At 28.8% G+C, this 72089-nt stretch overlaps 1 pseudogene; it reads left to right on the top strand.

Moving 5' to 3' along the window:
* Positions 1–19119: 19119 nt before the first annotated feature.
* Positions 19120–24931, top strand: LOC121391069 (annotated as a pseudogene).
* Positions 24932–72089: the final 47158 nt, after the last annotated feature.

The following is a 72089-nucleotide window of genomic DNA, read 5'->3' on the forward strand; positions in this document are numbered from 1 at the left end:
CAAAATTACAGGTATAATTATATTGAAGGTTTTAATATATGTTGATCATTAAACAATTAATTGAAACTACCTATTTTTGAAATGCTATGAAAAAAATTATTACATTGAAATTATAGAAATTCTTTAAGTTATACAATGTATATTACATATACACTTATTACACTACAGTAATATATATTTATTATTTTAACATACTACAAATCTTATAACAAAACTCTTACATTTTTTGTCTTCACTGCAGTAACAATTTGATTCAAGGTTTGTCTAGATGAGATGAGAGATGGGGTTTTTCCCCTGAAGTGTACTTTTAATAGACCAGTGATAATGTTAGGATCTCGTATTTCACTTAAGTCTACTTCCTCACCTAAAATAATGGATGATATTATAATCAAAGATATAATTATATAGTGTCATGTTCTAATTGACAATATAATTGTGACCTGATTTGCCAAAAGGGACCACTTCTGTCAAAACCTTTGTGACCTGATTTGTGAACAAACTACCTTCAAAACATATTGAAATATATAGTTTGTATGCATACATTTGCTATATAAATGCATAACTATTCTACATGTATCCAAAACTGTTTTTTCATATGTTTTAACAGTGTTTTTTCAAAATCAGGTCCCAAATGCTTTGACAGAAGTGGTCCTCTTTTTGCAAATCAGGTCACAATTGTATGCCACACTTCTATTATTATTATAATGGCGCATATTACAATAGATATTGTTCAAAGCATGTGAATGTAAATAACAGTTTCTTTTAAGATGAAACTTTAAATGTAAAATTGAAGTCATAAAACTTCATATGGTTTTAATATAGACCATAGAAAAAAGGTTTCATAAAACAAGAAAGTACTCTATGATGTAATCACATCATACAATGTTAATTTATTAAAAACATATTTACATACCAACAATAAACTGACTCCTAAGACGTTTTATAATAGTGATATCACCAGGGATACGAAATAGTCCAGGTTCTTAAGAACTTCTTCTTTATTTAAATAGCTAACACATTGTAACAACAATGGATCAACAACACCAGTAGGAAGTTTATCTATTAACAAAATCAACATATAAATGTATTAAAGGAAATATGAACATGAAAATGATATCTTTAATAGAAAAGACAGTTTACATGTATTTAGAATAATCAAGTGACAATTTCCTCTCATCATATTGTACATATATGGTAATACATGTGGACCCTCAGATAATACTAGCTATACAATAATACATTATATAATTATATAATGTTGTCAATATAAACAAAACCTGTGACTTATATATATATAATCATTAGTGTATATAACTTACCAGGATATCTATCTTGATCATACTCAGGAATAACTGGAGTTGTATTTGTTAATGAGTTATGACCTCTAGATGAAACCCTCTTCTCCACATCTGTGATGACTGACCATTTGAATCAACTCTGTACAATATAACATGAAAATTACAATGAAGTATAGTCAAAGTAGACAATTAAGACCTTTAATTAGATATGTTTATATAATAACAAGATATAAATAATGAACTATGTATCATTGGACAAGTACTACATGTAGCATTACAAAGTGTCACAGCTGTATATGTAATCCACTAGGAAAGGTTTAAGCTATATATGTAAGACACCACTAGTATCCTTCATTAAAATAGTTAAAGTACATATAATACACGTAACTAGTGATATACAGTGACACTATTAGTGTTATATGTAAATATATATGTACCAGTACATGTACACTTCACTTTATAAATACTACATACTATAACTGTGTGTACTAACCCTGTTATTTCCATGTACTGTTCTGTTGCGTCTCTTTGTAAATGATCTAAAACTCTCTTTCATTTTACCAAGAAACTTTCTCCTTCCAAGAGGCGATTGTTCCAAATCGGTTGAGGAGACGCACCTTCCTGATTTCTATTGGTGGAGAACTAGATACCTTTATCTCTTCTTCAGGTACACTGTCCTCATTCATTGTGCGTCTACCATTAATATGTACATTACATCTGCTTTGTCATTGTCCTGATCAGGGATAACAATCATAGGATTAATGACATTACTTTGTATTTTGTCTGCGTTTAGAGATTTAGAACTACTGCAAACATCAGTCCTTGTAATGTCTTCATCAGTATTATGATGGATATACATTGGACTTTCAGGAATCATCATTATCTTGTTGACTAAACTTGGTAGTGGTGGTCTTGTGGGAGTTGACTACTGGAGTTAGTTTTATTAGTTGAACTTTTTGAAGGACTTGTAGTATCAGTAAACTTTTAAAGTTCTCTGAGAATGAGGAATATGTTGTGGACTATTTCGTGAGTCAATAATCAAGGGAGGTGTAGGTGGAGGTCGCCTTTTTAACTAACATAGCTTCATTAATAGGAGGAGGAAAAGGACGAGGAGGTCTGGTAAGAGGAGGAGGTGGTGCTGAGGCATTGAAGGTCTGTTTATTTTAGAGCTTTGAATACTATTGTGAGTAGATGCCTCTTGTGTAGAAGAGATATATGTACAACTGTGTTAGGTAAACGAAGCTCATTAATAACTGAAGGAGGAGGTCTAGCAGGTATAGGAGGCACCACTCTCTGGGGAGATACAGGTATATCATCTAAAGCATTAACAGTATCGACTGCAGATTGTTTCAGATGAAGTCAAGTCAGTTTGGGTCAGATTTATCATTGCTAACATGAGCTTGATGTTTGTCATATGATGATACTTCTTTTTTGTCCTCTGTAGGTATTTTTTCAGTAGTAGAGATGTTCTTCTGAGGAATTAAAAGTAATAGTTGAAGAATCTTGTTTGACTTGAGTGCCATTAGAGTTGATTAATTGATTACTTAGTGATGTGGCTTATCTCTTGCCTTAAAAACAGCATTTTGAGCTGACATAGGTCTTACCCTGATGAATAGGAGAGAGATTTTGAAGGAGGACGTGGAGGCAAGGAAGGTCGACTTTTCAAAGGTAGTGTCTGTGATTTTTTAGCTAAAAATAAATGAAATATTGACTATAAATAAACAGTCTTTATTTGGTTTCAACATGTCTATCATAAAGAAAATGAAGGAAGTATACAACAAAGGAAGATAGTACTAACTAAATTGTAATAGCTACATATTCTTTCATTTCTTAAAGCTAACTAATATGTGGACTTTATTCTGCTCCTTAATACTACACATGTATTAGTATTACTATTATATTAACCCTTTATGGTAAGAGTGGGTGGAGTATATTACCAATGAAAAGAGCATGTAAAGTTAATTTACTAATTAAATAAAGTTAAGTCACTACATGTATTAAAGTATGGAAATAATCACTAAGTCATTAAGTCTATATTGTTTACAAACAAGCTCTGAAAAGTATGTAGGAAAGACTGATATGATTTAAAATATGACATTCCTCTTTTCATTGGTAATGTACTGTTAAAAACACCTACTTTTCTCATCTTGTAGATATCTTTGCTCTCCTAGGTCATCTTGTGAAGAGCGGCGAGGTAATCCTGTAGATGCTAGTTCATCCATCTATGAAGATGAAGAATGGATATCTTAAGAGATGATAATTATAACGACAAAGTTGAGGTGTTTATTTTGTATGTGTTAAATAAAGCTAATAGGATTAGGAATAGTGTTAAAAGAGAATAGTGTTAAATACCCCTGTTACTTGCTCTACAACATACTACATCAAGTTACATTCACAATTTAGTGTTATTTCTCCCAAGAATAGTCCACATATGCTCATAGCTCAGAGACAATCATTTTAAAATGCAAATGCTCTGAGGTGATTATACTAAATACATCATATTGCAATACAATTAACACAAGATAAAAATTTTCAAAGTGAGTGAAAAACTATTATAAGCAAACAAAACAACATTGTAATTGTTGATATATTTAGTGAATTTTGTAATTTCTGAAAGTCAACTCACCAAATTTATATAAACACACACATACCAAACCTAACATGCTATGTTGATCAAGCACTACACTCTATTACTACTATTATTTTGGCACTAAGAAAGCAACAATCTCCTTTCAGAGCATAATGGTATTTTAACAATTGACACAGGATATATGCCTAATAAGGAAATTGCCTTAATATAAATGCATTTAGCAACATTATCACATGATAAGAGAAAAACCAACGGTTACCATTGCTATAGTAACTGTTGGATAAGGTGCCAAAGTTAATCTATAACGGTACAAAAAACAATTATATTTTTAACTAGAGAATTCTAAGATCATATTACTAATTGCAAGTTTGGGATACATGATCACACTGACACGCCCTCACACACCCATGGTACAAAGAACTGTACTTAAACTCTTAGCCATCTAACAATTACAGCTATTGCATAACTATATTTTACTATATGCTCTAGCCTCCCAGTGCATCACTTATACAGTCAGTTTTAAGCAGTAAGCAGGTAAGGTCTAATAAACTAGAGCATGTGATATGACTAGATTGCTCATTCAACCAGTTGACTAGCACTTAATCTTTAGCTGACAATACAAGCATTTGTTACTTTACACTTGGCAAACTCACATTATAACATCAGCCAGAGAGAGAACGTACAGTCAGTTATCAGTTGCTGAGAAGAAACACAGGAAGCAATATTATTAATGTTGATTAACATAGGCGTGACATGAGCTTCCCACGCAATCAAGAGGGCGTTGTTACTCCGCCCAGAGAGCTTTACTTTTTAACAGCGATGTGGGTCAAACCTCAAGAAATCCTGATCAGTGGCAATCCGTTATGGTTAGTGAGTACAGGATTCGCTGTGTGGTAGAATAATAGTGCCATCAACTTAGAGTATGCTTTCTAGAATAAACTATTGCCCTTCAATGTCTTTTTTATAAGAAACATTTGGCTTTGTGGAATACAATTATTAGATTCCTAATTAGTTGCTAAGACAACAAATAGTTGCCCTACATGATTAGTCAGATTAAATGATATCTTACTTTGAAATTTAGAATTTTGATTTTCGTAATAACATTCACTTAAAATTTGATAATGATACTGTTAATCTGTCACTATAAATAGAGTATTTTTTCATATTTGAAAAATATAGTTTTCTAAAATGTTTATTTTGTAACAGCATATTTAGAGTTTATAGTTCAATATGACATTTATACACTACAGTTACAAAGTTTGATATATAATACATACACTTCATATTAAGTACATTATTCTCTACCTGGACTGTAGATACAGCATACATTATAATAACTACCTAGCAGTATAGATCCTTACTTTAAGGAAATTGCATAGTGTATTGTTACACCTGCTATATGAAACCAGTTATAGCTTCTATAATTGAGATATTGTGGTCAGATATTATATGACAAATTCTACTTGTTTGTTTCACCTTTTTAGTGTTTCATTTCATTGTTTATCTTTATCCTCTGTGTACATTGTATTGACATACACACACTCACTTATCATCTGTGTAATATAATTTATATATAATATTAACTGACTAATACGACTTATATATCAGTGTCCCTGTGTATTATAATTTATATGTAACATTAACTGACTAATACGACTTAATATATCAGTGTCCCTGTTTATGACATACTTTCCTTGTACATTTATACTTATAAAGTTATTAATTATTGCCTTATTTATTTAATTATTGTCTAGTCTAAAGGAAATGTTATAATAAAATATTTACTATTAATTTAATTTTGTGGTCATAGCAAGAACTGATTCGCTAAACTAGTCCATTATAATCCATTGTGGTTTATATATGTTATTTATTGACAATAATAATATGCGTGAGTTTCTTTCTTGTCACAGGGGTCACTGAGAAATATAATGATTTCTTCACATTTCAAGTAAGGAGAGGACATGGTGATGCATCCAAAGGCTGGGCTGCAAAATTTATTGGTACGTTTTGACAATATTAGAGACTCTAAGGTATCTTACTGTCAATGACATAAACTATATATCGCTGTAAAATGTTTCTCACGTTACATGTAGTTTAATTTGAAATGTTATATAATAACATATAACAAGAATCTATGTACTGTACATTATATAATATTAATAAACCTAATTGTATAGTATTGTAATAAATATGATATGACTGATAACCTGACTATAATGACTAATTACTTTGATGTTTCTCTTTGTCTTTCAGCCCTTACCCTATAGATTTTACTCCATAATGATGTCTCTGACTTTAGTTATAGTAAGATACCATATATTAAGTGATGTTGTTGTTATATTTGTAACTCGTTCTAGTAATATCAGTAGCTGCTACTTTAGAAGAAATCACTGAAGATTGGAAATGGCTTATTAAAAATCTATTACCTATTTTAGGTAAGTGTCTAATCACTTTTTAATATATAGCACCTGCTAATATTAAATTGTCCTGAATTACAGTATATTACTATCCAGCTGTATTAATATTAAATTATTTTCATGTTCACTTACTACAATGATAATGTACAATATGATAATATACAGTTAGTTGTATAGAAGTATACTTAATATTGTCAGTTTTCTGTACTTTCAAAACTATTGTGATTATTAAAATGGATAACTTTATATTGAATTTGTTACATTTATCAAAATAATCTAATTATACACAAAAATAATAATCACATTCATTCATCAATTTAATGATCTATATTAATTATAAATTATATCACTATTAAAATCATAATTAATTATTTTTTATAGTTACTTTTGATGACCCATTACAAGCACTAGACTTTGCACAAGCTAAAGTAGAGAGTCTTGTAGCATACTGTGCTGAATCAGATGAGGAAGGCAAAATAGGTTAGTACAATTATATAATCACTATAACAATCTTATACTAAAATCTTAACAAATACTATAGCTATGATACATCATTTCTAATATCTATAAGTTTTGTACAATTTTTTAACATAGATCCTGAGGCACTCAAGTTCCGTGATGTTGAGAAGAGATTTGTTAAACAATTTAACATGCCACAAGAAGAAAGTTGGTCAATTGTAAGTAATTTTTTTTTATTAATTCTAATATAATGCTTGTTTGATGTGAATTAGATTATGCCTGCAGTTACTGGAAGGGTAGCCTCCCACGTCAAGGCTGGATGTACCTGTCTGTAAATCATTTGTGTTTCTATTCATTTCTGATGGGTTCAGAGACAACTCTCATTGTTAGATGGAGTGACGTCACTGTAAGTTCTGAGTAATAAATATTACATTATATTATATGCAGAAGTAGTACATGTACATATATGGACATATACACATACATATTATATGTATTGTATACTAAGTCAGAATTACATAATACAATATATACAAGACAATCAAGTCATGTACATGTACATGTATTATACATGTACATGTGCATGTACATGTACATGTATTATACATGTACATGTGCATATACATGTACATGCTTAAGGACTATTCCTACATTGAAATCAGTATGTATAGATCGATAAAAAATGAGATTGTGTTTTTCAAAATTGTTCTGAAAGATTTTAATGTTGTTGATGTAGGAATGAATACTAATCATTCAATTTAAAAAGCTAGATATGACTACCACATGGAATGCTGTTGGTATCAAAACTCAGAAGCTTGTTTAGTCACTCTCAAAAATTTGATAATTAGTTATTGGCATATAGTTGTAGATAAATATTATATATATATAATATATATTGTAGATAAATGTTGTAGATATTAGAACATACTAACACAAGACTGGAGATGAGTAATACTCTAGAGTCAATCTATATTATATTATATATCAATTGTTATTTTATAAGTTATGAATGATATAGCATAAAAATAATGCTGCTTGTTCAAAGAGTGAGTTTTATTATCTTATTATAGGCCAGTTAGTTACAACCTACAACCAATATATATATATATATATCCTACTCAATATTGTAATAATATAACTTCTCTTTACTCATTAAATTAAGTTGTACTAGTTCTTGTTTTGATAAAGGTATACAAAATGAATACTATATAATTTATCTATATCTAAGATTTCTGAAACTTTGTCAACTATTTTGTTATTATTTATTTTCAGTTTTTGATAAACTATAGACATTAGAGTATTGTATGACAATACATTTATATTATCAATAATAAGACTGCAATACTATTGATGTTAAACAATAAGGTTTTGTACAACCTCTATAATTGAGAAAAACAGAATACTCAAACTGATTTATGTATTATATTTGCCTTAGAAATATTATTAAATATTTTTTTCTAGAAAATTCGTAATCAATCTACCAAATTGGGAGAAGCTGTTGTTGTAGAATGTTCTGGAGATAAAGAACATCATTTTAGTATGTTTATCAACGTCAAAGAAACCGTGTCACTCATGGAACAGCTGTCTAAAATTGCTATCACAGAGTGTGTTCACATGTAATATAGATAATAATACTGTATATACGTCTTTGTAATACTTTCTCATACGAAAAATTTGGTAGTTAAAACATTTAAAGTTGGATGCATGAAATAACAATTACAGTGTTGATAGTAAAGATTTATTTGATCTGTCTGTCAAGAAACAGATATCTATATTATAAGTATATTCATAGTTTGTCTCATGTCTGTTATATATAATAGCAAATGTCTTATTCTCTATAGAATACTGCATGGCTCAATGATCCCTTCTCATGAATCTTTTCTAATATTGTTACGAGAGGCAAGAGCCGCAAAGTCATCTCTCAGTAAACTATTAGATGACAGGAAACTAACAGAGGAAGTTTGGTAATGTTATACATGTCATTGTAGTAACCACATTACCACGTTGATAAATATTAATTTTGTCTCTTTTTGTGCATGTCCCTTTTAATGTCTGATTTGTGTATTATGTCTGCAATAGCTATATTTCATTGTCTCATAAATTATCTGTTTTTTAAAACAATACTACATATACATATACATGATTACAATATCATTGTTATATATCATGTACAGATTATTATACTATTTGTTATGTCTTTTCTAGCTCTTTTTTTCGATTGTCTCAGAGTGAGAAAAGGGATGGTTCGTGTGAATGCTCTTCATGGAGTCCATCAGCAAAAATGCCCATATTTGGAATGTTGTATTGCTTTCACAGATACCTTTGTTTTACTAGCAAAGTAAGATACTTGAATTGTTTTCAATAAAAATGACATCTTTTAATACCATCATTTGCTATAATGAGTCTAGTAACATGTTCTATATACTTTGTATGTGTTGTAAGAGAACAAAATATATTTACCTATCAGTAAAACTAAAGAATAATGGTACATAGTTTATACCCCTCTCTCTCTCTCTGCCTCTCTGTCTCTGTCTGTCTCTCTGTCTGTCTCTGTCTGTCTCTGTCTCTGTGTGGTGTGTGTGTGTGTGTGTGTGTGTGTGTGTGTGTGTGTGTGTGTGTGTGTGTGTGTGTGTGTGTGTGTGTGTGTGTAGATATCAGGTCTATTGTGGATTGTAATACCAATAAGGGATATTGAAATTATTGAAGAAATGCCTGATGGAGGTGCTCTGAAATCTGCCATTCTTATTAGTACATATTCAAAGGTAACTCTAATTTTTTTCACATGTATGTCTTGTCATTAATTAATTATGAGTATTGGCATTAGTAGCTTTAATGTACCAATACAATTTGTTTCACATGGGAAGTATGTTGATGTTGTATGTTAGACTACAAGCAGGAGGGCAGGCCTGGCATTCCCTGGTAAATAATTCCTTTGAATGCTAAGCCCTGCTTTAGTTAAGTAGGTAAAGTAATGAAGTAATAACCCACAAGGCACACCTACCTTATACATGATACTAGCCCAATAGCTCCCTTTTTAGATAATTGAAAATCAATAATTAATGAATGAGCTATATCAACACATACAACAGATGACTTACATGTTACATTTCCAAGTAATATGTGTACATAAGAAGTCATTAACCAAAGACCACATATGATAGCTATATGTTGAAAGTTTATAAATGTTATCTACTAATGGCAAGTTCTTTATTACAACTACTAACAAATTTATTACTTAATAACTTCCATTTTTAATCAGAATTGTGTACTAAACAATGACATGCTTTGACTCATGTTTTATCTTTCAGAATACTTTAATGTTTGCATCAATAAATGATAGAAGGTGATCATTGATCGTATTAAAACATTTATGGAAGAAATCAAATCATTAATGTCTTCCATGAAGAACATGTAAGAAAAATCGACTCAGTATGAGTGAATGCTTCCTTTCTCTATAGGAGTGACACTAACTTTCAGTTTTCTCTAGCCCTCAAGGACTATGACACTTCTCCTCTCTCTCCTCATCATGAAGCTAAACAGAAAGTTAAAGAAAATCTCTGGGATATTTACTTTGCTGATAACGGATGGTCAGTTAAACCTATAAGATACATTTATCATACCTAACTATTACTGAACTTTATCAAAAACAACAATAAATATAAATATATAAACAAACTATTAGTTAATGTTGTCAATATACACTGTATTAAAGTACTGAATGTATATTTGAGTTATAAATATATATACTGATATAGTTATTAAGGTTTTCTGATTACTGTGGTTGATTTTCTAGTGGTATCTCCATACTCCGTACACACGACTTGGTTGACTTAACTCTTAAAGGTATCCCTGACAAAATATCGTGTTGATATATGGATGATATATTCTGGTGCATTAGATCTACAAGTAAGTGTTGTCATAATACATTTATACTGTAAAACTACTTTATAAGTAGACTATTGAAACAACTCATTGCATATAACTTTAAAGTATTGTTTGCATTTCTTTTTCAAATAGTCAGGACATTATAAGAGCCCTCATTATAGTTGTATATCTACATTTTGTTATAATTCTACATGTACTTGTAGGAATCAAATCCTGGACAATATGCAGATCTTGTTGAGAAAATAAAGAATGTCAAATGTTTCGCTTTTGAGGAAATTGAAAGAGATTTGAACAGGTACTATTAATATCACAAATGAACTCCAACCTCTATTGTTAAAATTGATATTTCACAATAGATACTATGCATACGTGTATAATTACATGTACTTATATTGGTATGTACTATTGTAATGTACTATTGTAATACTATAGGTCACTACCAGAACATCCTGCTTATCAAAGTGATGTTGGAATATCTACATTGAGACGAGTACTTTGTGCATATGCTTTAAGGAATCCTTTTATAGGTAGGGCTGTCCTGTTCTAATAAATTTTAATTATATATTAATCTCTTATTGATTGAACTATAATTTGAAACTATTGTATTGTTATAGTAAACATCCTTGTGTATCACTATCTACATTGTTACTGTAGGGTATTGCCAAGCTATGAACATTATTACATCAGTATTTTTATTACATGGCAATGAAGAACAAGGGTTTTGGTTGTTAGCTGCCATCTGTGAACTACTTCTTCCTGAATATTATAACAGTCGAGTTGTAGGAGCACAAATAGATAGTGGTTAGTTATTATATTACAAGAAATGTATATATGAATCAGACTACTATATAGTAACATGTAATATCAACTTAGGAATTCTGTAGGGTTTCCTAAATGCATTTCTTGAGTAGGCAAGAATACATTCAATTTAATTGCTATAATTACACATATACTCATGCTAAATTGTATAGGCAATTCCCTTGTGCACTAATATGGTTATTAATTATTGTTTCTCTAGAGGTATTTTCAAGACTCTGTCATGAACATTTACCTGAAGTACATGCTCATCTTGAATCTTTACAAATATTAACAATGTTAAGTGTGTCGTGGTTTTTAACTCTATTTATTACAGTCATGGATCACAATGCAGCCACTGATATTATTGATTGTTTCTTTGTTGATGGATCAAAGGTAAGATATATAGCAGCTGTTTATATAGTAAGAAAACACACGGCATTTACAGTTCTCAAACATTTATAAGTAGAATTTGGACAATATTTGAATTATAGATATTTATGTCATTCATTTGACTCTATTATTACATGAACCATATTACTGACAACTTTACATATCATTCTTTGACAGCTTGTATTATATGATATCATGTGCACACTGTGTGTATCAGTATTGAAGTACATGTACTATATATAATATAGGAATCTACACTGTGTGTATCAGTATTGAAGTACATGTACTATATATAATATAGGAATCTACACTGTGTGTATCAGTATTGAAGTACATGTAATATATATAATATAGGAATCTACACTGTGTGTATCAGCATTGAAGTACATGTACTATATATAATATAGGAATCTACACTGTGTGTATCAGCATTGAAGTACATGTAATATATATAATATAGGAATCTACACTGTGTGTATCAGCATTGAAGTACATGTAATATATATAATATAGGAATCTACACTGTGTGTATCAGCATTGAAGTACATGTACTATATATAATATAGGAATCTACACTGTGTGTATCAGCATTGAAGTACATGTAATATATATAATATAGGAATCTACACTGTGTGTATCAGCATTGAAGTACATGTAATATATATAATATAGGAATCTACACTGTGTGTATCAGCATTGAAGTACATGTAATATATATAATATAGGAATCTACACTGTGTGTATCAGCATTGAAGTACATGTAATATATATAATATAGGAATCTACACTGTGTGTATCAGCATTGAAGTACATGTAATATATATAATATAGGAATCTACACTGTGTGTATCAGCATTGAAGTACATGTAATATATATAATATAGGAATCTACACTGTGTGTATCAGCATTGAAGTACATGTAATATATATAATATAGGAATCTACACTGTGTGTATCAGCATTGAAGTACATGTAATATATATAATATAGGAATCTACACTGTGTGTATCAGCATTGAAGTACATGTAATATATATAATATAGGAATCTACACTGTGTGTATCAGCATTGAAGTACATGTATATATATAATATAGGAATCTACACTGTGTGTATCAGCATTGAAGTACATGTAATATATATAATATAGGAATCTACACTGTGTGTATCAGCATTGAAGTACATGTAATATATATAATATAGGAATCTACACTGTGTGTATCAGCATTGAAGTACATGTAATATATATAATATAGGAATCTACACTGTGTGTATCAGCATTGAAGTACATGTAATATATATAATATAGGAATCTACACTGTGTGTATCAGCATTGAAGTACATGTAATATATATAATATAGGAATCTACACTGTGTGTATCAGCATTGAAGTACATGTAATATATATAATATAGGAATCTACACTGTGTGTATCAGCATTGAAGTACATGTAATATATATAATATAGGAATCTACACTGTGTGTATCAGCATTGAAGTACATGTAATATATATAATATAGGAATCTACACTGTGTGTATCAGCATTGAAGTACATGTAATATATATAATATAGGAATCTACACTGTGTGTATCAGCATTGAAGTACATGTAATATATATAATATAGGAATCTACACTGTGTGTATCAGCATTGAAGTACATGTAATATATATAATATAGGAATCTACACTGTGTGTATCAGCATTGAAGTACATGTAATATATATAATATAGGAATCTACACTGTGTGTATCAGCATTGAAGTACATGTAATATATATAATATAGGAATCTACACTGTGTGTATCAGCATTGAAGTACATGTACTATATATAATATAGGAATCTACACTGTGTGTATCAGCATTGAAGTACATGTAATATATATAATATAGGAATCTACACTGTGTGTATCAGCATTGAAGTACATGTAATATATATAATATAGGAATCTACACTGTGTGTATCAGCATTGAAGTACATGTAATATATATAATATTGAAATCTAGTTGACTTCATCATTATGTGACTGATTATGATAACTATTCTTAGTAGTTATTTTATCCTCTATTCCCTTGTTATTCAGTACACTAAAGTCAATGTATGTACATATACATGTATTGAACATGCTGTTAGTTGATAGTATCTCTAATGATATTATGTGACACTAGAAATGTGGTGTGTTTCTTAGTCGAGTAGTCTCAATAGCAATTGTAGTGTGCGCTTTGTAACTCATTGACTAGGTCATGTAATAAGAGAATTAGGGACTTCTCAAGTATTATGGGAAAGAGACTAGAGTATGTACTCTTATCAATTGGCTATCATATTCAAGACAGGATTTACTATCTATAGTACATATTGTTAACTACAGTAATAAGATTTTGATTAAGATAACCTTTAGATGTCAATCTAATTCAAAAAAGTAATTACATATTATATTCTGGGATACATTGATGACATTTAATAACTTATCTAATATTATGTGACCTTATACGTGATAGTGTGACATCGTACATTGTATGTGTGTTTTGATACATAAATGTAGTCCATTCATGTATATAATGCATCAACGTACATAAATCTGTGAAGCATATCTTCCTGTAACCAAATGTATTAGTGCTGTGGTTAGACTGTGAGTACAAGACCACATACCATACATGTACCTACACTGTACATAAAGCTATTATATGTACAGTATTTTAATAAACATAATACTGTAATATATATACCAATTATATTTTATACTGTAGGTATTATTTCAAGTTGCACTTGCTATTTTGAAGTATAATGAGACCCACTTACTGAAAGCTGGTGATGAAATAGAAGCAATGACAGTGCTATCAGATTTTTTGGCAGCTGTTGGGCAAAAACCACAACAACAAGAGAAAATTATTAGAATACCAAGTGACCAACCACAAAAGGTAGTACTTATGAGAAATCTCAATATTTTTGGCTTATACCCATAATGTCATTAAGTTTTGTTTTCAAACAATTTAATTATGAAGAAAGGCGACTTATGTCTCACATGTAATTTGACGATAATTTGATGTATCCAGGATCTTAATAGGAAAAGATGCATGATAAACACATGCATACTTATAAGTAGGAGAGCTATTCGTTTTTAGACAATCAATGCCACACAGGATATCTCCTGTATAACACACTACTCCCCTTACAACATATATTTTGTCTGGTCTTGGTTATGCTGAGAATTTCCCTAAAATAGTGTCTGTTGTGTTAGTACATATACTGATGCTACTCTCATGGGATTAATACTTGTCTTATTATGTAAACAATATAAACATTAATTTCATTATGTAGCCTGCACCAATATCTGTCAATGAGATCATTAATCAAGGCTATCAAATGTATGGGTTTATTACTAATGCCTCATTGAAAAGATGAGAAATTCAGCTCGCTTAGTCGTTAGGACAGGTATGTAATGAACAGATTGATTTTGACAGAATTAAAATAATAGATAAATTTTGTTGTCTAATTTCTTTCTTATTTTAACATTATCTTTTGTGTTGTATTTTATATGATATGCAGACATTAATGGACACCAGTAAAAAGTCCATACTCCGTGCAATGATGGAAGAGAGTAATTTTCAAGATCTGAACTAGAGCAGTTGTATTCATGTTTCATGAAGGACATCGCCAAGTAAGATATAACAATACTTACTTACTTTAATTTGCTTCACAGTAACACAACATAAATATAATTTTATTAATATGTGTACTTTTAATGAAATAAGATTGTCACACATAAAAATTATGCTAATAAAGTTATGTGTATTTATATATATAGGCATCATATTGGGGCTCTAAGGCTGTATACAAATTAGCAGGACCTTCTGAGAAAACAGGAACCAACTGTTGACAGGGAAAGATTTCCATGTTATTTCGATATCTTTCTCCTATGAGTTTTGGTGACCATGTCGATGTCATTGCTGAGCGTGTGTTTACTGTAAGTACAAATGTACTATATCAATTTCACATGTCTTTGTCGTAGCTATTGGATCCTACAATGTCAGGACAGATGAATTTTCGTGACTTTTGTCGTCTGTTTTCTACAATGGGGAAAGCAGCATTACAAGACAGACTGAAACTCTTGTTCTGTCTCCATTGTCAAAAGTACTACCTCACACTAAAAAGGAGCCATTAGGTAATAACATATTGTGGTTTGTTTAAAATCAATCAACTATATCTAATCTTTATTGTCATGTTTTTGAGATATAAAAACTTTACGATCAGGCAGATTTCATTTTGTTTAAGTACATTACATTACATGTATTTTTTGTTTCAATAACTCCGTTTTGCTAGTATAGGTCTGTGCCTTTTGAAATATCATAGATAGCCCAGCTGCTATGTGTATAAATGATAGTACATCGTATTTAACAAATTGGGATATTGCTTTTTTGCGTATCAGAGTATGATGGGAAAATTATATCCAATAAGGGTTAGAGATAGGGAATAGAATGTGTGGTATCTCTCTGTCAGTTGTATATGTAGCTGACAAAATGTCTTAAGTTAATAATCCATGTATACAGACCTAACGTCTGAGGTTGGATGTTCGCTCAAGAATGTTTAAGATTGGTAGTAAATGTTCTATAATTCTTTCATCATGTTAGTAGTATAAATCTTCACATTGTACTGAAGGTCATGTTGTGGGAAAATATGTGTTCCCACTGTGTAATAAAACTTATTAGGTTTCTTCCTGGCAATGGGAAATTCATCTTATTGTATAAACAGAAGCCAATTGAGCCTGACAGAACAATAGTATTGTAATTCATTTGTGTCCTTTCTCTTTGTAATTTAATCATAGCCAGAGTCTGTGGCCTTCTTACAGTGCTAACTGTTATCATAAAAACTCTTGACCTTTTGTTTATAATATGTGTAGATATCTTAAACTCTGATCTCTAACATACCCTTTTGTGGTACAGTGGCATGGTTAACTTATAGTTGACCTCAACTTTAAGATGCCATTTAGCACAACAGTTTAGCTTTTATGAAGTCTTGTTGTCTATATTCAATATCTTCAATAGTTGTATTAATCAATACGGGTACTGTGTGAGCAGATACACATGTACAAATTTGCATGTACCACAGAGTCAAAACACTTCTACAACCATCTACCAATAAGTATGTACCAGACCATAAAATCTGTGTACAACTACATGAAACACATATGTGTATCATATTTTCTAACACAACATTCTTATCTACAGCATATAATTGTATTCATTACCATTACAGAAACTGATGAACCAACTAGGCAATCTCCACTTAATCCTCACTTCATACCTCCAGAATTAAATCAGGTAAAAATAACTTATATTGTTAAGGTATATAACTGAACATACACATGTACATCAACTCTACTTGTCACTTAAGTAAACCTATACAAAAGGAGATAGTGATATTATGCAAAAGAACATGTAATGTTCTTATAATTACAAGATACATACATTTCAACATGTATATGTTCTCTACTTATCTTTGTAACGTAGGATGAGTTTGTGGAACTAACTAGAACTCTGTACAGTCTATTACAAGACTCTGCTAATGAGGAAGGTCTATTTAAGGCTATGAATCAAGTAGCTTATTATCTGTTAGACTTGGGGACAGAGAATGCTAAGAAGCATGGTGTGTGCAATGATGTTTCATCTTCCACAACTGAAAGAGACCCTAACGTTGACAGAGTGCTTGACCAATCAAGTGAAGTAAGCATTGTAGCTAAGGAGAAGAGTACAGACACTGATGAATCTCATCAATGTAATCATGAAGAAGAAAACTAGTAGTGATGATTCACAGACAACTTCTCTTACAGACCCTAATAATAAGCAGCAGACAAACTCATCTTCAGATAATGATCATCAAATGAGCGCATCTTCAGGTGCTAACAATGGTGGGGAACCTGATCGTTCTGATAGCAATTGGACCATTACTTTAGAAGATTTTATATCTGCAATTCAGAGAGAAACCTGACCTATGTCAATTTTTTGCTGAGCAATATATACTTGATTTGAGAGGTAGCTGTGTTGACCCATTGCTAAGTTCATATACAAGAGTATTTATGCCAGGACGCAGAAAATAGTTCTATCATTTACAATGGCTAGTTTGTTCAATTTTTATGTATATTATTATTGTAATTGGAAGTTGTGCATGTTCTGCTGAATACAGCCATTTCAGTTTTTATAGATAATGTCTAAGTGAAGTGTCAAAAATGAGAACTTTGAACGGGACCATACCTTTTTCCATCACAGCACAATGTTAATATATATGTCGCTATTTCTAAGGTGCCAGAAAGCTGTAGTAACGATTAGCTACTATGGCATAATGGTGTGAGAACAGTTGTGATGGTGACAATGCGTGTTGTTGACATTAGTAAATTCTATAGTTAATTTCAAAGTATACTTGGACTGTGGGATCAACTTGGCCATAACATGCTCTATCGAGTACAACTTTCCCACGGTAAAATATGTCAAAATGTGGTTACCGTATTAATTGACATTGGCGGGTGGGTATGTTACGCCACTTTGCTTTCAACATTCATAAAGGGGTGTAGGAGAAAAGTTGACTCAGTGTTTTTAAGATAACAAAGGAGAGACAGCGCATTAGTAGCCGACTCCTCTATCACTGACGGGTTTTCAATATGGCCCTGTTACCAAGTCACCCAAATCTATTCTAATGGCACTGTGCTACCTGTACCCATGTCTTCTCCCCCAGCTCAAGCACAACTTGTATCAATGTCAGCTCTATCACTACCAACTATTCACAACTATGTAACTCCAAGTAAGCTAGCTAACTGTTTAATACAGCTACTACATGTAGAGCACTAACGAACTAAACTAACTTAACAATAATTTGTAACTTTTATATTACAAAATCCATACACTTTTATTGATAGAAAATTTGTCAACTATTTTTATAAGCAACAGTTACTAAATCATCACTGTTTTTATTTCTTTCACAGCAAATGTTGATGGTCTACGTCAAACTGCATTCATTCAACAAATGCTTCCAAGTCATCAATTATCTGTAGTCCATCCAACCAACATGATATAAGACCAAGTAAGTTAGACTGCTAATCTCTGATATAATATTGAAAGTTGCAAGATACAAGTTTATGTATATTTCCTATGAAGCTTACAGTTATCTTTCTTGTACTATTGTCAACAATTATGCATAAGAAGAATAATAGTACTTATTGTTTGACTTCATTTTTTAGTCAACCAGTACCTGAAAAATATGAACTGAAAGTAAATAAGTTAACTCGTGGAGGCTATGAGAAAGTATTTAAGAGAATCGTGAAGATTGTACTGTTGTTGTACTTCATGCAAAAGTAGCACAAAAATCATATGGAAATGAAAAGAGGTAAAATTTTTAAATTTAATTTCTATGTGAACTATGTATGGAATGATTTGATTTAACTGGTTTAGTTAATTAGCTTTATTAGTAAGGTACCTTTATTATAAAAGGAGTACAGACTTTCAATACTAAAGGTCATAAATAAACCAATCAATTTATATAGTACAACAGTCAATCCCCAGTAGAAATGTTAATTAGGATATACTAAATATATTATTACTATATATTACTATGTATTACAATACTATGTATTATACTACATATACTATATATTACTATATATTACTATATATTACTATGTATTACTATATATTTCTCTTATTCCCTTAGATTCTTTTGTCCACCTCCTAGTTTGTATCTTGTTGGTAAAGGATGGGAATCAAGGAGGAAAGATAATGAGAGAAAAAAAATCAGAAGGTGTTCAGACATCATCTAGTGGACCTGATGTGTTTTAAATAAACCATGTTGTTTTGTTGGCATCGGCAATCATGATCAGGACATGCAACATTTATCATTAGAAGACAAGGTAAGAATGATATACCATATATATGTGTGTTTACATTTGTGTTGTGGTTTAAGGGATACAAGCAAATTTCTCAAATAGCTTTAATTCTACTTTAACTTTCACTTTACCTAAAAACACTTTAAGGATTTACTTGGCAAGTCGTTTGTATTCCTTTCATTTTTCAATTTTCCACATCCTTTTTACAACATTTCGTCTACATATTGGGACAACTGAATTGCTTGCCAAGTTTTTATAATACTATGCAAGGTTACGAGTGGTCAGGGGAGTGTTTATCTCATAGTACATTCTACAAAACAGATATTAGTGACAAGTGTATACACCCTAGTCATAGTATTAATATAATAATGATGTGGGATCAACTTTTAAAGTATGATCTTGTTTAATATTGACTGTTCATTATTATATCTCTCTGTAGAGTTACTGTATAGCAAAAACACTTTATATTTCTGACACAGACAAGAGAAAGCATTTTCAGTTAAACTGCAAGGTGAGTTATAATATATTAATAATGATTAGTAAACATGTATATATGTAATTAAATTAGGTATATAGTATGGTGGTGATGGGCGTGATATGGGTACATTTTTATCACAACGTATCAAAGTTATCTCTAAACCATCAAAGAAGAAACAATCTCTCAAGAATCCTGAATGTAAGGATATATATTATACATAAACAGGGACTACACTGAGATATACCCACAATGAATTATTTTAAAAGACTTTTTTACATCAAGCCTCTCTCATTAGTGACTAACATCATATGATGCATTCCCTTTGAATAAATGGTCTTTAAGTATTATGTAGAGACATTGTTCTTCATTCTTTATTAATTGCTCTTCCTTTTTTCTTTATAGTGTGTATTCCGTCTGGTTCATATGTGGCTTTTGTTTAATAGATTAAGAAGCCAAACTGTCAGTACTAGATATTTACATGTTGAAGGCAATAACTTTCACGCTAGCTCACAACAATGGGGTGCCTTCACTATTCATCTCGGTATGTAGTATTACAGTAGTTGCATTTAGTATATAGTAGAATAGATATAATTCTATACACACAATGGAATAAAACATGAACAATAGAATGGTACCTATAAACAGAATGCTTGTATATACAAAGTCCATGTGCTCATTATAATAACAGTTAATATTGATCTGATATTATACCAGCTCTATTTTAACAATCCATATTGCAACATATTGTCATAATGACTTTTTCTACTAACTGTGACTATATAGTTGACAACATTCACTCATTTTTACTACTATTCAAATATCTGTTACTAGACCTGGCTTTTACATTTTTTTATATTGCCTAAATATTATTTTAACAATTCTTTTATTGTCTTTTTTTATATGTAGTTGATGAAAATGAAGCTGAAAGTGAGGAGTTCACTGTACATGAAGGATACATCAAAATATGGTAGCACTGTAAAACTAGTCTGTTCAACAACGGGGATGGCCCTACCTAGATTAGTAATTAGAAAAGTAGACAAGCAGACAGTCCAATTAGATGCTGATGACCCTGTATCACAATTACATAAGGTTAGTTCATCCACAAATGCTAAGATATACTACTATTGAAACACTTTGCCTTTTAAGTCTGAGTAATATCCACTGCACTACACCTATCGGATATCTTTTTGGTGTGTTTAGCTAATGTGGTTTCACTTTACAGGTTGCATTTTACATGAAAGACACTGAACGTATGTATCTCTGTCTATCACAAGATCGTATTATACAATTTCAAGCTACCCAGTGTCCGGGAGAACCTAACAGAGAAATGATCAATGATGGTGCTTCATGGACCATCATCAGCACAGGTAATGATCAATATGTCAATAACGTTCATAAGTCATCTTGTTAAAGTTGGCACTGATAACATATGTAGTAGCAATGAATTGTTATTTTTAGAGACTTTCACTTTACCAAACCAATCATAGAAATAGTACTTTCTGTCTGGAAGTACTACAATTTTCCCTTGCTAATAACATCTTGTATATTTGAATTGTATTAAGGTATCCTTCTAACATGTTTTGTATTAGATTTCCTTCACAACATTGTCTATTGAGATACATATACAAAACATTATTATTTCCTTTATTACAGATAAAGCTGAGTAACATTCAGTGGAGGGTATAGGGACCAGTAACAGGACCAGTTACTCCAATACCTATTGTTAAAGATGTCAGACTAATAGGGGAGATGATCTACAAATGTTAGAACTACAAGGAGAAGGATTTACACCTGACATGAGAGTATGGTTTGCTGACTTAGAAGCTGACACTATGTACAGGTACCCATTTTGTAACAATATCAATTGGAAAACTGCACTTAGTAAAGAAAAAAAATTAAGTGGACGCTTGCATATATAATTATTAGTTGCTATATGGCTATTTCATACAGGATGTCCACCAAAGTAGGTATCTAATGGCAGATAATTCTCAGTACTACGTTTGTAAACATCCTGTACAAACTGACCATATTATATTATGTAATCATTCATAAGTATTTATCCAAATCTTTCCCCACAATACATGTAAGTGGTTGTTTTCCCAAACTATAATTGTTTCTACCCTTGTTGTTTGTGTCTAGTATTAGATTCACATGATATTATTTCATTTGTTATTATAGGAGTGCAGAGTGTGTTTAATGGCCGTTGTACCAAGTTTAGACCAACTTGGAGATGGATTGGTACAGAAAGATGACTCAATACGTGTACCATTGTTTATTGTACGAATTGAGGAATTATTTATAATACAGGTATGTATATGTATTGAACCACTTAGTGATAAATTAGTAATACAATCTGTGGTATCTAAGTGATCCAAATAAATCCCTTTGTGTATTATACTATGCATATTATTACCATACTAAAATGTGATACGGTAGAGTGAGATGAAGTTATGATACCATTAGTAGAAATGTAGATGAGTAAACTTTGTATTGTAGGATGAAGGAAGATGACTTACTTACTCATTTGTAATTACTGTAAGCTATCAATGAGAAAGGATTTTATTCTATATTTTTTTATTCTTGACAGATACAAACTTTACATTCTCTTGTACTCAATTACCAATGCCCCCTACTAGAAAGAATCACATGAATGGTACCTTACCTCCTCCATCACATATGTCTTCTGAACTGATGAATCCTGCCTCGCTAAGCTTCACCTCTTATCTCTCCATCTTTACCACAAGCTCACTTTTTGTCAACTCTTCAATAGTATCATCAAGTCCTGCTGCTACAACACATATTAATGTCCAGTCTAGTTTCTGTCATCCTCTTAATACTCAATCTATCAAACTAAATCCTGGACTTTTCCAGGACATGCATAATGGTACATCACATTATGATATTCATCCTCCTCCATTAACTACAACTTTTACTCAACACTCTTTACATGGACATACACATAGACAGTATAGTAATGGTATTGGACAACAAGACAATGTGTCACATAGACATAGAAAAGTGTTAACTTCCACCTGTACTCTCTCCATACTCCTATATTAACAGCAGAATAATAAATACTTTTTTGGATAATTTAATTTACTTTTTGATATTTGTTGTAAAATTATTTTATATTTTTTAAAAATTGATATTATAACAATAAATATTAATAATTTAGTAGGGTGGAGCACACTTTTAATAACTATTACTTAGTGTGACGTCATATCCTAATTACGACATAATTATTACTGCCTCGCCCAGTTTGTTTTGTGGAAGCCAAGAAGTGAAAGAGAGGAGGAAAGTGGGCATAGTTTTTCTACGACAATGTCGACTGTAGAAAGTAAGATTAACTACTTTTTTGGACTTATAATGTGTGTAATTTCATTGGATGTTGTAAGTTATCTTATAATATTTAGAATATTAGTCTATTTATTGAAGGATAGTGTTGTTTTTCACAAGTTGTTCTATTCTCATATAAATACCCTTTACTAAAAGCGTACTTTGCTAACAAAAGCCTTATCTAATGCTTGTTATAACATTAATTTATCAGACTCTTGTTTAGTAAATCAAATAGCTTTTTCTTGAACTTGTTATGTGTGTGTGTGTGTTGTATTTACTACCACACCCCTAATAAGAAAGAGTAATTATAGTACCAAACTGTATTAATAACATTTGGAAAGTTTGAGTTACACGAGTTATACATTGTGTAGACTTACTAGACAACCTGTCAGTTAATAGTCTATTGTCCGAGTAGACTAGTTCTTAATACAGCTGGCATATGTTTGATATTGTTTGTAGCTTAGTTTTAGCTTTTCTCTCTATCCCTCCCTCCCTCTCTCTCTCCCTCTTCCTCTCTCTCTTCCTCCTCCCTCTCTCTCTCTCCCTCTCTTCCCAACCCCTAATATTCTTCTCTTTGTAGAAAAAACAAAGGAATTAAAACAATTTGGTAAGTTTTGTAAACTATTAAATTCAGCTTTATTAATTTTGGTGAGGATATGTTTTAAATGGTGTAGACCAGTTGCTAGTACAATAATAAAATTATCACTTTACTTTTCAGGAAGTAAAGAAAAGCAATACATTCAATGACTTCTATACATTTTGTAGTTTTATTTTGGCATATGAAGAACAAGTGGTAAGTATACACATATTAGAATGGTTACTGACTGACACTGTGTTACATGTACTGTGTGATTGTTGATATAGAGCTTGAGGTGATATAATTATAATGTCATTGGACTTTGACAACCCTTTCCTTCTAACTAAATTTTTATCACTATTGATCTTAAATAGTGTGTGTGTTCCATTCTCATTGTTTTCTATAGTTTTACTCTGTTCAATGTGTTTTACTTGAAGGATCTTTTAACACACGGGATATACATATGATGTTATATTTTACTACTGAGCTTTGATTTATTAGAATTATTAGTGGGATATAAGTCAAATAGTATTTACTAAAATGACAATTTAATGTAAATACTATAATTTATAAATTTGTGAAAGTATTGTGTATCATTCATTTGTTAAATGTAACTTGACTAAATGACCAAACTCACATATTCTTTTTGTCTCATATAGGCATCTGGTGGTTCATTGACTTAGGTGGACTACTTGCTAGTGAAGGAGCAAAGAGTGGACTAGGGTCAGCTGGAGAAAGTAATTGTAACACATCATCAAGTAGTGACAGTGATTCAAGTGATAATGAAAGTAAAAACACTAAAAAAAGAAAAGCCACACCATACAATGTACCGTGAAGAGGGTAGCGAGTCGTCATCAGATTCGTCTGACCAAGAACTGAATATTCATCAGGTACAATCTGTTACTTGTTGTCTGTACTTGCTCTTATCTCTCCTTATAATAGTAATTTGAAATACATTAAATGTGCTATTGCTACTACAATGTACTATGTTTTTGCTATCTTTGTAGATGATGAGTCGTGGAACTTGGTCACATGTTTCTGTGGTCGTCCCTTTGCTGGGTCCTATGATAGAATGTTCTCAGTGTTAACATGGATACACCTATTCTGTGCAAAAAATAAGAAAGGACAATGTACCTGAGGTCTTTATGTGTCATTGTGCAAGAAAAAAAATAAAATGCTAAGAAAAGAAAACTATAAATTTACTATACATTCCATTTTATTGTCTATAAACACCCAGTTTTACCATTTTAATCCATTATCTGATTCAGTTCTACAATCTATATTGTCTGTACATAATATATAGCAGTCATTAGATTTCTACATCTTTCTTATGTTTGCTATTGAAATGAACTAAACTATTCACTACTTTTAACTACTAACACACAAAGAAGTGCATGTACATCAAGAAATTATCTGAGCAGTATAAATTATAATTCATTGCTACACAATTATGTAATAATGACTTAGCCTGGGTGGATCTAGTATACAGCAATGCTAGCTTATGTACCAATAGTGACCAAAAGGCTTACAAATGAAGCAACAGATTCATCTGATTTTATATACATGGATGGCATACAAAGCAATGAAGAACAGTGATATGATTGAAGATGATGAATTAATGGTGAAGGGACAATTCAATAAAATATGGATAAATCAAATGATGAACGGAGAGAAGAATAGGTCAGTGAACAGACAGTCAGATCAATAGAGATAGATTCCCAAAGGACTATCAGTCATCTGGAAATACTGGAATACATAACACTAATGAATTAGATTAATTAGAAGATGGATGACTGGACGAATGAATGATACCTTGGCAATGATAGGTAGATATGTGTACAATGATTGGATGATGGATACATAATTGGATGACTAAATAAACATATACCAGATAATAGAACAAATAATGTAAAAGATATAACAAAACATAATAGAGTTATTTGGGGAAAAGTACATGTACATGGACAGACAGAAAGATAGAACAACAGTCAAAAGATAAAATGCTAACAATGGACATAATTATATAAAGATTGATAGAAACATTGACAGTAGGATGGAAAGACAACACTAAGAAGAATGTGGTATCAAACTGAAGTAAAACATGAATTGACATAACATACTAGACAAAGAGACAAAAAAGACATAAAATGTTATCTGGAAAAATGAATTGTAGATGAATATACATAGGAATAGTAGATAAATCAAGATGATGGACTGAAGCAAATGTCTGTTAAGTATACAATATCCACATTAACAATTAAATATACAACTCAACTATTGCATTATATAGTATCATGAGCCAGAGATTCATTACTGAATATGTTAATCACAAGTTACAGTCATTATATCTTATAGAATTACAGACAGTATACTATGAAGCTCATGAGTGGAGTTGTATCTAGATACAATATCATTTTCATTGTACATGATTTATCTATATGTACATGGTAATACAATTAATTTCATGGCAATACAAACAATGACAATTCTTTTGTGATACAGAAAACAGCTATCTAAACATAAAGTTGATAATGTATGTTGTATAATAGTTAAATAAAATAAGGCAAAAGTTTGAAACCCAGAGGTTTCTTTAAGCACAAATTTTGTCATTTCCTGACATGACTGTAGTGTTCATCAGCCAGGGATTAATTTACCTCTTATCTGCTGTTATTTACCTATAATAGTTTTTGTATCTTTTGTCAGCCATTTTTCAGCTTTCACTCGGTGGCATGAGTGTTCAATGATTTCAATGTCATTGTTCATTCAATTAATTTATTTGTATGCAATATCTATCCAGTCATTATTCAGATTGTGTCTGTTTATCATTCATTCTGTCTGGTTTTTAATTAAACTATCAGTCTGTATATTAATAAAATGTATAATTGACTTAACTACAATGAATGGCATCTGTTTGTCATGTCTTAGTCTTTCTCCCATTAATCAATTGTCTGCTGTCCCTCATCAATCATATACCAACTCTGTTTTCCCACATCCATCTTTTTTTTTTCCCATTCATCTATCCACTAACCTCTCCTGTCCATTTGTCTATCTTGCTTTGTCTTCAATCCACCACTTTTATAAACCCATACAGAGACTATGAAATATTAATTCATGGTAAATTTCTCAAAGACTTGTACATTGTGTATATATGGAATTTTTGATAATGATATCTAGTTAGCTCAAATGACAAACTTTGAATTCAAAGTTTACATAATATATAATTATGACATCTTAAAACAGATTTTTAGCTATCTTTTATATCACATTGAATGTAAGAATAAAATTGCAATGGTTCTCAGTTTGGCAATACATATGGGTATACTTCTGATGCCAAGCAATGAAAGATATTTAGGTAATTAACACCAACAATGTAAAAATTGAACTACGTTTTCTTAACAATTATCCCCAAAATAAAATTCTAGCATTACAGTGTATTTGAAACGCTATATATATATATATATATATATATATATATATATATATATATTATATATATGATATATATGTATATATATGAAGAGGTCTCAATGAAGATTAGAATTAGAGTCCTGTATTTCTTGAAAAAACTTATATTTAACATTTAAAAAAATATTAGGACACAGCAACTACATGTGAAATATAAAAAACTTAATAAAATAGTACTATATAAAATTAAAGCAGAACAGACTTTAGCAAGAAAAGTATATAGTTTGTTAGTGTATAAAAAATAAACTTTGATATGTTAGCTAATAGCTGTAAAGTAAACAATACAAAAAGTTAGTAGCAAAAATAAACCAAACTCATAAGTCCCATCACATTAATTTTAGTACAGCACCAAAACCTGTCAAAGAAATATAAAATATAAATACATAATATGTTTGATGACAATTAGTCAATTTAGAATACTACTTGACAAATTTTTGTAAGGGTATAATAAATCCACTCAATTGAGAAACATTTAGTAATTACATAACTAGTTTCAGTAATTACAAAGTATAGAAAACTGTAAGTACAAGAAGTATTAACTTATAAATATGGAAAAAGTGACCTTTATGTGATCACAGTTAAGTACTAGAGATAGGTGTGGTCTCACCATCTAAAAGAGAGACAAAAACAAATCAGCATATAAGGCAGGAATGATAATTCATGTACTATGAGAATAATACATTGATCTTATTTTACTGCAAGGACAATGCTAATAAATAAAAGCATATAATATACCTGGATATTCTTCAAAAATTGACAGATTTCAATCGCTAGTGATCTCTTCTGTAAGGGACCGTCTATAACTGTGATAAGATTATGCCATGTCACTGGAGTAGGCTCATTGTCCAACCAGCTCTGTAACATCTTAGACAACTTAACTTGGTCTGAAAAGTTGGAATAGCACAATCCCTCAATAGTGTCTGAACTAACACCAAGTAGATCACCAATCTCTTGCCATTTACTAGTGACAGAAGAGAGCAGCCTTAGCATCACATGTTTCTGTGGCTACTAGCTGTAATAGAATAAGAATTAGAAACACAACATTATGACCAAAGTTAGAGCACAATTTCTATAGAAAAGTATTACTAATACCTAAGTGGTTTTAGTGGCAAATGTGTACTAAATGTACAGTATATCTGTAAATAACAATACATTAAAAAACTAATGATAGAATTATCAAAGATAATGTAATGTTCATTTAAGTTTCAATGCTTTTTAGTAATTTTTATTGGCAACATCTACATGTAATAAAATACATCACCATTCATTTAAAACTCTGACTTACAAAGTATAGAATTAGGTGGCATAGATAGCACAGAGGCTTCTGCACTAGCTGTATGTGCTTCAGGAATAGAATCTAGCATTTAAGAAAACAAAAGTAAATAAGATGTTACTATGTGATAAATGAACTCAGTCATACACTCACCTTTTAGCCAGCAAAGTTGCCTCTCATCAATTACTTTAAAGGCAGCTATCTCAGACTCAACTAAGCAATTTCCAAAAATGCAACCTTTATCATATTTAAAGGAGATGCCATGCAACTTGCCATCATCTTTTCGATGCTTCTGTTGACAAACTAGAGTTGCCACAGGCTTCAACTGATCAACATCATATAGCAACAACTCTGTACATGTTGTCATTGCCTTTGTTATAGCTAGGCGTACTTGAGGGCATTCTTTTTGAGGGCCAGTGAAGTAAACTTCGATACATTTAAAATTATCAACTAGGAGAACAGTGCCAAAGAGATCTTTGGAGTAAAGCTTAACACCATAACGAAGTTGTCTTTCATAGGTACGGGATTCACTGTCAATAGAGAATTGAGGCGATCCTTGTCTTTGCAACAAAGATATCACAAGAGCAGGAAACATGCCCTAAAAATCAACATTTTTGTTATTGTAAGTACACTCAGTAGATGTATGTTGTCAAAATGCTGTTGTCATAAAGTAGTTTGTAAATATATCTTTAGTAGTAGTAATAATGTAACAACTGAAGAGAAAGCTTATCTTGGACTTGTATGAAATGTATAACATAGAAATATGTGAAATAAAATCATTACTTTGGTTTAAAGGTAACACTATGAAATCTAAATAATGGCTTGGCATAATATTATAACTTTAAGGAGGTAGGACTTTATTAGGATTTATAAGATATTGAGAGTTAAAAATACTTAATTGGACCCAATAAGGAGAATGTAAACAATAGTGTGATTATGGCATAATGATAAAGTAGCTCTCCTATTTGGCTTAATTACTCATTACTTTTGATTTATAAATACAAATAAATCATGTGTAAATATGGCAAATGAATTGATAATATCACTGAAAAAGAGAATAATGCTAAGGATAGCTAACATATTAAATGGGGCAATATAGTGGATTAATGCTTGCTTACACAATTATAGAACAAACATGACACTTAGCCATACCTGAGGGACAACTCTACCACTAAATTCAATAATCATTGGATCACAAGACGTAGCAAAGATCAGTTTATCCTCATCTGTCAGCTGACTAGGTGGCAACACAATAGGAAGGAAATAACGGTTCAGAGAGCTTCTGGAGCAGAGAGAGGAGCAATAATGCAAAGAGAACAAAGTAGCTTTAGAAAATCTTCTTTAGTGAAGAGTGGAGGTACAAAGGAAAGAGAGAGATCATCAAGTAGAGAATCTTCAAATATACCATCTTCACGAAGGAGCCGTTGGGTCTCTGGAGATATAGAGTGACCACCAGGTAGTATTTCCTCCATCAAGTCTACAAAGGAGACACTTATCAAACGAGAGAGCAAGTCTAGAAGAAACTGAGGATCTGTGAATACAACATTTGGCAGCACTCTTGGAAAATATAAAAATGAACTGAAGGAGTCAAGGTAAACAGCACATTGTAACACTTCACTTTTATCCATTCCTAATTGAAAACCAATGTTGTAACAAGTCTCTAGGGAGATGATGCCATGTTGATTTTCTGTAATCTTGTAACCTCTTCCAAAACACTTATTTCAAACATATACCAACGTACAGGTATAGGAACACTAAAGGCAATGCCAACTTTAGATGTAATTCGTTCACGAATGGCAGAGGACACTTTTTTTCGACTCCACCAGCAGAGATTATCAACAGGAAAGATCACCTCTTGAGAGTCGTCATCATGAAAAATAAACTGACTTTTAACTCGTGCAGTGTTGACAAAAGATGTGTATTTTTATCTCTTAAAGTTTTATCAATTAGTGATCGCTTTTTAAGCTGCTTCTTTAGCTTATCAAAATACGAGCCAACTATGACAAAGAGAGGCTTGGAGGCTACAACCATCTTTCCTGTTGATGCAACAATATTTTTAGATGACATTATGGAACGTACAAAACTTTCGATTAACTCAAGATTGGTCATCTTTAACTCACTAGGCTGATGAAGTATTTTTCCATCAAGTGAATAGCAGAAACGAGGCTTATCAAAAAGACTTTCTGTTAATTTTGTAACAATGATATGGATTGCATTACCATGAAGGAAGAACCGAGATACATCAGCAAATTGAGGTTGACCACCACTATCGAGAACATGTATCCACGTGGCTTTATGAAGCTGCTCAGATTTTTTGCGATTTAAGAGAAGGTCAACCATTTCTTTTGAATGAGAATTAACTTTTGTAGAGCTTGGCAACTGGGAGCTGTCGTCCATTGGAAATTCCATTTGAGATGGAGCAAACTTGGGTATGGTTTGCTGAGAATGAATATCATGATCACAAGATTGGGAATTGCTGTTGTCCATTGTAGTTATGGATATTGATACTTTGGCAACATTTTGCTTCTGCATTAATGGAACAGATGGTTTCATGATATTATCATTTGATTTTATATTAATGTGATCTGGAGGTACAGCTTCATGGGAATTACGATCAAGATCTCGAACAGCATCTGAAAGCATCTTTAATAAATCAGGCCCAGTAATAGGCACCCATATTTTGCCTTCCTTCATATTTGCCACTCTTTCCATACCACGAATAGGACGGGTAGATATGGCTGTGCTGTGGTGCTTTTTTGGAGCAGGCCAATCAAAAAGAAGACTCTTGAATGCTGTTTTCCCAACACATGGTGGCCCAAGAAGAACCAATTTCAGACTTGTAATAAATACATAACCTTCACGAAGACCACGTCTAAACATAAGCTGATATTCTCCTACAAAATAGAGATATTGCATTTATTTATTACTGTAATTAATACATAATTAGTTTCTAAGGAACTACTACAAATGACACTTGTTTAATTACCTTACATGTATATATAACAACTCATAACCTATCTGCCTATCTTTTAATCATGACTACTGATAATAATTATGATTAAGAAAAGTGATGGTAAAGTCTCTTAAGATGGAAAAATGTCTACTGACATATTATTCCTAATTTGAGTATGTAAAAATTTGACATTGACACAGTTTCATTTAAAAAGTGACATCACCAACTGACTATCTATCAAGGAATGTTTCTACCTATACATTCCTACACATTCCTTACTTCTTTCTAACACTGTCTTTAAAATACTGCTCGTCTTCAATGTAGTCAAGTAAAGTTTTGCCATCCTAAAATTGAAAAAATGTTATTTGATACTTACAAGGTAAAACACTGCAAAAAATTAATACAAATATAACTCCTAACTTAAGGTATTTAGATCATTCTATTATCAATGCACACAAAGTATTGTTTACTGAATAATTGGATTATATGGACAAACAGTGATATGCTACAGGTTATGTACCTGTCATATACTTAATTGTTTCCCAATGAAATCATTTTAATTTAGATATATTTAAGCCACAAATCCCAACCCAAGTATCAAGAATTTTGAATATATATTTTAATGGATATCTGTCAAATATCTCATTTTATAAACATCTGCACTATATCAATAGGTAGATACCTTATATTTCTCATTAATATCAATGGGAATTATTTATAACATGTATGTATGTATGTATGTATGTGTGTGTGTATGTTTATATATTATGTATATATATATATATATATATATATATGCATTCTTTTACATATTCCTGAGCTGGCCAGCTTATATATATATGAACCATGATATCTCTTATATAAATTATCATGAGATTCATCACTAAACTGCAGCTGCCACTATCACACAGTTTAAAATAGTATGTGGCTTAGTAATCGTGATATTCTTTTAAAATCATGACTGTAATGTATATGAATCCATCAACAATGAAAGAACTGACAAAGCATCATGAGATTTTTAAAAACATTTTACATTATAGATATGATACCTCATTAAAAAATGAAAGGACCATGAATCTCATTACAATACACGTAGAGGAATTATTTAATTATTATATAGAATTATACTATAAAGAATAAGAAATGTGTTTTCTTTATTACTATAAGTTGGATATCTGAGTGTACATTGATATCCTATACAACTTATCATGAGATTCATCACTAAACTGAAAATAACACACAGGAATCCTTAAAATGATATAAATGTGCCCGTAGCAAAAACAGAAGATCTCAATAAAATCATGAATAAAAAAAATTAGCATATGGATCACAGAAACAAGTAAATGACCTTTTACAAATCTTTATAAATCATTAGATTCACATAAAGATTTGTGGTTATGCATGACATTAAAGTTTATTTCTGAATTTTTTTCTGTTAAGCTACATATTAATATGCTATACTATAATAATATACATGTTAATGTATAATTAAATAATTTGGTCATTTACCTCATGTAATAGTATGATTGTAGAATATAAACATGATAATTTAGCAAACAATCTTTAAAACATAATAATTACCTTAGTGGTGATGTCGATATTAGCACCATTTTTGATTAATGCTTCTACAATGTCTCTATGTCCATTATAAGCTGCATAATGAAGGCAGCCCAGCTACCTATTGAAATATAAAATATATGTTCATTGAACACACAAAAAGTATCAATATTATACATATTAGCTACATATACCTAAATCATACACTTACATAGTACATGTACAATATGACTGTAATTACACTAGATATCACTGTGATGTATATACATTAATGTTAGTATTGTAATATTGAGCAACTACATATAAATCTATATATCTTCTGTACAAGTGTCTGTATAGGTATTAATACCAATAATACAATCAGCCAAGGATGTGCTTTTATGTATAACATTAAAAGAACCAATTTAAAGGACTATTAACAAAACACTAACACAAAAATTACTCTGAATAGAAACCTATACTATTAAATGAATGGCTGAGTGTCTGAAAACAATTCTATTATGAAGCTCTTTATATCACTCGTATTATTATAATGTCTATATGAAACAGTTCATTGCAAATAATCAAAGGCAATAAAGACTACATTAAATGTAGGTATTTAAAGGATAAACTTGTTGACTATAGAAATAGATTTACTAATGTAATAATAAAACAAGAAGTAGTTGATATCACTACTAAAATAATTATCTGTCACAGTCACAACAACAATGAACAATAACAACAGAAATATAGAACATCCAAGCATCGTAGTCTAAGTATTGTGGGTTTTTGTACACAGTCATAAGCTGGATCTAATAAGATTTAATTGTATTGACAGACAAAACATTTTATCTATGCCTTCAACTACATATATGTAGTTAAATGTGTAGTATATTACTGTCCTCCATTTCAGTTGGAATAACATCTTACTCATAAAGTTAGGTATATTAATAAATTCTCTAATAAGTATATCATGTAATGTGTACTATATTACTCTGATATATATATAATCAATGTTAATAAAAAAGTATGGTGTTTATCTATCTGTAGGTATACAATGAGAATAGCTATATAGAATATAGAAAATTGATTGATGTGAATGTTATAATGACACTTTCAGTAATATTATTTTATATATTATGTTATAGCTTTGTATGAATCGACATAACAATAATTTAATTCATTCTATTGGTATAGTCTTACAAAAATACAACAGATGTAGATAAGAATATGCCAAAGTACCTATCGTCAAAGAGGGAGGAACTACATTTTCAGTTATATAACGTTTCTAACTACTATATACTAACAAACATATACATTCTTACTTTGTTAACAAGGTCTACATTAGCTCCTCTCCGCATTAAAAACAAACTAACATCTTTCTTTCCATTCATTGCTGCTAACATGACAGCAGTAGATCCCTCCTAAACACATCATAATAAAACAAATTAATGTAAAACAAAGCAGAGTTATAACAGTTGTAGATTACTGTACTGGATCAGCAATTATTATGCTACAATAGATATGTTTTACAAGCCTTCTTTTTCACAAGCATTATATATATAACCATGATATTTGATAGTCAGTAGCAAAAAAGATACATTAATTTATTTGTAGGAGAAAAAAAGCTGACATTCCTTTTAAAGAATCAGATCTTTACAAAGCTGATATTTCTCAGATTCACAAGAAACACATTTAAAGACTAGACTCTATACCATTAAAGTACATTTAAGATATACAACTACAGCTACAGCTAAACACCATTAATGAATATCAGGCAAATAGAAACAAACTAGCCTATATTTACATCATGTCTTTGTGAATAGAAAAAAGCACAAAGGTTTCTTTAGGTCACCACACAGTGTTAACAAATTAACAAAACATTAACTCTTGTGTATTTATTAATTTAGTTTTAATAAGTACACTTTTCATGATAATTATAGTTTAAGAAATTAGAGTAGGTTGTCATGTTTATACAAAGTATCATAGTAAACCAAGAACCTACAATATCATTGTTACAATCTATAATATCAAAAATTCACTAATATGATAAAACAATAAAAATACTTAAAAGTTATACTACATTACAATAAACTAACCGGCTATTATAATTATTTAAAGACCATGTTAGAAGAAAAGCAAACACAACACCATTAAGTGTAGAGACAAAAAATAATAATATATTTTAAAGAAAACAATACATTCAATACACTTAAAAATTGTACATTATATCATACTTACCAACTATTATATTATGAAGATGAAATTTAGAAGACAAGTAGACCAACACCAGAAAAGTGGAGACAAAAAATAAAAGGACAACAACACATTCAGTATATACATGTTATAAATTGTACCAGATTATATCATACTTACCTCCTATTATATTATAAAGAAGACATTCAGAAGACAAGCAATTATAACACCATATAATTGAAGACAGAAAAGAATAATATGTTACAAACAAATCATTACATACAAAATACTTACAAAATATATTACATTATATAATACTTACTGGCTATTATATTATGAAGACAACATTCAGAAGACAAGCAATTATAATACCATAAAAGTGAAGACAAAACAATAATATACTACAAACAAAATCATTACATACAAAATATTTACAAACTTATATTACATTATATCATACTTACCGGCTATTATATTATAAAGATGACATTCAGAAGACAAGCAATTATAACACCATAAAAAGTGAAGATAAAAAACAATAATATATTACAAACAAAATCATTACATTCAAAATAATTACAAAATATATTACATTATATCATACTTACCAGCTATTATATTATGAAAGAAACATTCAGAAGACAAGCAATTACAACACCATAAAAAAGTGAAGACAAAAAACAATAAATATTACAAATAAAATCATTACATTCAAAATACTTACAAAATATATTACATTATATCATACTTACCGGCTATTATATTATGAAGATGACATTCAGAAGACAAGCAATTATAATACCATAAAAGTGAAGACAAAAAACAATAATATATTACAAACAAAATCATTACATTCAAAATATTTACAAAATATATTACATTATATCATACTTACCGGCTATTATATTATAAAGATGACATTCAGAAGACAAGCAATTATAACACCATAAAATTGAAGACAAAAAACAATAATACATTACAAACAAAATCATTACATTCAAAATATTTACAAATGATATTACATTATATAATACTACTTACTAGCTATTATATTATGAAGATGACATTCAGAAGACAAGCAATTATAATACCATAAAAGTGAAGACAAAAAACAATAATATATTACAAACAAAAATTACATCAAAATACTTACAAAATATATTACATTATATCATACTTACCCACTATTATATTATGAAGATGACATTCAAAAGACAAGCAATTATAATACCATAAAATTCAAGACAAAAAACAATAATATATTACAAAAAAATCATTATATTCAAAATATTTACAAATTATATTACATTTTATCATACTTACCTGCTATTATATTATGAAGATGACTATTCATTATAATATGACAAGCAATTTAATACAATAAAATTGAAGATAAACAACAATAATATATTACAAACAAAATCATTGCATTCAAAATACTTACAAATTATATTACATTAGATCATACTCACCCGCTATTATATTATGAAGATGACATTCAAAAAGACAAGTAATTTTAATACCATAAAAGTGAACCAAAAAAAATTATATTACAAACAAATATCATTACTTTAAAAATATTTACAAATATATTACATTATATCAAACTTACAATCTATTATATTATAAAGATAACATTCAGAAGAGAAGCAATTATAATACCATAAAAATGAAGACAAAAAAAAATAATATATTACAAACAAAATCATTACATTCAAAATATTAACAAAATATATTACATTATATCATACTTACCCACTATTATATTATGAAGATTGAGCTATTCAATCAAAAAAGATAAATATTTTAAACCATACAAGTGAAGACATTAACTAAATATGAATATATTACATATAACAAAATTATTGTATTGAACAAATACTTACAAATCATTTTATATTACATATATATCATACTTACCCACTATTATATTATAAAGATAACAGCAATTATAACACAATAAAAGTCAAAAGACAAAGCGATTATGTATAACCAGAAAATTGAAGATAAAAAACAATAATATATTACAAACAAATTATTATATTTAAAATATTTACATGAAATATATTACATTATATCATACTTAAAACTATTATATTATGAAGATGACATTTAGAACACAAGCAATTATAATATCATAAAAGTGAAGATAAAAAATAATAATACATTACAAACAAAATCACTACATTAAAAATACTTACAAAATATATTATATCATACTTACAATCTATTATATTATAAAGATGACATTAAGAAGACAAGCAATTATAATACCATAAAAGTAGAAGATATAAAAACTAAAATAATTATATTACAAAGAAATATCATTACAGAAAACAAAATATAGAACAAATATATTACATTATATCAAACTTACAATCTTACGTATTATTATCTAATAAGATGACATTAAGAAGACAAGCAATTTATAATACCATAATAGTTGAAGATAAAAAACATTAATATATTACAAACAAAATCATTACATTCAAAATAACATTTACTCATAAATTAGATTATATAATACTTACCTAATATTATTATATATAATGTGACATATCAGAATACAAGCAATTATATATATCATAAAAGTGAAGATAAAAATCTAATAATATATATATACAAACAAAACTATTATATTCAAAATATTTACAAAATATATTACATTATATCATACTTACAAACTATTATATTATAAAGATGACATTAAGAAGAGAAGCAATTATAATACCATAAAAGTGAAAATCAAAAACAATAATATATTTCAAACAAATATCATTACATTCAAAATATTTACAAAATATATTACATTATATCAAACTTACAATCTATTATATTATAAAAATGACATTCAGAAGACAAGCAATTATAATATCATAAAAGTGAAGATAAAAAACAATAATATATTACAAAACAAAATCATTACATTCAAAATACTTACAAAATATAATACATTATATCATACTTACTGGCTATTATATTATAACAAGACATTAGAAGAGAAGCAATTATAATACCATAAAAGTAAAGAAAAAAACAATAATATTAAAAACAAAATCATTACATTCAAAATACTTACAAAATATATTACATTATATCATACTTACCATCTATTATAATTATAAAGATGACATTTAATAAGACAAGCAATTTTAACACCATAAAGTGAAGATAAAAAACAATAATATATTATTTTAAAATCAATACATACAAAATACTTACAAAATATATTACATTATATCATACTTACCGGCTATTATATTATAAAGATGACATTTAGAAGACAAGCAATTTTAATACCATAAAAGTGAAGATAAAAACAATAATATATTACAAACAAAATCACTACATTCAAAATATTTACAAATTATATTACATTATATCATACTTACCTCCTATTATATTATGAAGATGACATTCAGAAGACAAGCAATTATATACCATAAAAGTGAAGATAAAAAAACAATAATATATTACAAACAAAATCATTACATTCAAAATACTTACAAAATATATTACATTATATCATACTTACCGGCTATTATATTATAAAGATGACATTCAGAAGACAAGCAATTATAACACCATAAAAGTGAAGACAAAAAACAATAATATATTACAAACAAAATCATTACATTCAAAATATTTACAAAATATATTACATTATATCATACTTACCCGCTATTATATTATAAAGATGACATTCAGAAGACAAGCAATTATAACACCATAAAAGTGAAGACAAAAAACAATAATATATTACAAACAAAATCATTACATTCAAAATACTTACAAAATATATTACATTATATCATACTTACCTCTATTATATTATAAAGATGACATTCAGAAGACAAGCAATTATAATACCATAAAAGTGAAGACAAAAAACAATAATATATTACAAACAAAATCATTACATTCAAAATATTTACAAAATATATTACATTATATCATACTTACCCGCTATTATATTATAAAGATGACATTCAGAAGACAAGCAATTATAATACCATAAAAGTGAAGACAAAAAACAATAATATATTACAAACAAAATCATTACATTCAAAATACTTACAAAATATATTACATTATATCATACTATAGACAACTATTATGAGAAGAATGATCCTTCAAAATTTATCTTGTAAAAGTATAAAATTGAAAATTTGTAAGTATTTTACAAAAAGGAATTATTACATGAAAAGGTTTGGTTATTAATACATTAATCATACTTACAATCTATTATATTATAAGATTACATATTCAGAATGCTATGAATCCTAAATAAAATTTTTAATGTTAATAACTATAATTAATTTGGTCTATTACTTTATTACAAAATATTAAATTTGAAGTATATATTAACTTGATAAAGTCATGAACTAATATTTTGAACAATATAACAATATATTATCTAATAGTGATCATCTAGTAATAGCTTACATATTAAATGTAAGAAACACTTATCTAAATTACCTTAGTAGCAATGTTGATATCAGCATCATTTTCTATTAAAGCTTCACAATATCTCTATGTCCTTCATAAGCTGCATAATGAATTATATTATAGCCCACCCATTCTATTGACAAATATAAAATATATCTTCATTACACACAACAAAGTATCAATATTATACATATTAGCTACATTAAAAAAATACCTAAAATATATACTTATATAGTACATGTACAATATGACTTGTCATTACACTAGGTATGACTGTGATGTATATATATTGATGTTAGTGTTGTAAATATTGAACAACTACATATAAATCTTTATATCTTCTATATAACTGTCTATTGTATAAAGTATTACTACCAATAAAATCAGGTCAGCCAATACAACAAAAATATATTTTATGTATAACATTAAAACAAAAAATTTAAATTATACTATTAACAAAACACTAACACAAAAAATTACTTGGAATAGAAAAATATACTATAAACCATAAATGGCTGAGTGTCTGAAAACAATTCTATTATGAAAATCTTTATATCAAACAATTATTATAATGTCTATATGAAACAGTTCATTGCAAATAATCAAAGGCAATAAAGACTACATTAAATGCAGGTATTAAAGGATAAACTTGTTGACTATAGAAGTAGATTTACTAATGTAATAATACAACAAGAAGTAGTTGATATCACTACTAAAATAATGATCAGTCACAACAATAAATGAACAATAACAACAGAAATATAGAACATCAAGCATCATAGTCTAAGTATTTGTGGGTTTTGTACACAGTCATAAGCTGGATCTAATAAGATTTAATTGTATTGACAGACAAAACATTTTATCTATGCCTTCAACTACATATATGTAGTTAAATGTGTAGTATATTACTGTCCTACATTTCAGTTGGAATAACATCTTACTCATAAAGTTAGGTATATTAATAAATTCTCTAATAAGTATATCATAAAATGTGTACTATATTACTCTGATATATATATATATATATATCAAAATTAATAAAAATATATGGTGTTTATCTATCTGTAGGTATATAATATAGAATAGCTATATAGAATATAGAAAATTGATTGATGTGAATGTTAATAGTGAACACTTTCAGTAATATTATTTTATATATTAAATTATAGCTTTGTATCAATAAGAACAATTTAATTCATTCTATTACTATAGTCTTATTAAAATACAACATGATGTAGATAAGAATATACCAAAAATACCTATCGTAAAAGAGGGAGGAACTACATTTTCAGTTACATAACGTTTCTAACACTATATACTAACAAATTACATTATATACATTCTTACTTTGTTAACAAGGTCTACATTAGCTTATCTCTGTATTAAAAACAAACTAACATCTTTCTTTCCATTCATTGCTGCTAACATGACAGCAATAGATCCCTCCTAAACACATCATAATAAAAAAATTAATGCAAAAGAAAGCAGAGTTATATCAGAGTTGTAGATTACTGTATGGATCAGTAATTATTATGCTGCAATAGACATGCAATTTTACAAGCCTTCTTTATCACAAGCATTATATATATAACAATGGTATTTGATAGTCAGTAGTAAAAAAAGATACATTAATTTATTTGTAGGAGATAAAAACCTGACATTCCTTTTAAAGAATCACATGTTTACAAAGCTGATATTTCTCAGATTCAAGAAAGAAACACTTTAAAAGACTAGACTCTATACCATTAAAGTACATTTAAGATATACAATTACAGCTACAGCTAAACACATTAATGAACATCAGGCAAATAGAAACAAACTAGCCTTAACAATACATAAAACTCTTGTGTATTTATTAATTTAGTACAAATAACACACACTTTTCATGATAATTATAGTTTAAGAAATTTGATCATACTTGTCATGTTTATATTAAAGAATTACATAGTAAACCAAGAACCTACAATATCATTGTTACAATCAATATTAATCAAAAATTACTAATATGATAAAACATTAAAAATACTTAAAAGTTATACTACATTAAAATAAACTTACCGGCTATTATAATTATTTAAAGACCATGTTTAGAAGAAAAGCAAACACAACACCGTTAAAATAGAGACAAAAAATAATATATATACAAACAAAATACATTCAAAATAATACAAAATATATTACATTATATCATAATTACCTTCTATTATATTACGAAGATGAAATTTAGAAGACAAGCAGTCCCAATACCAGAAAAGTGAAGAAAAAAAAAATAATAAATTACAAACAACAAATTCAATACATTTATAAATTGTATTAGATTATATCATACTTACCTCCTATTATATTACAAAGAAGACATTCAGAAGACAAGCAATTATAACATCATATAATTGAAGATAAAAACAATAATATATTACAAACAAAATCATTACATTCAAAATACTTACAAAATATATTACATTATATCATACTTACCGGCTATTATATTATGAAGACAACATTCAGAAGAAAAGCAATTATAACACAATAAGAGTGAAAGAAAAAAAAAAAAGGACAAACAAAACACATTCAAATACACTTATAAATTGTACTATATTATATCATACTTACCCACTATTATATTATAAAGATGATATTTAGAAGATAAACAATAAAAACAACATAAAAATGACAAAAGACAAAGAACAATAATATATTACATTCAAAATATTTACAAAATATATTACATTATATTATACTTACCCCCTATTACATTATGAAGACAACATTCAGAAGACAAGCAATTATAATACCATACAAGTGAAGACAAAAAACAATAATATATTACAAACAAAATCATTACATTCAAAATATTTACAAAATATATTACATTATATCATACTTACCAACTATTATATTATAAATATGACATTCAGAAGACAAGCAATTATAACACCATAAAAGTGAAGACAAAAAACAATAATATATTATAAACAAAATCATTACATTCAAAATATTTACAAAATATATTACATTATATCATACTTACCCCCTATTATAGTATAAATATGACATTCAGAAGGCAAGCAATTATAACACCATAAAAGTCAAGACAAAAAACAATAATATATTACAAACAAAATCATTACATTCAAAATATTTACAAAATATATTACATTATATCATACTTACCTGCTATTATATTACGAAGGCAACATTCACAAGACAAGCAATTATAACACCATAAAAGTGAAGACAAAAAACAATAATATATTACAAACAAAATCATTACATTAAAGATACTTACAAAATATATTACATTATATCATACTTACCTCCTATTATATTACGAAGGCAACATTCAGAAGACAAGCAATTATAACACCATAAAAGTGAAGACAAAAAACAATAATATATTATAAACAAAATCATTACATTCAAAATATTTACAAAATATATTACATTATATCATACTTACCCGCTATTATATTATAAAGATGACATTCAAAAAGACAAGCAATTATAACACCATAAAAGTCAAGACAAAAAACAATAATATATTACAAACAAAATCATTAAATTCAAAATATTTACAAAATATATTACATTATATCATACTTACCTCCTATTATATTATAAAGATGAAATTCAGAAGACAAGCAATTATAACACCATAAAAGTGAAGACAAAAAACAATAATATATTACAAACAAAATCATTACATTCAAAATATTTACAAAATATATTACATTATATCATACTTACCCACTATTATATTACGAAAGCAACATTCAAAAGACAAGCAATTATAATACCATAAAAGTGAAGACAAAAACAATAATATATTACAAACAAAATTATTACATTCAAAATATTTACAAAATATATTACATTATATCATTCTTACCTCCTATTATATTACGAAGACAACATTCAGAAGACAAGTAATTATAACACCATAAAAGTGAAGATAAAAAACAATAATATATTACAAACAAAATCATTACATTCAAAATATTCACAAAATATATTACATTATATCATACTTACCGCCTATTACGGTATAATTATGACATTCAGAAGGCAAGCAATTATAATACCATAAAAGTGAAGACAAAAAACAATAATATATTATAAAATCATTACATTCAAAATATTTACAAAATATATCACATTATATCATACTTACCTCCTATTATATTACGAAGGCAACATTCAGAAGACAAGCAATTATAACACCATAAAAGTGAAGACAAAAAACAATAATATATTACAAACAAAATCATTACATTCAAAATATTTACAAAATATATTACATTATATCATACTTACCTCCTATTATATTACGAAGGCAACATTCAGAGACAAGCAATTATAACACCATAAAAGTGAAGACAAAAAACAATAATATATTACAAACAAAATCATTGCATTCAAAATATTTACAAAATATATTACATTATATCATACTTACCTCCTATTATATTACGAAGACAACATTCAGAAGACAAGCAATTATAACACCATAAAAGTGAAGACAAAAAACAATAACATATTACAAAATAAATCATTACATTCAAAATATTTACAAAATATATTACATTATATCATACTTACCGCCTATTATAGTATAAATATGACATTCAGAAGGCAAGCAATTATAACACCATAAAAGTGAAGACAAAAAACAATAATATATTACAAAATCATTACATTTAAAATATTTACAAAATATATTAGATTATATCATACTTACCTCCTATTATATTACGAAGGCCACATTCAGAAGACAAGCAATTATAACAACATAAAAGTGAAGACAAAAACAATAATATATTACAAACAAAATCAGTACATTCAAAATACTTACAAAATATATTACATTATATCATACTTACCCACTATTATATTATAAAGATGACATTCAGAAGACAAGCAATTATAACACAATAAAAGTGAAGACAAAAAAACAATAATATATTACAAACAAAATCATTACATTCAAAATATTTACAAAATATATTACATTATATCATACTTACCTCCTATTATATTATAAAGATGACATTCAAAAGACAAGCAATTATAACACCATAAAAGTGAAGATAAAAAAACAATAATATATTACAAACAAAATCATTACATTCAAAATATTTACAAAATATATTACATTATATCATACTTACCCGCTATTATATTATAAAGATGACATTCAAAAGACAAGCAATTATAACACCATAAAAGTGAAGACAAAAACAATAATATATTACAAACAAAATCATTACATTCAAAATATTTACAAAATATATTACATTATATCATACTTACCCACTATTATATTACGAAAGCAACATTCAGAAGACAAGCAATTATAACACCATAAAAGTGAAGAAAAAAAAAATAATATATTACGAACAAAATCATTACATTCAAAATATTTACAAAATATATTACATTATATCATACTTACCTCCTATTATATTACGAAGACAAGCAATTACAACACCATAAAAGTGAAGACAAAAAACAATAATATATTACAAACAAAATCATTACATTCAAAATATTTAAAAATATATTACATTATATCATACTCACCCACTATTATATTATGAAGGCAACATTCAGAAGACAAGCAATTATAACACCATAAAAGTGAAGACAAAAAACAATAATATATTACAAACAAAATCATTACATTCAAAATATTTACAAAATGTATTACATTATATCATACTTACTGGCTATTATATTACGAAGGCAACATTCAGAAGACAAGCAATTATAACACCATAAAAGTCAAGAAAAAAAAACAATAATATATTACAAAGAAAATCATTACATTCAAAACATTTACAAAATATATTACATTATATCATACTTACCTCCTATTATATTATAAAGATGACATTCAGAAGACAAGTAATTACAACACCATAAAATTGAAGACAAAAAACAATAATATATTACAAACAAAATCATTACATTCAAAATACTTACAAAATATATTACATTATATCATACTTACCCCCTATTATAGTATAAATATGACATTCAGAAGACAAGCAATTATAACACCATAAAAGTGAAGACAAAAAACAATAATATATTACAAACAAAATCATTACATTCAAAGTACTTACAAAATATATTATATTATATCATACTTACCGCCTATTATAGTATAAATATAACATTCAGAAGACAAGCAATTATAACACCATAAAAGTGAAGACAAAAAACAATAATATATTACTAACAAAATCATTACATTCAAATACTTACAAAACACATTACATTATATCATACTTACCGCCTATTATAGTATAAATATGACATTCAGAAGACAAGCAATTATATAAAACCATAAAAGTGAAGACAAAAAACAATAATATATTATAAACAAAATCATTACATTCAAAATATTTACAAAATATATTATATTATATCATACTTACCCACTATTATATTATAAAGATGACATTCAGAAGACAAGCAATTATAACACCATAAAAGTGAAGACAAAAAACAATAATATATTACAAATAAAATCATTACATTCAAAATACTTACAAAATACATTACATTATATCATACTTACCTCCTATTATATTATAAAGACAACATTCAGAAGACAAGCAATTATAACACCATAAAAGTCAAGACAAAAAACAATAATATATTACAAACAAAATCATTACATTCAAAATATTTACAAAATATATTACATTATATCATACTTACCCCCTATTATAGTATAAATATGACATTCAGAAGGCAAGCAATTATAACATCATAAAAATGAAGACAAAAAACAATAATATATTATAAACAAAATCATTACATTCAAAATATTTACAAATTATATTACATTATATCATACTTACCGTCTATTATATTATAAAGATGACATTCAGAAGACAAGCAATTATAACACAATAAAAGTGAAGACAAAAAACAATAATATATTACAAACAAAATCATTACATTCAAAATATTTACAAAATATATTACATTATATCATACTTACCCCCTATTATATTTTAAAGATGACATTCAGAAGACAAGCAATTATAACACCATAAAAGTCAAGACAAAAAACAATAATATATTACAAACAAAATCATTACATTCAAAATATTTAAAAAATATATTACATTATATCATACTTACCCGCTATTATATTATAAAGATGACATTCAGAAGACAAGCAATTATAACACCATAAAAGTCAAGACAAAAAACAATAATATATTACAAACAAAATCATTACATTCAAAATATTTAAAAAATATATTACATTATATCATACTTACCCGCTATTATATTATAAAGATGACATTCAGAAGACAAGCAATTATAACACCATAAAAGTCAAGACAAAAAACAATAAATATTACAAACAAAATCATTACATTCAAAATATTTCCAAAATATATTACATTATATCATACTTACCGGCTATTATATTATAAATATGACATTCAGAAGACAAGCAATTATAACGCCATAAAAGTGAAGACAAAAAACAATAATATATTACAAACAAAATCATTACATTCAAAATATTTATAAAATATATTACATTTTATCATACTTACCCGCTATTATATTATAAAGATGACATTCAGAAGACAAGCAATTATAACACCATAAAAATGAAGATAAAAAAACAATAATATATTACAAACAAAATCATTACATTCAAAATATTTATAAAATATATTACATTTTATCATACTTACCCGCTATTATATTATAAAGATGACATTCAGAAGACAAGCAATTATAACACCATAAAAGTCAAGACAAAAAACAATAATATATTACAAACAAAATCATTACATTTAAAATACTTACAAAATATATTACATTATATCATACTTACCCGCTATTATATTATAAAGATGACATTCAGAAGACAAGCAATTATAACACCATAAAAATGAAGATAAAAAAACAATAATATATTACAAACAAAATCATTACATTCAAAATATTTACAAAATATATTACATTATATCATACTTACCCACTATTATATTATAAAGATGACATTCAGAAGACAAGCAATTATAATACCATAAAAGTCAAGACAAAAAACAATAATATATTACAAACAAAATCACTACATTCAAAATATTTACAAAATATATTACATTATATCATACTTACCGCCTATTATATTATAAAGATGACATTCAAAAGACAAGCAATTATAACACAATAAAAGTGAAGACAAAAAACAATAATATATTACAAACAAAATCATTACATTCAAATACATTATATCATACTTACCCGCTATTATATTATAAAGATGACATTCAGAAGACAAGCAATTATAACACCATAAAAGTGAAGACAAAAAAACAATAATATATTACAAACAAAATCATTACATTTAAAATACTTACAAAATATATTACATTATATCATACTTACCCGCTATTATATTATAAAGATGACATTCAGAAGACAAGCAATTATAACACCATAAAAGTCAAGACAAAAAACAATAATATATTACAAACAAAATCATTACATTTAAAATACTTATAAAATATATTACATTATATCATACTTACCCCCTATTATATTTTAAAGATGACATTCAGAAGACAAGCAATTATAACACAATAAAAGTGAAGACAAAAAACAATAATATATTACAAACAAAATCATTACATTCAAAATATTTACAAAATATATTACATTATATCATACTTACCCGCTATTATATTATAAAGATGACATTCAGAAGACAAGCAATTATAACACCATAAAAGTCAAGACAAAAAACAATAATATATTACAAACAAAATCATTACATTCAAAATATTTAAAAATATATTACATTATATCATACTTACCCGCTATTATATTATAAAGATGACATTCAGAAGACAAGCAATTATAACACCATAAAGTGAAGACAAAAAACAATAATATATTACAAACAAAATCATTACATTTAAAATACTTACAAAATGTATACTTTATATCATACTTACCAACTATTATATTACGAAGGCAACATTCAGAAGACAAGCAATTATAACACCATAAAAGTAAAGACAAAAAACAATAATATATTACAAACAAAATCATTACATTCAAAATATTTACAAAATATATTACATTATATCATACTCACCAACTATTATATTATGAAGGCAACATTCAGAAGACAAGCAATTATAACACCATAAAAGTGAAGACAAAAAACAATAATATATTACAAACAAAATCATTACATTCAAAATACTTACAAAATATATTACATTATATCATACTTACCAGCTATTATATTATGAAGACAACATTCAGAAGACAAGCAATTATAACACCATAAAAGTGAAGACAAAAAACAATAATATATTACAAACAAAATCATTACATTCAAAATACTGACAAAATTTATTACATTATATCATACTATGAGGCAAGGTATGAGAAAAACCATCCTTCAAAATTTATCTCAGAAAGTAGTAATTGAGCATTTATAAGTCTTTTAAAAAAGGAATTATTTCACATGAAGAGGTGTGGTTATTAATCCATCTAAGCATACTTAATGTATTTCTGTTAAGTTACATATTCACATGCTATACTATCCTAATATAAAATTTTTAATGTTAATACTATAATTAATTTGGTCTATTACTTTATTATAAAGATATCAAATTTGCAGTATATAAACTTGATAAAGTCATGAACAATATTTTAAACAATATAACAATATATTATCTAATAGTGATCATCCAGTAATAGCTTACATATTACCAATGTAAGAAACACTTATCTAAATTACCTCATTAGCAATGTTGATATCAGCACCATTTTCTATTAAAGCTTCCACAATATCTCTATGTCCTTCATAAGCTGCATAATGAAGGACAGTCCACCCATTCTATTGAAATATAAAATATATCTTCATTACACACAACAAAGTATCAATATTATACATATTAGCTACACATACCTAAATCGTATACTTATATAGTACATGTACAATATGACTGTCATTACACTAGGTATGACTGTGATGTATATATATTGATGTTAGTGTAGTAATATTGAACAACTACATATAAATCTTTATATCTTCTATATAACTGTCTGTATAGGTATTACTACCAATAAAATCAGGTCAGCCAATACAAGATGTTTTATGTATAACATTAAAACAACAAATTTAAAGGACTATTAACAAAACACTAACACAAAAAATACTCTGAATAGAACATGTTGACAATAGATATACCAATGTAACAATAGTAAAAAAAAATAGTTAATTTGGTTCCTAAAATGATTAGGTTAATAGTTACAACAAAAAATGAACAATAAGAGCAGAAGTATAGAACATCCTAGCATTACAGTGTAAGAGCATTAGTGAGCTTTGAATAATTACATTCAAAGAAATCTGTAATTAACCTTGATGTGCGTGGGCTCATAGCGAGGGCTACTGTAGTCTGTCAGTGTGTGTGTGTGTGTTTGTGTGTGTGTGTGTGCTACCCAGGCAAGTGGCTTTGAACTGCTTTAACTCAGCAAACAAGGCACTAGTAGCCACCAAACTATAGAGGACAGTAGCAAAACTTCTGTACTTCTTAAGAATACTGCCAAAGGAGCGTCAAATGAACAAAAAGCTTTGAAAGTCTGAAAACCTTTGAAAAAAAGCACAGCTTCAGTGAAGACTCAAGAATTCAATAAAACCTCCTGAATACAGCTTATGGCATTTTCCAACTTTTTAAAGTGAGAATTTTGGAAAAATTATTTCTTTGGAAAGTTATGACAATTTTACTAACTTTGGCAGTTATCTTTATCGATACATTGAGCACGAACTAAAAATACTAGCACCATAGCTGTCATTGGAGAATCACTGGGTTTTACTAAGAAGTTGGAAAGTATTGGGCCTTTTGTCATTAGAGTGCAAAGTACCCAGTAGACGCACTAAAAGGCAAAGCTTTTTCCCCTTTGATGAAGAGAAATGCTGAGTCATCGATAATCATCTTGCGCACATGTAAGATTACATCACTTGAGGAGAATAAGGAAGTCTCTGGATAATACCGCAGCGAGGTTAAGCACTTTAGTGCATTTCATTTATAACAGGATTCAGTTTTGTTTGACAGGGGAAAACAGTTTGTTAAAGCCTTTAAATGCACATGTACTATGTGTAGTCAACTATATGGCATATTACTATGTTTCATCTCATTTTGGATAGACAGAACTAATTTGTAAATGCTTTTAACTGTACATGTGTAGTATACTACTGTCACTCATGGACATAACATAAGATATATTAACAAAGAAATAACTTCTCTCGTGTACATTATATTATATATTATATACAGGGGGCAAAAATAATTGAATGACTCCTTATATTACTTGTAATAGTTAAATATTTGTAAAACCACATGCACATTTCCACTTAAAGCATTTAAAACATTACAACTGCACACTATTTTCAGTGTAATCCCTTTTTAGCTGTATAATAACTGTTTATATCTAGTCTCCTTAATTTTATCCATTAACCTAAAGTCCCTACTTTTTAGTTATGCATGGAGGCAAGCCAACTAATGAATACAAAAAAATAAAATATTACTTAAAAAAGAAGGCATGTCCTACAGAGATGTAGAGAAAAGTTCATGTTCCCAAGTCAACAGTTATTGATGTTTGGATTTGATATAATGAAATGTATAGTACTAAAATTAAGTAAAATTCCAGGTAGACAATTGTCTTCAATACCAAGACAAATAGACTATAAACTAGGATGCCTCTGCAAAAACATACTTAACTGCTCCTCCACTTTGGCTTGCCTGCAAGATGCCCATGTATCTTAACAAGTACAATTAAGTCTCAATTGGCATCTTCTAGGCTAAGGGCTGCGTTGCCAGATAGAAGCCCCTATATTAACACTACACCATTGGCAGTTCCACCTTCAATTCACTCAAGAATAATTATAATGACTGGACCAGAGATGATTAAATGAAAATAAATATGGAGTGATGAGAGTAAATTCAATCTAATTAGAATCAATGAAAGGACATACATCAGGCAATTAGTGTCAGAGGAGTTCAGAGATGAGCTTGTATATATTCAAAGAAAATATTTTAAGATTGCTGTCACATTAATGAAAAGAATATAAAATTAATGAAACTAACTTACCAAAAAATCTCTACTATTTACATCTTCCCCCTTTGAGATAGCTTCTTTTACACCTGACAAATCCCCTTTCTTAACTGATTTAATCTATAGCAAAACGAATAAACACTTATTATAGTAATTAAAGTATCTATAACAAAAAAACTTTTGAATAAACATGATCAGAAACTTGTTAAATGATTTACTTATTATAAATGACAATAAAAAATTAAAACCTTTATTATCTATCTTGCATTCTAAAAGATTGTACAAGAATATAAATTCTCCCATAATATTTTAGTGAAGCTGATATAGCAATGAACAACTAGCAATAGCTTAACATTGAGGACAAGAAAAAATAATGTTAGTTCAGAGTGTTTTTTCAAATCACTTCAAGCTAATTACTTCAACCAAAGTTGAAGCACTTGCAGTTAAGTAAATTGGTTACAATATACACAGAGGTCAAACTATGTCATTTAATTTCACTATTCACCTTTGATAATCCATTTAACATAAAAAAAACTTTGTAAGTGGACATACGAATATACAAATTATAACAGTTAATTTGTCCAAAACAATTTTAAACCTGTCTATCATGGTTCAAATGTTAGGAAAAAAAGGCTTCTTGCTTTAAATCTAAGCATGTATTGTGTCCCCTAGAATTTAAATTTAACAAAGCAGTAGTCATAACTTGCAATGCTTTTACAGAGCAATTTTAAAAGAAATGTTATTCACTACAAAATACTATTGTGTCTAATTTTCCCTAAGTGGTTATTGACTTTTCCACAATGTTGCTAATTATTAACATTAACCACTCCTACATAAATTTTTATCAAACAGAAGCTATAATACAGCTTCATCCCTCAACGTTAGGTTTGTAGGTTTGAGACAAACACTTTACATGTAAAATGATTATGTTTAAAAATTTTCTCCTTCTATCCTATTCTATAGTTTTATTAATGAAAAGTGTGCTAACACAAAGCATCATATTACAATCACCATGATTTCATGTTATTAACAACCTTCCTTGTATTAATAAATGCATTAGCTCAATAAGGCAGCAATGTGACATGAGTCAACTTAAACTGAGACTGACTTCGTTTAAAGTAGTGGCTTTGTTCTGCATGTATATTTTTAGAGGCACATCAAACATTTTATTAATCTGTTTACTATTTATTACTTCATATTGCAATGTCTTTTAGGAAAGACTCCAAAAGACAAAAAAATTGACAAGTAGTAAAAGTTAACAAGAGGATTGATGAACAAATGCAAATATAAATAAACACCTATTGTTTTACTAATTCAAAAGTATTACAGTGTAAATAAATATCCTATACTCTGTCTGAGTTGAGAAGAGCCCTTCATGGTGTTTTATGCATGGATGTAAGGTGAGGTATTCCCTTTCCTATTAAATGCAATTAGCGCTGAAGTACATTTTAAGTTTATTCATTGTTTGTTCACGTGCATATCATGCGAGCACACCAAGTTTTCTCTCGTGTTTGTGAAGATGCCTAAGAAAAGAGACTGAGATCACATACAAAGGAAGTTGCTGCGAGTGTCTATGACTATTTGAAGAACTCAGCAGGCGTAAACAGACTCGAGATCTCTGAAAAAACGCCTGTTAGTTGATGATTTTGATCGTGAAGCCATCAGACGAAAAATCTACTACATCTATCAGGCATTCTCAGTCTTCCTTCTTCGTTGAAACTTTATTTTCATAACCTTGGTGGCTTTATAGCTGCCTTAAATCGCAAAAGACAATATCTGGTTATTATTTTAATAATAATAATATAACATCTGCTCATAATTCTAATTAGAATTGTAATTTAGAATTTTCACGTGACAGATGGCTGACTTCTCAAGGCGAAAATTGTTATTTATTAAATCCTCGAAGGTGCGAGTATGTCGAAGGTATACCATTGAAAATGTATGGAGGTTTCTAGTTTGCTACTTTCTCGTGGCACTAGAGAGCCAAATTTTATATATAAAATGCGCGTTTGCAAGCTGAATCGATTGGTGCAAGTCCCATGTCGATAGCACGTAAAACGGCAAAGTTATTTACATGTCTGGGTGGCTCTTCTAAACTCAGACAGAGTATACTATAGAATTGAAAGCATTGGGCATTAAAGAGGCTGCCACAAATAAATTTGCCATATTCTCTAGATCAACATGTATCTATGTTATATTAAGGAGTTTTAAATTTTGGTCATTGGTCTTATAGAGGAGTCAAATATGTACTAATTTACTACGTCTACCTGTGCCTTGCATATTATTAAATAATATATATCTATGCATAAAGATAATTATAGAAAGAAGATGAGCTTACCAATGCCATGATAACAACTAATGCGTAGATACAAAGACAGTAAACGCTATGTTACTTCCAACCGATGTCCAAAAGACACGGATCACTAGAGCCCTGAAAGTTCTCTGAGCTAGCTTGCATTAAGGTGACGTATGTGTGGAGGAGGGTCTACAAAGTTGTCATAGTGGTTATGAAATTGGTAAAATTTGATAAAACTTCAAGCATCGCTTATGGAAGCTTGTGTAAACACTTCAGTTAGCTTGGATTGAAAAATTCTAGACCATACAATAACTTGCAAATATTAATTTTGTAAATAATAATTTGGTATAATTTTTAACAGATTTGCTGATAAGATTCTATACCTATCTTGAAACTATTAAGATGGACACTATGACATACTGCAGATTGCATTGGAAAACAACATAGGCAAAAATTTGATTGATATGGCAGCTATGTGCAAGATTATTAATCACCAAGATGTGCAAGATTATTAATCAGAGCTAATGCGATTTATTTGCACTACTATCAAATTTACTATTTGTAATGTTTTAGCATCTATTTGTATGTCCTAAATACAGTGGTAAACTACCTTGAAACATGGTACTAACGTGGTACTAACATGGTGCCCACTTGTATGTACCAGTAAATACTGGCATTCTGCAGCACATATACCAAAACTAGTGATTCATATATAATAATACATTATTATGTTATATTTCCAATAGTATTCATGGTTCTGTACTACCATGCTAACTGCTGGGTGTTGCTAGTATCTAATAGTACTGACTGTTGATATCTACAATACTATAAATACTAATTACTTGGTCTTTCTGGTGTCCAAATGCTCACATTTTATTTTCTACTGCTGCTTATTAATTTGTTAAATTTGTCCACTTGTTTGTTTCATTATTTGGACCAAAACATGTTTATCTTGGACTCAGATCCTTATAACAATACAGTAGCAACTTGTGACAATAACAATACTTGCCCCTAAAGTAGATTTAATTGTATATACAATATGTATGAATGCTTTGATTTTTGGAGTTTTATAAATAACAGAAATGTAATGCAACTGTACCAACGGACAGTATCGTGTTCTTAGCTTTAACTTAACAGAAAGCATATCATAAATAACAAAATACAGAACTTAAATAGACCAAAGTACAATAGACAAAGTAAGGTAACCACATGACAAAGAAGTGCAAAGTAAATATGACAAGATCTAATTAACACACATACACTACTTAACAAGTCATTCAGTAAGACAAATACTGATTAACAGGACATTCAGTAGTACAATGAACAAGGTGAAGTGTTGAGTGAACTCTGTTACAGAAACATAGGATAATAATATGATGAGTATGTATACCACTATATAGTATTAATGTTTACATGATTGTAAGTGCCATTCATCAGTATATTTGTTCAGTACTAACTATATTACTATATATATATCAAGATAATATAGTACATGGAATATACTTAGAAGATCAAGATTAGTTAAGGTAACTATAATGATTATGAATCCATGACAATAAATAATACTGTTTTATTCCACTTAGAACATTTCAACCTCAATGATAGTAAAGTCATAGACAGTGTTTTCCTAGGTATGAGATGTTATTAACAAAGTAAGAATACTATTATAGTTTTGGGCTTTAAATATATAAGTACATGTACATTAATAATATGTATGAAGATATAAATAAAGTATTTAGCAAACCTGATGTACATCATTTCATATCATCATCATCAATAAACAAAACAGTTTATAGTATATATTAATAGATGATTCAGAAGTGACCATGTATTAACTACAGTAATAGTTGTAAATGATTACTACTAGTAATGTACTTTATAGTTCAATAACTATTCCAGTTCAATTCATGAGCTTATTCACTTCTGAGATTTCTAATACTCTATTATATACTATATTATATATATATATTATACTATTATATTATGTTGTGTTATACTATATTGTGCTATTATATACCACACACATATATTATTCTCAAATCTAATGCATTAACACATCTATTTTTATATACAAAATATAAAAATGACAGGCAGAATGACACATGTACACATATACACATTCTCACATCACTTTACTCAATTGTTGAATTTAAACATCAGCTAAAATAAAAGCATGACATATTTTTGTAAACAATACTTTTTTGACATTTTATTACATTTTTCTCAAAGTGACTCTCTTGATGAAAGAACAGAATTGTGGTTGATGTAATCTGACAAACCTGAAGCTTCTGTTACAATTATTTGTCAAAATTTGAGAGATGATGTTGAAAAAAAGAAAACAAAAAGAAACACAACAAAATAAGGAAATTGTTCAAAAAGAAAGAAGATAATAACTAATTTATATCTCAACACAGTTCATGATATAAATACATTAACTATCAGAACGCCACAGTTTAATAGTTTTATCATTTTCTAAAGCTCCAGATGCAATCATATTTTGTGTTGGATGACAGGCAGTACAGAGTACAACATCTAAAGGAAGAAATAAAAACAAACAAACATATTATTATAATAATCATAAAATTATTAAAACTGTAGATACAGATGTATAGTCATTCAATAGTTATACACTACAATAGTACAGTAAGAATTATAATACAAATTATATTCTATTCACACTAATTTTGGTCTTGTAAATCATTGTAATAACTTCATAGGAAACCAAACTAATGGTAGAAAAACATTAGTCAACTCAATGTGACCAGACTATAGTAATGAATGAATAATGATAGTTAAAGTATAAATGAAGTAATAAAGTTATAATTAAAAAAAACATCCTATAATTGTTTTGGAAGAAACTGACTTCACAGTGATACACTGATTAGAGCTATAAAGATGGCTTAATTAGCAGTATACTATAGCGTCTGTGGAAGACTGTAGCTAAAGAATGCTGACAGAGAAGCAAGCTAGCTTAAATGTTGTTATGATGCTCATGGTTAGGGTTAAAAAAACTCTTTGTTGATATGTGTAGGCGGTTAAAGGAAGTTCATTCCTTAGTTTTATTCATTCCTTACTTTCAAAAGTAAAATGCAGTATACTATAGTGTCTGTTACAAATATAGTTAACATAGGTCCAAAATGATTATAGAAATGTGTGTGCTAGGCATTAAAAATGTAAGTACCGAGGGTATCATTATCACATGATTCTTATCATAATAAATATAATTTTTATACAGAAACACACACACACAGATAAATACGCATGTATATATGTCTATAATAAGTATTTGGGTTGCTAACCAGTATGGCCTTCTAATTTTTGGACTATTTCTTTTGTTTGTAGGTTCCAAAGATAAACCATATTGTCTTCAGATCCACTAACTATCCACTAGATAAACATCATCATCATCATATTGTAATTGTTTTACATAGAAAACTTACCTTTCCGCCAGTGACTGAAAAATTTGCAAATACACAATATTTTTCATTTTTGTGTCCTGTATAAGTCTTTAAACACTGTACAAGAAATAATAGTCTAATGACAACACGTAACATTAATATTGTAATAAACTATGGAAATACACAAGTCTAAATAATTATGTAGTATGGATAAGGTATATGTATCAAATACTTATGACACTATTGGGTATGGGTAAAATAAATGTATTCAAATAGTATGACACTATTACTAACTACTTGTTCAGTTCTGCTTACCTTTGATTTACTAAAGTCCCATAATTTAAGAGTACTATAAAATGTTAACATATAATATCTATATTATATGATATAGCTAATGTTACCTGTCTAATGTGGCTGCAAGAATGTATTTACCATTGGAGAGAATTTGACAAAAGAGACGGGAGGGATTTTCATCATCTGAAAACATACACACACATCAGTATAGAAATAAGATAACTACTAAAGTAGAGACTTACCTACAAGAGTTTTTTAGACATTGGCCAGAAGCTGTGTCCCATATTCGACTGTAACAGTTAAAAGACATTTATGTCACATGTAATATAATATAGCAATATTATTTTAAATACAAAACATTTACTATACATTACCAATTGAACAAGTTGATTTAAAGAGCTTACCATAATCCATCATAACTACTTGAAACAATAAGTGAGCCATCTCTATTAAAATGTACAGCAGAGACAGGATCTGAATGTGCAGGTAATGTCCGTAAACATTTACCAGTCTTTACATCCCATATACATACACTCTCATCAAACTAAAGAAAATATAGAAAACCACATCTGTCATGTACATAAAATGAGTATATCTAATACATATATAATTGTAAATTAATAAAACTGTCTTGTTAGTATTCAGTGATAGTAATGCTGCAAGTAGTTAAGTGTATTTTATACTGGAATGGTACATGATAAAAATAGTAAGAGGGAAGGAACATGGATTGCCAATGAGTTAATGAGATGACCAGTTGTATTCTCACAGTTTATAAAAAAGCTGATATGTATTTAATGCATAATTGTCATTTTATTAATAGCATAATTACGAGAGACTCAAGCTTTAGTTTGTTTTAATGAAAACAACTTGTTCAGTTATATATGTCTGTTGCTATGAGAATACTACCAAATTTGTTCATTAACGTGTGGGTGACTCAATCTTCCCTCAATCAACTACTCCTGTTGACTCTAATATTGTAATTAACTAACATGTACAATTATGTAATAACATGTAAATACATGTAGCTTAGAGGGTAGATACTTCCAACATGGATAAATTTACTATACAGTCAAAACAAATAGGGTGTCCCATATCATACATTAACTTACAGATCCTGATACAATCAAATTAGATTGAGGATTGAAGTTACAACAGAAGACAAAGTTTGTATGTCCTCTTAAAGCTTTCAAACAACGACCCTATCAAGAATAAAAATACATATTATATCGTGTAACCAATATCAACATCATTGGCAATGTGGTAACTTATTTTTAATGTATTGTTCACAACAACACAAGAAGCACACTTAACCATATATCCTATTTTGTGTATAGACAAGTAATAATGATTGAATATAGTTCCTTGATCATAGTAACTACAGGCATAGATCAAATGCTAATACAGAAAACAGGTCTTCAAAGACATAATTTGTCAAATAAAAAAAAATAAGTTTTATGACTAGAATCTAAGTAAGAAGATAATACATTATAATGATATCCTTACAGTTGCTGCTTCCCATAGTCTTAATGTCTTATCATCTGATGCAGACACCAAATATCTGGAATCATGTGACCAAGCAACATCAGAGATCCCTTGTTTATGACCTGTAATTGTTCTCTCAAATTTGCCATCATATGCTCCCCATATTTTCACAGACTTATCAGCAGCTACATATTATAAAATAATAATAGTATATTAGTATATAGAGACTAGTATTTTATACTAATACTGATACTACCAAATGTAGTATAATTATGGTTAATAATTTAATGTCATTAAATTTATAAATTAATGACATTTTGTTAACTTCATTAGAAAGATCTGTGCAAGTGTGTGTCCTAATGTTTCATTCACTTATTATTATGTCAATGTTTGTAATATTAATATAAAATATTATAAAAATATGTTTCTTCTGTGTACTAATGTTTCATTCACTTATTATTATGTCAATGTTTGTAATAAATATAAAATATGATAAAAATTATGTTTTCTGTGTACTAGTTTTAGACGTAATCACAGAAATTGACACCACCAAACATATTTATGCTCATCAGACATTGGGCAAGCTTTTATTGAAGTGCTTTAAGCACAACTTTAAGCATTCATAAAAGGGCTTAAGCACAAGTATTTATGCTTTTAAAAAATAAATGCTTGAGCCTTGAAGTACAAGCATTTTTGACTTGAAGAGTCTCCTAACAGCGTTTATATTTGGTTTTAAAAAATGCAATAAGTATTAATACTATAAAGTGCTTAAAGACAAGTATAAACATAAATGCTTATACATACTAAATGCTTGAAAGCACCTCCAAGCATTCCAAAAATGTCCTTAATGTGTTTTCAAGCACAAGCACTCAAATGCTGTCTGATCATCAAAGGCAACATTTAGTTTGATAAAACTGACAGTCTTTCAAATTTAGTACTAAAATTATCACAAAAGAGGTCATCTATCAAATTTGGAAATAGTTGTCATGGTGATTCAGTAAAAGTTCTAATGGAAAACAATTCAATTTACTTCTATGAAAACTATTCCTTTATCTTATCTCAAACTATTTACTGAAGTTGCAGCTGTTCAAAACATTTCTTATGCACTGTATATGTTATTTGAAATTTTTCTTGTTTGGTTAAAGAGACCCTTTTCATGGCATTATCAGTGAAAAATAGGACCTACCTCTTTATTAAAAGTACTAATAGTTAATAGGTCATAATATAGGATTTATAATATCTAGAATTTAACAAGTACCAAATCCATAGTTTTAAAAATTGGTAAATTATAGCATTAAAATAATTATTAAAATGACGTACAAAGTAAAGCCAAATAGATATTATTTATTAAATGTAGTATAGACAAATGTAGTATCTACATTTCAAATCTTTATTAATAAGTGTACAAAGTTAGCATCAGATTGTGTGTCACAATGTGTATAACTTACAGGAACTCGCTAACACTGTCCATCAGGACTAAATTTAACAGCAGAGACTGCTTTAGAGTGTCCAACTAATGTAAATTTAAGACTATAGTTTGGTTTGCTAGCCTAAAGGAAAAATACACAATAAAATTATTAAATGAAACTAAATTAATACGTTTGGGAGTTACTAACTGACAAAGAATTTGTGAACAATTATACATTTAACACTACTAGTTAACACAGGTATTGATATAACAGAGTTGATCAAATCAACTTAAATGTAACTATATCTTCAACACAAATTATAGGTTGTAGTAAAATCTTTAAGGTTAAATTTAACAGCACATTTATACTTTGTAAATAGTCATAACAACTATAGAAATATACATGACTTTATGCTAACATAGCCGAAATAAACTCAAATGATAGGTCATAAAATATAATACATGTTACAAGTTAAATACTTAACTATGTCATAATGTGATACAACATATAATAGTCAAAAAAAACAATACTCTGATACACAAATACTATTATACAGTTCAAGGGAAACACATTCTAAATATATTTATATTATCTGATAAGAGTACATCTGATTTTTGTTGACATCATATTCACATATATACTAAATTGGTCCATTCAATTGAAGAATATTTATCAATGTTTTATTCCAATGTCATTAAAACTTTTAACAGATATTAAAATTAAAAAAGGGCTAATATTGACACATACTAGTCTAATATTTTTGACAATAAAATTGTATCTTGCCTGTTCTATCAAGATGAGTTGATAACACATGGTTTATCCAAACACTCCAATTAATGCTCAAACATACCTTACTAGCAGGCGTGCCTTTTGTAGTGGCCTGTGTACTGGTAACTTGGTCTACAGACCCTTCAGACGTTCGCGATGTTGGAGGTTCTTCAGTCATTACGTTTACAGCTTACAATTGGAGGCCACAACAGACTCAGCGGGTAGAAAACTGGAATACACGGGGTTAATAAATAGAAGCACCTAGCAACAATTAATTAACCCCTTAACAACATACAGTGGCAGTGTGGTACAATTAGTGCTAAATTTAGCACATGAGCAAGACTTTTAACATCAATTTAGCACTAGAAATTATTTAGCACTTTTTTAGCACATTTTAAAAAAAAATGTTTAGAACGTTTTTTAGCACTATGTCTAAAGTCTGTCCAACTGTGCAATGAGTAATTATATTCATGGTATTATATACTGCAATACAGCAATGATAATATTCATCCAATACTAAAAACTTTAAGTCTCTAAGTCCAGCTGCAAACTTCAGTGACATCAGTATGCAAGTTCATGCTGAAAGGCTATTCTCAGCTGTTACGCTCATAAAGAGCAAGTCACGAAATCAAATCTAAATACAGACATAGTCACTGATCTTTAGTTGACAAAGGAGGGTGTGAAAGACTTATCTCCTACAGAGGATTGTACAAAACTTTGCCCTCCATGATTGAACTAATGAGCTCACAGAACCTATACAACTAAGTAAACTTGATTAGTATTATTTCTGGAAAAAAATTATTTTAGACATTTGGGTGGGGTATTTAGCATTTTTTTTGAATGACTATCTAGCATAATTTTGAATGACTATCTAGCATAATTTTGATCACACCATCTGGCAACATATAACAAGTAATGAATATTATTGATATAATAATCATAATATGTGAAGTAAAACAAATTTCATTATGAAAACTAATGAGACTACATAATAATCGGTTTCCAAAAAAGTGAAGATATTTACTGTGCTAATGCACTTATTAATCTTGAGCAGCCTCAAAAAATTCCATAGTGCAATGTCTTTGAAGTGTATTATTATCAGTTGGTTCATCTGATGTATCATCAAGAGGATCAACAGCCTATAAAAAACAATGATACTAATAACTTGAGTATTAAAAAACTACTATAGCACAGATACAGTGTATATAGCTATATTTAACCTTTATTTCCCTATATAGCTGGATGTATTTACCTTGAAGTCGAGGAGAAGTTACGTTGGTCAAGTTGATAAGTTGTAAGTCTAATTTCACTTCCACTTCTCCTCCAGGAGGTTTATATCGACAACGAATGAAAAAAGGACTAACATTTTTCCACTCAAGTCCAACATTTTTAAGTTTCTTCATGATTTCTATCAATAAAGTATTGTTTAATTCCGTTTACAACTTGAGAAATAATTGTAACATACTGTTATGATACCTCCGTTACTAAAACACATGATAAAAAATTATGGCCATTTAATGTATGATGTGCAATGAGGAGAATTATAAAGCAAATTCTATAACAGGTAGCTATCAACACATGTACGTGTATCTTTGGGTGTAAATAACTAGTCTTGTACTACTTAAATTTTGTAGAAGACAGTAACAGTTTATTAACAGTAACACATAATAAATGTATAATTATTTTAACCCTATAATACATTATATTGTATACCTGCATTATGTTCTGTGGATGTGACTGGACCGTATACCAAGATGCCATTTAGGTCTTTTGTAAGAACGTGGTAGCTTTATAGGGATATCTGATTCACAACGGGTGATCGAGATGTCTGCTTTGGGAAACTACCTATAAAGATAACCCAAACATACCACTAATGGTATAATACAATGGAACACTATCAAATGAATACTATATATCTTACATAGCTAATGATGTTTGTGCTCTTCAGTATTGATAAGAGACACAATGTTTTCTTTGACAATTTTAAATACATTCTGTATTGCCTACCATTTTTTCCTGGAGATGTAGGTTGATTAATGTCCTTACTCTCAGATAGAGTCAATGTTTCTCATAATAAAAGATGAGGAAGGTGGACTTGTAGCATAGACATCTTCACTGGTTTATCAAGTGACTCAGTTTGTGATAGTAGCACTCTATAAAAGCAGTATAATGTAGTATATGTAGTATAATGTAGTATAGGAATTAACATAATTATAGATATAATGAATGCCAATTATCTTAACAGGTGACCAATTTCTTGTTATCTCATATGTTGTAATACAATACAACCTAACCTAGACCTGTTATATGATATTTCCTACAAATATTCCTACAAACATAGACATATCACCTGTTATCCTAATTCATATATCATAGAACTGTTATCCTGTACTAATTAATATATCATATACTGTTATCTGTAATAATTCATATCATATACCTGTTATACTAATTTATATATATACTGTTATCCTGTTACTAATTATATTCATATAATTCATATATCATATCTGTATATACATATTATATACCTGTTCCTGTACTATAAATTCATATATCATATACCTGTTATCTTGTACTAATTCATATATCATATACCTGTTTCTTGTACTAATTCATGCATATACCTTGTTCTCTTGTCCTCTATATCTACCTGGTTGTCCTACTATTCATATGCTACAGCTAAATGAGTCCTCTTCTTCCACTTCTGATAGCTGCTATGACTTCACTAGATTAAGTGACTGATAATTCTGACATACTTCAGCTAATACAGCTGAATCAATCTGGTGTGTAATCATTGGTGTCATATCGACCTGTCATGAAATACAGGTATACTTACAGTTAGTTTAATTGTTAAGTATAAACAAAACATTTAAGGTATAATTATGTATGATATAGTAAGGTATGACTCAGTGTATTTAGCATGAACCAATGTATGATAGTAGGTATACTATATAAATTTGATATTTAATAGTAAATGTGTTGTTATGTATACCTGGTAATGGAAATAGATATTGTGGTAAGTCAGTATTAAACCATGTGTGTTCTCTGATTTGTTGAATAGTAATCCTTCGAACTGGATTGACCTGAAAACATTAATAATATAGATAATTATAGTATGAAAAAATGTAATTATTTTACCTGTAAGCATAATTACATTGTATCATGTAGTAAAACCTACATGTACATGTACATGTACAAGGTTGGTTGTAATTCTAGTTCTAATTCTACTTGTAATTATTTGTAGCTCTATTTGCAATTGTAACATTTAATTGTAATTCTAATGGAAATTGTAAAGTTATTGTTAACTTTTATTAAAAACATTGTAAAACAAGTAGTCAGATAAAGACTTTTTAGTCAAGCAGACAAATCTTGAACCCAAAAGGAGTTTGTTTCTTATATGAAAACTATAAAGATTACTTGTTTTTAAAAAATAACTCATGTGAATTTAGTGACCTAATTAACTACTGAATTGAATGATAGACTTTTAACTAATTCATATTATAATTATTAGATACATAATATTGTAATGTACCTGTAACATTGTGAACAATAGATCAGATGCTCCTTTACTGAGATGAGGTGGAAGATAGAATTGACCAGACTTAATTTTACGAAACAACATTGAGATACTGGCATCTTCAAAAGGTAGGTGTACCACAATAAAGCATACAAAATAATACCACAACTCCATACATCAACTTCAGGACCTAGAAGTTAAAAAAATGCATTAGCAAAGCACGCTTTAATGATTGACAATCCATTTACTAAGACTAATGAAAATACAACAAGTATTGAACTATTGAACTATAGTAATTATAATATTTATTGTACTACTTACCAGCATAGAGTTTTCCTGATACAACTTTGGAGCAGCATAGTTTGGACTGCCACAACTTGTTCTTAAAAATTTCACCATCTTTCATTAAGTTAGAGAGACCAAAATCAGCAATCTTTACTATTATGTTATAAGATTAATTCTACATATATTAGTTAAGTATTGTTCAGAGTACTATAGAGGATAAGTTGCATGAGGGGTGTGGGTTGAGATGTTCATACAGCATGAAGCAAAGCTAAGTGTGCTATGATCAATGAGACCACACATTGTGTGCTACATATTTCATTATATCATGAGAATAGAATGATGCTTTAAATTACTCATATTAATGTTTGAACAGATTAACAGTGCTTGACAAAGCTACAGAGATGTATGACAATTGTTTTTAAGGATTTGTGATAGATGTATGTGGTACAAAATAACAGATCAGTCATAAAATGACCACACCCACAGTGATCTATGTGTTTTCATATAGTACAGTCAGCTCAATATGGCATACATAGCTCTGTCAGTACTTTTAATAAAACCATGCATTATACTATCATTACTGTAATGCGAGCACAGTTACATGTACTCCATACGTCCTCCATTCAAACTACATGTATTATATAGAGGCACTAGATATGTTGTAGACTTACCTGTTTATGAGTCCAACAAAAGGTTCTCAGGTTTTAAGTCACGATGAACTACTTTATGTCTAAAGAATTAAAAGATAACAGTATGTACAATATCATATATATATATTGAAAGTTAAAATATAATTATTATCATGAAACTATAAAGATGCCTTCTACTATATATATACATTATAATGGTAGTATATATAATGTTATAAGACAATGAAGAGAAACTCTGACCTATGACAATAGTCAACTCCTGAGACAATCTGTTGGAAAAACAGTCCTGGCATCATCCTCCTACTCTTACCATGTTTTTACTATAAAAGGAGAACATATTATAAAAAATCATAAACACTAATAGTTTTTATTAAAATCATAAACACTAATAGTTTATTAAAATCATAAACACTAATAGTTTTATTAAAATCATGAAACACTAATAGTTTTATTAAAATCATAACACTAATAGTTTTATTAAAATCATAAACACTAATAGTTTTATTAAAATCATAAACACTAATAGCTTTATTAAAATCATAACACTAATAGTTTTATTAAAATCATAAACACTAATAGCTTTATTAAAATCATAAACACTAATAGTTTTTATTAAAATCATAACACTAATGCTTTATTAAAAATCATAAAACACTAATAGTTTTATTAAAAGAAAGATTAAACAACATTTTAAGTACACAAAACATAATCACTTGTGAGTAAATTTTTGGCATCCATGTTACAAACTTTAAATTATAGGATTATTGTACATGGTATCATGATAAAGCCATATATGAACTTTATTAATATGACATAACCATATGTGACCTGTTTTGTAATAAGGGGACTACTTCTGTTAAAATGTCTTAAAAACAGTTTATTATATATACAGTTACTATATCTACATATATATATATATATATATAGTTGTATATATACAACTATTTATGGTAACTGTATGTATACAAACTGTTTTTGAGATATTTTAAGGTCAGAAATGTGATTGTATCAGAGTCATTGGTTGTAACTGCAGAACATTCTTTTGTCATTTATATTGTTAAAAATATAGAATTATTTCTTTCTAAAGGAGTGACTTGACTCTAAAAGAAAATTGTTGGCAAGTTTTATTATCTAATAAACTAAATGAATCATGAAATGCAACAGGCAGAGAGAGAAAGTTTTAATTCACTTACTAAAAGTTAAAAAGATAATATCATATCATGTTACCAACAAAACTCTTTATTTGACCAATCAATTATACTCACAGCACATTTCATATATGGCTTCAATCACACAACATTTATATCATGGATAGGTATTGTTTCTTCGTGTTCTTTAAGGCTACACCCTCAAAAAATAAGAACATTTTTAACTATTTACAATAAACCACGCCTATTCAACTACAACATGTATAATAGACAATTGACTAAGTAAGAATGTATGTTTATACCAATATATCAAACAGTTTCTCCTCCTGGCACAAACTCCATTATCATGAATATGTCTTTAGGAGTAGTAATAACTTCATAGAGTTTGATAATATGAGGATGACGAAATAACTTGAGAATCTGAATTTCCCGTCTGTAGAAGGAGTTTATATAATAGTGATAAGGAATTGTAATTATAGAATGTATCCTAAAAATTTCATTAAACACGAGTTCAGCTGTTTATAGATGTGATCATGTATTATGTGGTTTTCCAATATATATTATACATGTAATGTACAATATACATGTACATGTATAATGTATCAAGTATAATGTATAATGTGCATGTACATGTAATATTGTACATGTTCATGTATAAGTACCTGCATGTACATGTTGGCTTCAGTAATAAACACACAGAGTAGGAGATGGATAACAATAATTCATAACTCACGTAATCTTATCTGCTACATCTAAGCTTGATATTTGCTTCTGTTAAGAATCTTAACAGCCACTTTTGTGTCCAGTTAATTCATGAAGAGCAGTTTTCACTTTACCAAATGTACCTACACCTAATGTCTCACCAAGAATATATCTAAAATGAATAATGATATGTATGATCAGACAACAAGCTTAGTATACTGTAGAATTAATATATTGTCCATATATATGGGGAGTTGGGTTAAGCTGGGAGGAGAGGAAATTGTCAAAACAACCTTTTTAGATTGAAGGAGTGGCTCTATCTAGTTCTATTGAAAGAACACATATTTGTCTACGTTCAAACTACTATCCAATATGTATTTGAACTAAATTCAAGAACAATACTTGATAGTAAGTAAGTGTGTAAAGTTTACACGTAAAATGAGTTACTGGAAAGTGGAAACAAGCGCATTAACACAGAGTAAGCGGTGGAATTGATCACATACGTAACATACCATGCTATGTATGACCTGAGATAGAAACTACCTTCCAATTTTAAGCTGTCTACCTTTAGCAGGAGAAGGATCAGCCATAGCTTAGCTATTAATTTTTTTAAAGTCCAATAGTTCAATATAGGTGTGGCAGTTACGAATGTAATTACCTTCACGTGGAATGGCGGCTGGATCGATTGGTAGACATTCAACTAGACAAGTGATTGTCTTGATTGATATGGATGTTTCTACGTGCAAGTTCGAGAAAAGACTTCATCCAGAATTGGTGGGTCAACCTTGTGCTATTGTACAATATAATCAATGGCGTGGAGGAGGTTAGTGAATTTATGAGTGAAGTCTTTCATGTACAAATACAAGACCTGTATGTATTTTTTAATTAACAGTGTAAATAAAGAGATTGGAAGCTCATTTGGATTTGTAAATAATATACAGCCCATTAATAGAATTGTTATTGTTCATGTAATTGTAATTGGACTAGTGATATAAAGGCCTACCAACTTTGAATATGGTTAGTTTTGTGAACCAGACCTAACCCCTATGACTAAACAAATGATAGGGAATGGCTGTCACAACTACCATAGCCAAGTCTATACCTCCTGTAAAAATGACATATGAAAACCGTGTGATTAACACTTTATATATGAGAATAGTATCATGTAATTAAGTGCATGTTAATATGGTAAATGTTTTTATATGGTCAAACAAGTTTGTCTTGTCTTTCAATAGAAGATTTATAGATAGCAAAGTCAAATTTATATTTGACTAGAATAAATAAAAATATAGAGACAGCTATAGTCAACAACTTGGGAATGTTTGCTTCACTTCCGTGTGAGTATCATTAACTATTATAGTCGTTAGTAGTTATTAGGTCCATATGCATACGAGGTCATATTCCAAGAAACATGCTTATCTTAAGTATACTCGTGAGCAAAGATTAGTAGAGACATTTCTTCAAGTCTCCACTTTTGTGTATATGTTTGTTAACAGTCTAGATGATCTCACAGGAGTAGTATTAAGCTTATAAAAGTGTATTTGTATATTATTTGCCTCTACGTTACAATTATATGATATTATTGTTTCTCTTATATCTTTAGTATTATAGCAGTTGACTATGAAGCTAGAAAAATATGGTGTTAGTAGAACGTTAAAAGTGATGAAGCCAAGGAAAAATGTCCCAATATACAAAATGGCTAGGGTTCCTGAGAAACGTGGTAAAGCCGATCTAACAAACTATCGTAAAGCACGTGCTGAAGTCATGAAAGTGATGTCTAGTTTACATCAGTTATTGAGAAAGCTAGTATCGATGAAGCTTACTTAGATTTAACAGATCGTGTGAAAGACTATATGATAAAATGACTAACAGAGAAATAGTTTTTGACTGATCTTCCATCAACTCATGTAGCTGGATATGATTTGTCTATTACTGAACCTGATAGTCTTATATGTAGTGATGATGAAGGTGATAATAATGATGATAATCTAATAGAGAAAGAACAGTCATTTCAAGTGTCATCTGATTTTCCTGAATGTGTCAATGTGATGTAATGATGTGTCAAGATCTAATCATCTACTATACTACATTGTGATGGACTTCAGTCTGATGGTAAGTATGAGTCTGATTCTAATCATAATAAGTGAAATGTTACCTTTAAAATTTTTCCTTATCATGAGTTAAAAAAACAGACAAGAATCTAGAAGTTTTCTGCTCTGTAATTGTACATATCAATTAGGACACATCAATAGAAGTATTTGTATTTGTATTTCAATACAATATTGTAAACAATATTTGATCCCTCATGTACATATGATCTTGGAGAGTGTATTAGATGTATATGATCAAAGCTTTTAGGTTTTTATAAGTTAATAAAATGCCTTTTCATCTTCACTGTGACTTTGAAACTCAATTTTAGAAAAGTCTAGACTTTACAAAAGAAACATTACATCAATACAATCAACAAAGTGATTTATTAGTTATAATCTCTGTTATTTTTAGATACTGATAATGTGACTAACAATGAACAAGATAATTTAGTTAGTGAAGCAGAGAAGGACAAAAATAAAGAAAAACATCGACAGGAGAACATCATTAAATGGCTAAAAGATGAGGGTACTTCAAGTGAAAAAATGTTTAGCTGTTGGTCTATACTGACTAATACAATACGACAAGCTATCTTGATCAACTTGGATTCACATGTTCTGGAGGAATATCTTATAACAAGGTCAATGGTACCTTTATTCATATGTATTAGTTTATTGTCATGTATAAAGATAATATATTATATGTAGTATAAGGATAAAGTACAAAGTGTTATCATTACTTGTCACTTTTACAGGTACTGGCAAGTTAGCACTGGTATGAATAAACCAAATCAACAAACAATTTTTCCTATGTCACAATTGACTCAGTGTTTCAGTGTTTCTTCGGATCCTTTCAAAAAAAGTGTAAGGCACTTTCATGATTTGTCTATATGGATAGTTTGTTTTTTTTGTAACAGGCGACATTTAGGTGGTAAGATGGGGGTCAACATGTTCAGACTCATTTAGGAATTAAATTTGTTTGGTGAACTACAACATTATCCTTGAAGACTCTTCAACAAGTTTGGATTAAAAACTGGGGTAAGATAATTGAAAAAACAGTTATACATATACATTTGTAGTGTGTTGGAGTTTTCTTGCTTCATATCAATTAAACTCTTTTTCGTGTTTATATCATACAACTCTTAGTTAGGGTCATTGAATGGTGGATGTATATGTAGGGACTTAACTTAGTTTTAATTGGTCCCTTAGTCTCAACCCTTACGGTTTCATTATAGTGATTATTAAAGTGATCTTATAATTTTGTTGTTTTTGTATGCAATTTTTTTAGTGCAATCTTATTTTCAATTAGAACATGCGTTGTATGATATTTGTAGTCGTGGTAATGTGATGAACAAGTTCAAATCGTACTATTACTAAGTCAATTGGTTGTGGGAAAAATTTTGTTGGACCAAACAAGTTAAAGACTGTTGAGGAAGTACGTTATTGTTATTATTATTAATGACTTGTTTGTAAACAACTTTTATAGGTACATCATTGGCTGGACCATTTAAGTGAAGAGTTGGTGGAGTAGACTAGAACAAGATTGATTGGAGGTAGAATATACTTCACACACACAGAACTTAGTACTTTTTAATTGAGTCATATTTACTACAACTAATGCCTTCATGATATTGCCCTACAAAATTATTATGAATGATTTTGTATATGTATTAAGAATTAAAGTATACTCCATGTCATTTTACATTGTCACTTATTAATACAAAAAGTTGATGTGAATAGACATTAGGCTCCCACTCTTTATTTTGTGGTCAAATGTTAAGCACTAATGTTTCTATTTCTTTATTATAGAACTCAAGAAGAGCACAATCAGTCACCGTTCACTTTTTTGCCTGAGGAGCTCCTTCACCTTTAGCTCGATCATTTTCAATATTATCATACGACTTGAATTCCATTGTTGCTGGCTCTTGGGCTGCTATGAAATAAAGGGCACACAATTGGTACAAAAATGGATGG

The sequence above is a fragment of the Gigantopelta aegis genome, unplaced genomic scaffold (genome assembly GCF_016097555.1).
Source record: "Gigantopelta aegis isolate Gae_Host unplaced genomic scaffold, Gae_host_genome ctg1588_pilon_pilon, whole genome shotgun sequence".
In the NCBI taxonomy this organism is placed as follows: Eukaryota; Metazoa; Mollusca; class Gastropoda; order Neomphalida; family Peltospiridae; genus Gigantopelta; species Gigantopelta aegis.